Genomic DNA, 72,089 nt, shown 5'->3' with positions numbered 1-72,089 from the left:
GACGATCCATGGCACGAAGCCATCGCAGTGAGGAGGTGATGGCAGAGGCCTCCAACGAAGGCCGTCAGTCGGAGCCTGCCAGCGACGCCTCCGTCCGGGAGCCTTCCAGCGACGCCCTCCAGTCCGGAGCCTGCCAGCGACGCCTCCAGTCCGGAGCCTCCCAGCGACGCCCTTTCAGTCCGGAGCGCTCCAGCGACGCCCATCCTTCCAGCGGGCCGCCTCGAGAGCCTTCCCTCGCTTCGCCGGAGCCCCAAGAGTCCCCTCCTGTCCGGAGCCGCCAGAGTCTCCTCCTGTCCCGGAGCCGCCAGAGTCTCCGCTCCTTCCGGAGCCGCAGAGTCCTCCCTCCTGTCCGGAGCCGCCAGAGTCTCCTCCTGTCCGGAGCCGCAGAGTCTCCCTCCTGTCCGGAGCCGCCAGAGTCCGCCCTCGTGTTCGGGGCCCGCTGCAAGGGTCCCCAGTCCGGGGTCGGCGGCGAGGGTCCCACTCCAGAGGCGCCACATAGTGGGCCAGACTAAGTTGGAGCGGGGTCCCGTCCCGCGCCGAGAGCGCCACCGCGGATAGATGCCCACCCAGACCTCCCCTATATCTTTAGGTTTTTGCGGCCGGAGTCCGCACCTTTGGGGGGGGGGGGTCTGTCACGCCTGACTTTAGTTATATTTGTTTTCTGTTTTGTGTCTGCACCAGACAGGACTGTTTCGTTTCGTTCACTCTCTTTGTTGTTTTTTGTTGTTTCAGTGTTCAGTTTATTTATCTCATATTTATTTATCATCCGATCTCGTTGCTAAGTCAAACGACACCCTGGTTCTGCTCACACTGCCCTACCTGTGCTTTGACTCTTTCTCCCCTCTCTCTCCAGATGAAATCTCGCGTCTTGTGGACGGCCGCCCAACAACCTGCCCGCTTGACCCTATCCCCTCCTCTCTCTCCAGACCATTTCGGAGACCTTCTCCTTACCTCACCTCGCTCATCAACTCATCTTGACGCTGGCTACGTCCTTCCGTCTTCAAGAGAGCGAGAGTTGCACCCTTCTGAAAAACCTACACTCGATCCCTCCGATGTCAACAACTACAGACCAGTATCCTTCTTTTTTTCTCTCCAAAACTCTTGAACGTGCCGTCCTTGGCAGCTCTCCTGCTATCTCTTCTCAGATGACCTTCTTGATCCAAATCAGTCAGGTTTCAAGATAGTCATTCAACTGAGACTGCTTTCTTCTTGTGTCACGGAGGCGCTCCGCACTGCTAAAGCTAACTCTCTCTCCTCTGCTCTCATCCTTCTAGACCTATCGGCTGCCTTTGATACTGTGAACCATCAGATCGCTCTCTCACCCTCTCCGAGCTGGGCATCTCCGGCGCGGCCACGCTTGGATTGCGTCTACCTGCAGGTTCGCTCCTACCGGTGGCGTGGCGAGATCTGTCTCGCACCACGTGCTCTCACCACTGGTTCCCCCAGGGCTCTGTTCTAGGCCTCTCTCCTATTCTCGCTATACACCAAGTCACTTGGCTCTGTCATATCCTCACATGGTCTCTCCTATCATTGCTATGCAGACGACACACACATTAATCTTCTCCTTTCCCCTCTGATAACCAGGTGTGAATCGCATCTCTGCATGTCTGGCAGACATATCAGTGTGGATGACGGATCACCACCTCAAGCTGAACCTCGGCAAGACGGAGCTGCTCTTCCTCGGGGAAGGACTGCCCGTTCCATGATCTCGCCATCACGGTTGACAACTCCATTGTGTCCTCCTCCCAGAGTGCTAGAACCTTGGCGTGATCCTGGCAACACCCTGTCGTTCTCAACTAACATCAAGGCGGTGACCCGTTCCTGTAGGTTCATGCTCTACAATTCGCAGAGTACGACCCTGCCTCACGCAGGAAGCGGCGCGGTCCTAATCCAGGCACTTGTCATTCTCCGTCTGGATTACTGCAACTCGCTGTTGGCTGGCCTCCCTGCCTGTGCCATTAAACCCTACACTCATCCAGAACGCCGCAGCCCGTCTGGTGTTCAACTTTCCAAAGTTCTCTCACGTCACCCCGTCCTCCGCTCTCTCACTGGCTTCCAGTTGAAGCTCGCATCCGTTACAAGACCATGGTGCTTGCCTACGGAGCTGTGAGGGGAACGGCACCTCCCGTACTTCAGGCTCTGATCGGCCCTACACCAAACAAGGGCACTGGCGTTCATCACCTCTGGCCTGCTCGCCCTCCCCTACCTCTGAGGAAGTACAGTTCCGCGTCAGCCAGTCAAAACTGTTCGCTGCTCTGGCACCCAATGGTGGAAACAAACTCCTCACGACGCCAGGTCAGCGGAGTCAATCACCACCTTCGGGAGACACCTGAAACCTCACTCTTTAAGGAATACTAGGATAGGATAAAGTAATCCTTCTAACCCCCCCCTTAAAAGAGTTAGATGCCTATTGTAAAGTGGTTGTTCACTGGATATCATAAGGTGAATGCACCAATTGTAAGTCGCTCTGGATAAGAGCGTCTGCTAAATGACTTAATGTAAAAATGTAAATGTAAATTTTTTAAATTAAAATGAACACTTAACCACGCTGCGTTTTGTCTCCTCCCTTAGACGATCTTGACAGTCAGGCCACAGGAAGCTTGGTACATCTCAATCAATTACACCATTCCCCATAATGACACAATATTGAGCTGATGTAAAAAATATATAAAAATAACATTACTTGGACTTTCTCACAGAAGAGATCTCCGTTGTGCTGTACAATGACTAACATAAACCTTTGCATTGTGTGAATACTACACGACCCAGACACGTAACACATATTATCAATTCCATCTGGAAAAACAAAGGCAGGAGAACCAAGTTAGTGTACTCAGTGGTTGACAATAACACACGCTCAGGTGTTTCTCTTGCACATTTCACTTTGTGGTTTCATATACAAATACTGTCCACTTTACGAGGAATAGTGCAGCTTTTTCACACTGTTCACTCTTTGGTGTTGGGAAAAGGTGAACATTGTAATAATGTGCACAGCTTCATGTGGCAATGGGGTTATATTATATTTTCAGTGGTGGAAAAGTACTAATTGTCATACTTGTGTAAAAGTACAGATATGCTAATAGAAAATTAATCAAGTAAAGTGAAAGTCACCAGTAAAATACTACTTGAGTAAAAGTCTAAAAGTATTTGGTTTTAAAAATACTTAAGTATCAAAAGTAAATGTATTGATAAAATGTACTTAAGTAACAAAAGTAAAAGTAAGTATAATCATTTTTTATTCCTTTTATTAAGCAAACCAGACGTCACCATTTTCTTGTTTTTAAAATTTACGGATAGCCAGGGGCACACTCCAACACATAACTTACAAATGAAGCATTAGTGTTTATTGAGTCTGCCAGATCAGAGGCTGTCACGATCGTGTGGAGGAGACGGACCAAAACGCAGCATGTGGAAATAAGCCATCTTCTTTTATTATAACGACGAAGAGAACATGAAACGAACACTTATCAAACTATACAAACAAACAACAAACGACCGTGAGCTACAAACGCAAGTGCACACACAAACTACTTACGTCAACATAGACAATTCCCACCAACAGCTAAGCCTATGGTTGCCTTAAATATGGCTCCCAATCAGAGCAAAACAATAACCAGCTGTCTCTAATTGAGCCCAATTCAGGCACCATAGACTTCCTCTAGATACCTCCAACTCAACCATAGACAAAGCTAGACTACTATACTTAACATAAACCCAACTACTCTAATAAACCCTTAAACCTTACAACCACCCTAGAACTACAAACAACACATACATTCCCCATGTCACACCCTGACCTACACAAAAATAATTAAGAAACAAAGAATACTAAGGCCAGGGCGTGACATAACCCCCCCCCTTAAGGTGCGAACTCCGGCGCACCAGCACATAGTCTAGGGGGGGTCTGGGTGGGCGTCCGTCCACGGCGCGGCTCCGGCACTGGTCGTGGTCCCCACCCCACCATAGTCACTACCCGCTTTCTTAAACCTGGAATAAGGGGCAGCACCGGACTAGAGGGCAGCACCGGACTAAGGGGCAGCACCGGACTAAGGGGCAGCACCGGACTAAGAGGCAGCACGACAGGCAGCACCGGACTAAGGCAGCACCAGGAATAGGGGCAGCACCAGGAGGGACAGCACCAGGATAAGGGACAGCACCAGGATATAAGGGCAGCACCAGGATAAGGGCAGCACCAGGATAGGGGGCAGCTCCGGACTGAGGGACGGCAGCTCCGGACTGAGGCAGCACCGGACTGAATGGCGGATCCTGGCTGGCTGGCGGATCCTGGCTGGCCGGCTCTGGCGGATCCTGGCTGGACGGCTCTGGCGGATCCTGGCTGGACGGCTCTGGCGGATCCTGGCTGGACGGCTCATGGCTGGCTGACGGATCTGGCTGCTCATGGCTGGCTGACGGATCTGGCTGCCTCATGGCTGGCTGACGGATCTGGCTGCTCATGGCTGGCTGACGGATCTGGCTGCTCATGGCTGGCTGACGGATCTGGCTGCTCATGGCTTGCTGACGGATCTGGCTGCTCATGGCTTGCTGACGGATCTGGCTGCTCATGGCTGGCTGCGGCTCTGGACCGTCATGGCTGGCTGACGGCTCTGGACGCTCATGGCTGGCTGACGGCTCTGGACGCTCATGGCTGGCTGACGGCTTCTGGACGCTCATGGCTGGCTGACGGCTCTGGCGCTCATGGCTGGCTGACGGCTCTGGACGCTCATGGCTGGCTGGCGCTCTGGCAGATCGTCTGGTTGCGGCTCTGGCAGATCCTGTCTGGTTGGCGGCTCTGGCAGATCCTGTCTGGTTGGCGGCTCTGGCAGATCCTGTCTGGTTGGCGGCTCTGGCAGATCCTGTCTGGTTGGCGGCTTCTGGCAGATCCTGTCTGGTTGGCGGCTCTGGCAGATCCTGTCTGGTTGGCGCTCTGGCAGATCCTGTCTGGTTGGCGGCTCTGGCAGATCCTGTCTGGTTGGCGGCTCTGGCAGATCCTGTCTGGTTGGCGCTCTGGCAGATCCTGTCTGGTCTGGAGATCCTGTGCGCTCTGCAGATCCTGTCTGGCGCGTCTGCAATCTGTCTGACGAATGGCTCTAGCGCTCCTGACTGCTTCGGCTCTGACGACTCGGGCAGACGGGCGGCTCTAATGGCTCGGACAGACGGATGGCTCAGACGGCGCTGGGCAGACGGATGGCTCAGACGGCGCTGGGGAGACGGATGGCTCAGATGGCGCTGGGGAGACGGATGGTAGATGGCGCTGGGAGACGGATGGCTCAGATGGCGCTGGGAGACGGATGGCTCAGATGGCGCTGGGGAGACGGATGGCTCAGATGTGGCGCTGGGGAGACGGATGGCTCAGATGGCGCTGGGGAGACGGATGGTCAATGGCGCTGGGGACGGATGGCTCAGATGGCGCTGGGGAGACGGATGGCTCTGGCCGGATGAGGCGCACTTTAGGCCTGGTGCGTGGTGCCGGAACTGGTGGTACCGGGCTGGGGACACGCATCTCAGGGCTAGTGCGGGGAGCAACAGGACGCACAGGACTCTGGTAACACACAGGAAGCTTGGTGCGTGGTACCGGACTGGAGACATGCACCATAGGGCTAGTACGTGGAGGAGGAACAGGGCACACTCGGACTCTCGAGGCGACTATAGGCCTGGTGCGTGGTACCGGTACTGGTGGTACCAGGCTGAGGGCCGCACCTCAGGAAGAGTGCGGGGAGAAGGAACAGTGCGTACAGGGCTCAGGAGACGCACAGGAGGCTTCCCACTTACCTGGTGTATGCTCCCCCATATCAACATCTCTCTCTCTTCGCTCTCCTCCAATAACACCAACAACTCCTCAAATGTCTCATAATCTCCCATCCTTTCACTTTCCTCCAATCTGTCAATAACTCCTCCACATTCTCCGACTCATACCTTCGTTTAGCCAACTGCTCCTGATGGTAAGCACGGGGAACTGGCTCAATTCTCCCACTTGACCCAGCCACACTCCCCGTGTGCCCTCCCCCAATACATTTTTGGGGTAGCCTCTCGGGCTTCCAGCCACTCTGCCTTGATTTACGCTGCTTGGTCCATGTTGGTGGGGAATTCTGTCAGCGAATCGTGTGGAGGGGAGACGGACCAAAACGCAGCATGTGGAAAATAAGCCATCTTCTTTTATTATAACGACGAAGATGAACATGAAACGAAACACTTATACAAACTATACAAAAACAACAAACGACCGTGAAGCTACAAACGCAAGTGCACACACAAACTACTTACGTTCAACATAGACAATTCCCCACCAACAGCTAAAGCCTATGGTTGCCTTAAATATGGCTCCCAATCAGAGACAACAATAACCAGCTGTCTCTAATTGAGACCCAATTCAGGCAACCATAGACTTTCCTAGATACCTACACCTCAACCATAGACACAGCTAGACTACTATACTAAACATAAACCCAACTACTCTAATAAACCCCCTAAACCTTACAACCACCCTAGACACTACAAACAACACATACATTCCCCATGTCACACCCTGACCTAACTAAAATAATTAAGAAAACAAAGAATACTAAGGCCAGGGCGTGACAGAGGCAGAGGATGACCAGGGATGTTCTCTTGATAAGTGTGTGAATTGGACCATTTCCTGTCCTACTAAGCGTTTAAAATGTAACGAGTACTTTTAGGTGTCAGGAAAATGTACGGAGTAAAAAATACATAATGTTCTTTAGGAATGTAGTGAAGTAAAAACAAAAGTAGTCAAAAATAAAAATAGTAAAGTAAAGTATTTTACACCACTGATCATTTTACATTTTAGTCATTTAGCAGACTCTCTTATCCAGAGTGACTTACAGGAGCAATTAGGGTTAAGTGCTTTGCTCAAGGGCACATCGATAGATTTTTCATCTAGTTGGCTCTGGAATTCGAATCAGCAACCTTTCGGTTACTGGTTACCTTTTGGTACTGTATATCAATATTCAATACTCTCTCTCTCCCTCTCCCTCTAGCTCTGTGGAAGTGCATCGATCCAAAGAAATGGAGGGATAACGCAATTCACAGGCCCATATTGAAGCCCCTGCTGAATATTTCTCTCTCCTTTGCTTATGATTTTATGTCTGCAGCTATAGCATTTGTCTCTCTCCCTAGCTCATGAAATCGTTGTCTCTCCATAGCTCTTCAAATCCAACATTGAGTGTTGCAGTTGGGGAGAGCTGGCTTAAAACACTGTCGGCTTAGTTGTATGACAAATTGAGAAGCAGACATTCCTATGAGTATTGCCATAAGCTTTAGTCCTCTCATGAAACACGACACATAGTCTATTTTTAGCTCATTGTGTCTTACCTTGGATGCAGCCATACTAATACCACATCCATAATTGATGCAATGGTGGAATAAAAGACAATGCCATGTCATAAATTACCTAATGTACCTTTGTTTAAAATAAGCATGCACTATTATACAGAGCAGAGGTATTCCCTCCCATACCCAATAATACCATATATGTTGTTACAAATGTGCCCTTACCATTGTTTCCCCAGTCAGCCTTCAACATTTTTTATTTCATGTTTGCTGCATGAATTGTTTGTCTGTGTCTACTGCTCTGTTGCCTTGTGCCTGTGTTGCAGCCTGGAAGAGACTGTTGACATGTGAGATACTGTCACTTCCTGTTTGATGCTCCAGTCTTACACCTCTGCAAGGGATTTTTCTATCATAACACTTTCATCTCTACCGCACCATGAAGATAAGCAACGCCCAGTTTCCTTTCAGACCAGTATATATCAACACTAGGCAATCCTCTGAGGTAGCTCACTGTGGCAGGCACTTTGCTTAGATCYGGAGGGGGGAGGGGACTGGGGTGGACTATGTTGACATGTTGGTGGAATATTTATCCACCTTGAATACAGAGTGAAAAGCCAAGGTGTCCTGTTTCTGCCAACAGAGGATCCAAGATGGTGTCGTGTCTTTGGCATCATTAAATTGAAGACTGTTATTTTATCAAATCAATTCTKTGTAAATATTATTATTACGTGATTAAACTAATCATGTAAATGTAATTAACTAGGAAGTTGGGGCACCAAGGAAAATCTTCAGATTACAAAGTTATAATTTTCCTAATATAACTCTTCAGATATTTTAATATCTGATCAATTCGTCTTTGTCACGATCGTCGTCTGGAGAAGGAGAGGAGGACCAAGGTGCAGCGTGGTAAGTGTTCATTATTTTAATTAAAATATGAAACACTTGACAAAACAACAAAAACGATAAACGAACAGTCCTGTAAGGTGAACCCACAAAACAGAAAACAACCACCTACAAACACAGGTGGGAACAGGCTACCTAAGTATGATTCTCAATCAGAGACAATGATAGACAGCTGCCTCTGATTGAGAACCATACCAGGCCAAACACATAGAAGTACAAAACAAGGACAACATAGAACACCAGACATAGAATTTCCACCCAAACTCACGCCCTGACCAACCAAAATAGAGACATAAAAAGGATCTCTACAGTCAGGGCGTGACAGTCTTCTAATTKATTAATTATTCTTAACCTCACATTAGTCTCATTCCAAATGTCATCAATTGTTGGTTATCTGCACTAACCCAGCCTTTACTATGAATCATCCATACATCAATTGTTTTAATCATTTATTTACTAACTAACTAAATAATCACAGAAATGCATAAACAAACAAACAGTAGATATGGTTACAAGGAAATGATATGGGAGATTCCCTAGTTGGCTAAGCCGATATGCCGGCTTGGTGGACAAAGGGAAGTGGGTGTAGACTGAGAAGGGCGGGAAAGACAAAATGAGTCACTACACAGTTGATAATTATATTAACTGAAATGCTAATCCTTTGCAAATGAACGCTCACTCATTTGGGAATAATTGCAATCAATATATATTTCAGCCCAGTGTGTCGTCGTGATATCTTTTGGAATCGTCAGTCCTTCTGTTGGAAAGTTCATCCGAGTGTCTCTCTGCGTCCCTGAATTCTTTCGTGGTTAGAATGGATACTTCAGAGTACCATTCAGAAATGTTCTTATCGGATAGATGTTTCGGTGGTTGTCGGTCTTCGCATCTCAGGTTGACATAATTTCTAGCTGCAGACTAGTAATTAATATCTAAGATTTGCTCTTATTCTCTAGGGATCGATAGTCTCAGAGTTTAACCATTTCCAGGTGTGTAGCCAATGCTCCACGTGGTATGGTTAGGAATTCAACAACCATTACAACCTTAGCTTATACTGAGGTTTTTGAGGTCTAAACTCAACCTGTGCCCCCTCAGCTGACTGAGGTACGCGGGATCTGAAGAGGATTTCTTCAGGTGTTTTTTTTATTTGTAACAGTAGAAAAGGGCTGTCCCATGAGCCAGATCATGTCTGTGCTCATGGGGGCAGGCCAATGACTTAGTTAAACTTTAAAGGGAATACAATTCTCTCACGTTAACGGTTTAACATAGCATTACATCATTTCACAAATAGTTTCATCTTTACTCATTCATTTTATACAATAATTAGACGCAAACCTCATAATGGAGGCACCTGTATAAACAGAGTTATGGTAGTGTGGCTGTATTGTTTTTCATGAGGTCACAAACGTGAAACAAAACGGACCGGGTCGTAGCTGGATTCTCCAACGACCGTTTACACATTCTCCAAAACATGGATATTGTTCAGTTCTCAAGTTCTGTGATATAGAAGAAGTTCCTTTGTTCTACTGTGAAACTCTCTCTCTCTAAACTGCAGGGCCAGGAGGAGAGTGTCTCCTCCAGGAATTTACGACTTGAGATAACAGAACTTGGGTGTAGGAGAGAGAGCGAGAGGGATGCCACGATCTATACCCAGAAAGGGCCATGTCATGACAATGGTGATCATTGCAGTGGGTGATGTGTCACAGTGGGACACGTGCAGTGGAAGAGACATGTAAATGCCACAGCCCAAATGATGGTGTCTGCCTCCTCAACACAGACCATCCTGCCAGTTTTATCTCTGCTTGATATAAAGCAGAAAGTCCATGCTTCTTTGTTTCAACATACAGTAATGCTTACTAATGAAAGAACATCAGTAAATAAAGAATTTAAGAGTCGGATGTTGCCTTCCTTGAAGATGTTTATGAAGTGTTGCTCTCTGACAAATGTTCCAAGTGGTTTAGAGCTACAGTTCTTCCTCAGCCTGTATGCATGTTTATCTTCTGGAATTGTTTTCAGCTATCCCTTATGCTCTGAGACAGTGTTATTGATGGGAATCCCAGTCCTTAGACCACGAATGCATTTTTATGTAACGATGTGTGCTGAGAGTCAGGAAGCAAGTGCAGGGAGGGAGTGTTTTAATAAATAAATGAAACCAACACGTGACACAAACAACACACAGACATGACCTAGGAACAGAAACAATAACGCCTAGGGAAGGATCCAAAGGGAGTGACATATATAGGGAAGGTAATCAGGGAGATGATGGAGTCCAGGTGAGTCTGATGATGCGCAGGTGRGCGTAACGATGGTGACAGATGTGCGCCATAACGAGCAGCCTGGTGACCTAGAGGCCGGAGAGGGAGCACACGTGACAGTTTAAAGGTCCAATACAGCTGTTTTTATCTCAATATAAAATTATTTCTGGGTAACAATGAATTACCTTACTGTGATTGTTTTAAATTAAAATGGTCAACAAGAAAAATATATAGCTTAGCAAAAAGCAATTTCTCAAGCAAAAATGTTGCTATGGCTGTTTCAGAGTGGGGAGTGGAAAATGGAAAACGATCTGTTATTGGCAGTAACGTTTGGAACTCTCTTTCTTTTTGGTCCATTAATTTACCACCTGGTGATGCCAAAACTCCAACACACCAAAACAGACAGAAATMTCAGGCACTCCATTCAAACAGCTCTTAAATTAAAAGGGCATTATCATAATTTTCTCAATTTCTCAGTATTATTCCAACCTCATAGTGTGGAAATAATTTCTATATAACACTGGAAAATCACTTTGACTGAACTGGGCCTTTCATAAGTCATTTGTGAGTAATAAGTCTTTCTCTCTCTTCCACCCTCTCTCTCTAGCCCTTCTCCTCTAGTTGCCATGTTTCTTAGTCACAGGCACATGACAGTCATCTCTTTATTCTAGGAATAAAAACATCCACATCACAATATTAAATTGTGACGCCAAATGGGAGCTTAAATGCTTTCAGCAATGTTAAACTAGGCCAATGCAAATATACCATCTGGGTAGACTTAGTTTGATAAACTGAGCCACCGCTGATTGCACTCAAGGACTGATGTCTAGAACAATCTTCATGTAACTGAGCTATCATCGGTCTCACAGGGTATTTGCTGTAACGTGTTGATGCGAAAGTGTGTTGACCGGATCCTTTTAGTTGGTGTTTTTCTCAGTCGCCAAAGTTTTTGCTCTACAGTGTGAATATAATTTCTACTCTCTCTGCTTAATTTTTCTCTTAAACACATAGTAGCTTCTATTTATCAAAGGGTGTTTCTCCTGCCACCACACTAAAGAATGCAAACAGCAATTTGTCTCGATTGGCCAACCATGAAATGACCTTAATATTGCTCACTCAGCACACTCAACACCATATAAATGGCTGTCAAATAAAGAACTCAGGGCTGAATTTGTAATTTTCTAAATTCTGTGTTTGTGTTACGTGTGTGTTTCTATGACTTTGGCAGTGTTTTTTTTCTGTAGGGTTTATTACTCTGCTGCTGTGTATTAGATAATCGTGTTTATCCCACTTGTATTGTTTGAGTGTTTACTTGTGTTTGTGTGTAAGTTTTTCTCCAGTCTAGAGGCTGGTTCACCTCATTACTCACTTGTCTGGCAGAATGTTGAGCCAACCACTCTCTTCCTCTGAATTCTCATTATCTATCCCCAGCCAACCACACACTCTTTCAGTCATCATTATCCAATCCCAATCCAGAGCCACGGCGGGGAAATGACCCTCTGACCTACATGGCACTGATGTTATGCATGGAAAAACAAAGGTGATGTGAGAAATCCCTGACCTGTACCATCCCAGTCAATACTCTCTCACACACACACACACACACACACACACACACACACACACACACACACACACACACACACACACACACACACACACACACACCACACACACACACACACACCACACACACACACACACACACACACACACACACCCACACATACACACAATACACCACATACATACATACATACATACATACATACATACATACCAGGGTTTCCGATAGGAAATTTGGCGCTGGACATTTGACCTGCAGCATTTTAATTCACTGGACATTTCAGAAATTTACCGGACCCATATGCATTGGGTGCATGACCTGATTAGGGCGTCCACCGATTGTGCTGAGAATGACAGAAATAACTTTTAGATTATGGCAATTCATCTTAACAGAACATGCAAGTCCTGGATGCAATGACTTGCGTCCTTCTTAACAAATTCTGATGCGCACTTTGAAGATGTTAGAATAACTGTCCACATTTACTTTTCTTCAGCCAACAAGATGAGTAATGAACAGCAAAATCACTAGCTTATGTCAATCTACTATCCCCCAGAGTAGAAAAGTTGACCTATTCTATTGGTCAGCTTGTCAAGAAAGAAATAGCTTATTCCAAACAGGCTCGGGGACAGTTGTGGCATCATAGATGCCAAATTCATACAAACACTACGCTACATTAAAAAAAWTAAAGCAATGAGGCTGATGCAATAGATCAAAACGTTTAGCTCAATATATTGATCAATTACCTCACATTATAATTTCCTCACATTATAATTGCAGCAATGAGCACAAGTCAGTAGGCTACATGTAATTAGCGGGAAAACACTATTGTCAAAAGCGCACCACACATTCAAGCGGTTTCATGTGACAGAGATGAAAATATCTGTTASAAACTTTAAGAGAGGAAACATATAAAGATGCAACAACTAGCATGGGTTGCTAATATGCCTATGATTGTGCCTTTGGCTACTTTACAATGATATTAAGTTGATTTGAAAACAAATAGAACATGAGAGAAATAGGCTCCTGGTTTCAATGGCGTTGCCTATGCAATTGAATTGCAAACGGGAATGGTGCTTCAATGAGAAATAAAAATAGTTTATTTTGTACTTAATTGTGACCGTCAAAACTGTTTTTAACACGKGATTGCATTTAAAATTGTTACACAATGATTGGGCTTATAAAAGCCCGTTTCACTCAAGCAGCAACGAAAGAGCTGTTCAAAGAGCTGATTTTCCGCTCAAAGGCTTTGTATCTGTATGCTGTGGCGTGTGATAAATAAGATACATAACGAATATACACGTGCCAATTTAATTCCAATAAATTATGGGAAATTAACCTACAGACCGATAAGCATGACCGGTCAAATAAATTTAAATCAACTGGTACTTCCATCAATGAATAGGCTAAAAATCATTATTTCGCAATGGAATGTATTTTCTTCTCCCGGACAATTGGCAATTTTATTTATCGGCTTTAAAAAAAAAAAAACGGCCAAAAGACAGCTATTACCGGCTTATGGAAAGCCTTATACTGAATGTCCTTGATGCTTGTTTTGTTGTTTATCTTCCCCTTGTCTTATTACAAGACACCCCCTTAAATGACTTACTTGGCACACAATGACAGTTCCTGTTTATGCATTATAGTAGTGAAGCGATCCCAAAGGGGCGCACATTTTGGTTTTTGCCCTAACACTACACAGCTGATTCAAATGATCAAAGCTCAATGATGACTTGATTATTTGAATCAGCTGTGTAGTGCTAGGGCAAAAAACMAAATGTGCACCCCTTGGAGTCCCGAGGACCGAGTTTGGGAAACCCTTTAGTAATGTCAGTTTTAGACACAGCCTGAGATGGTCATGATACAGGCTGTGATGCATAATCTGGGGTAACATATTTATATATGGTTCATTCTAATAGTGGCACTGATTAGGCTACTGTCACAAAACTAAATTCTTTGCCTTCACAGCAACAAACTATACACGGAATGCTTATTATTTGATTGTCATATATGGCATGATTTACTGTACCTACCCGAAGACTGCATCTTACGTCTTTGTCAAGGCAATTATGATGTTACTGAAGCCGGTGGTACAAAAGTGTAAACATAGGCACTACATTGATCCCAGGAGAAGTAGCATTTCTATACACACTCACATGTGTATTGTTTTCCTGGAATCAGCCTTCCATGAGCACAATCTTAGTGTTTTGCTTTTTACTGTATGAATCAAGATGTATTCAGTAGGATAATTTTCCACCATACAGTTCCCCTCGTTACGAGGGACAATGCCCTCATGTGTAAGAACCGATGCTGGAGTCGAGAAGCAGGTACGGGGAGTCAAACATTTAATGAGGAACAGACAAGGAACAAGACAGAAACAGCATCAGCACACGGGAACAAAAGAACATACAAATGTTAAAGCGGAAGCGGGGAACAGAGCTGAGGGACAGACAGATATAGGGAAGGAAATAACAGGTGATTGAGTCCAGGTGAGTACAAATTATCACTGATGCGCATGACGAGGGAAGCAGGTGTGCGTAATGATGGTGGCAGGAGCGCGTAATGCTAGGGAGCCTGACATTCCCCAGGGGGGAAGAGCGGGAGCAGGCGGGACATGATGTTTGGTCAAGAAAATTGAAATTTATTGTTAAGAACAAAATAATAGCCATCTGAAATTAATCTGCTCACTGTTGCAGATTAATACAATAATGCTCGATGTAGGGAGCCTGGCAGTGCTGTGAAAAAGCCATGGCACACAGTTTCAGATTATATCAAGACAAGGTTATACGATAATGCTCAGGTGGAGGCAGTTTAATAATGCTGTCCAAATTTCCAGGAGCACTGTTATTTTCTAAGCAGACTACCTGATTACATTACTCCTGGACAAAAACCTGTAAAAAACCTCCCTCTTCCCAGTCATGGCCATTATCAACCTCTCACCCTTATCACACATACACAGTTGAAGTCGGAAGTTTACATACACTTAGGTTGGAAAAACTTGTTTTTCCACCGCTCCACACATTTCTAGTTAACAAACAATAGTTTTGGCAAGTCGGTTAGGACATCTACTTTCTGCATGACACAAGTAATTTTTCCAACAATTGTTTACAGACAGATTATTTCACTTATAATTCACTGTATCACAATTCCAGTGGGTCAGAAGTTTACATACACAAAGTCGACTGTGCCTTTAAACAGCTTGGGAAATTCCAGAAAATGATGCCATGGCTTTAGAAGTTCTGATAGGCTAATTTACATCATTTGAGTCAATTAGAGGTGTACCTGTGGATGTATTTCAAGGCCTACCTTCAAATTCAGTGCCTCTTTGCTTAACATCATGGGAAAATCAAAAGAAATCAGCCAAGACCTCAGAAAAAGAATTGTAGACCTCCACAAGTCTGGTTCATCCTTGGGAGCAATTTCCAAATGCCTGAAGGCACCACGTTCATCTGTACAAACAATAGTACGCAAGTATAAACACCATGGGACCATGCAGCCGTCATACTGCTCAGGAAGGAGACACATTCTGTCTCCTAGAGATGAACGTACTTTGGTGCGAAAAGTGCAAATCAATCCCAGAACAACAGCAAAGGACCTTGTGAAGATGCTGGAGGAAACAGGTACAATAGTATCTATATCCACAATAAAACGAGTCCTATATCGACATAACCTGAAAGGCCACTCAGCAAGGAAGAAGCCACTGCTCCAAAACCATCATAAAAAGCCAGACTACGGTTTGCAATTGCATATGGGGACAAAGATTGTACTTTTAGAGAAATGTCCTCTGGTCTGATGAAACAAAAACTGTTTGGCCATAATGACCATCGTTATGTTTGGAGGAAAAAGGGGGGGGCTTGCTAGCCGAAGATCACCATCCCAACCGTGAGGCACGGGGGTGGCAGCATCATGTTGTGGGGGTGCTTTGCTGCAGGAGGGACTGGTGCACTTCACAAAATAGATAGCATSATGAGGGAGGAAAATGATGTGGAGATATTGAAGCAACATCTCAAGACATCAGTCAGGAAGTTAAAGCTTGGTCGCAAATGGGTCTTCCAAATGGACAATGACCCCAAGCATACTTCCAAAGTTGTGGCAAAATAGCTTAAAGTCAAGGTATTGGAGTGGCCATCACAAACCTGACCTCAATCCTATAGAAAATGAGTGGGCAGAACTGAAAAAGCGTGTGCGAGCAAGGAGGCATACAAACCAGACTCAGTTACACCAGATCTGTCAGGAGGAATGGGCCAAAATTCACCCAACTTATTGTGGGAAGCTTGTGGAAGGCTACCCAAAACGTTTGACCCAAGTTAAACAATTTAATGGCCATGCTACCAAATACTAATTGAGTATATGTAAACTTCTGACTCACTGGGAATGTGATGAAAGAAATAAAAGCTGAAATTAATAATTCACTCTACTATTATTCTGACATTTCACATTCTTAAAATAAAGTGGTGATCCAAACTGGCCTAAGGCAGGGAATTTTTACTACGATTAAATGTCAGGAATTGTGAAAAACTGAGTTTAAATATATTTGGCTAAGGTGTATGTAAACTTCCGACTTCAACTGTATTTATGCACAATACTTGCCAAAGAGCATTTATAAAGAGAGATCAAAGAGATGTGGAAGACCACAGTATCTCCAATTTAATGGTMCCATTTTGAGAGAATAATAATCCCTCTACTGCCTCCAATAGACAGGGATTAAGCATACCCTTAAACAGGTGTTCTGGAGAGTCTTTGCTGGGGCCACTTTATATAGCTTTTCCCAGCTCCACTAGAGTCGAAGGGATGAAATTCCTCCGTGTGCAGTTGGATAAAAAAAAAAACAATGGGGAGGGATGGAATGTAGAGCCCCACTGTGGCTAATTGATTTGAATTCTGTTGACCATGTGTCTCCTCTACCTTGTACTGCATTGGGGGTTTAACATGGACCACATTCTATGAGAGTGGATGGCTCTCAGCCTTGTTAAGTGACAGTGGATTGAAATAATTAAAATAGAGCATCTTCAAACTAAAATGTAGCGGTGTTTCTGTGTGGCATAGTCACCTTTTTGCAGTGCTTGACTTGGACTGAAATAGGTACCGGTACTCATTTTGGTACTCGTACTCCGGTACTAAATGTTATACTCCGGTACTCATGAGCAGGAGCTCCATAATAGTTTTATGCTAATTATTCTATAAGAGAAACAGGAGCTCAAGCAGTATAACATTTTAGTGCCGGTACTCAGCTACAGTGAGCTCCTGCTCAAGTCAAGAACAGCCTTTTTGTATGATAAACTGTTCTGCCTCGAGGACTGGCGCTATTCACTATGTCCAATTATGTTCCAAGCATATTCTTATTTTTCTAGATATCAGTATTGGTTGCCAAGGCTTGCTTTCATGTGTGAAACACTCTTGCCCCAGAAATAGCATCCATCCTAGAGACACTCTCTGTACGCTACTATGTAATATTTCCACATATAGTTAGCTCAATGTCACAGAAGGCTGAGGCCCAATGGAACATTACCCTACCCCCAACAGTGCCTTTCTGATCTAGTTCCACCATTTTCCATAACATCCTCTTATTTGGCATGAATCTCAAACCTTAATGCTCCTATCTTAGGATATTGTGGGTAGAATGAAAGTAGCAGTGTAATGTACAAACCAATGATGATGTCAGCTTGTTATTGACTCTCCAAGTCTGAATGACTGAGCAAAGGATAGGGGGTGGAGTGGAATCTATCTATTGCAGTCAGTGACCAGCCAGGCAAAAGTGGGTTTACAAGCGAATGTGGGGGATGGGTGGGATCCTGCAGTCTCCTTTCCGCAGACATAATCTCCCAGTAACTGCACAGCTTTTCAATAGTTTACAATAATCTCTTCCCTGTATTCTGATGAGAACTAAATGAGAATAGCTAGGAGCAGAGGCTGCCATTATGGACAAAGTGGAACATCATGACAAAGATAATTGAGAGTAATGCTGAAATGGATACCACAATACAACCTCTGGTAGAACAGAGGGTAGAATTCACAAAAATGGTGCTGAATGCAAAGGTGCAGATGTATTAAAATGGGGAAAATACTCAATTACACATTATGTAACATGTTCTAAAATAAATGCCTCTCCATTGCTGCCAAAACCACAGTCCTGACTCCTGAGACAGACTGCATGGGGGAGTAAGAGCGAGGGAGGAGTAAGAGCGAGGGAGGAGTTGGACGATCACACACACTTCTCTCTCCCACCACCCCTCAGCACACAGGAAAAAATATTCTGTGTACAATATTTGATTTACATTGTTGTGGTGTCTTTATAAATACCTTATCTGATTTGGGATTGTATTCATAGTCTAAATGAGATGTACATATACACAACGTTTAAATATTGGGATATTTCTAACTCCCTTACACTGATGGTGAGTTGTATGTTAAAACTGTATTTAATAACCTGCAAACAAATAAAACTGGGTTATCTTTAAAAAGACAACCCATTTGTTCATGTATAATGAACATAAATGACTATAGATAAATATGGATCTCACAGGACGGTTTACATGCAAATTGTATAAATGACTACCAACTTGTAATATTTTGGTTTCAAATAAAGGGCAGCTTCTCCCTTCTACACTAACATTTTGTTTATTGTGTCTTCTCTCTGGAGGACAGTTAATTGTCTGAGTTAGATTTCTCATTTGTAAATGTTAATGAGCAGAGGTTTGGATCGATTCAGAACCAGAACGGCCCAGACTCCACCCATATTGACTGGAAGCAAAGTATACCATCTCAAGCAGTACTTGGTTGTGCTCCTGAATAATTTATTCATTTACCTACAGCAGGAGTTTCAATCTTTAATGATTTAGCTTACACTCAAATTATACCATATTGCAGTATCTGCATTACTGAGCCTTTATAAAGAAATATTACAAAAAATAATTATTTGCTAGAACCCGGTAATGCTCACATCCCTATTTCTYATGCAGAAAATGAAATGTACTTGCCCTATAAAGATAATTTCCTTCCGCTATGTACAGACAGATTTAGACACCACGGACATTTCAAATTCAAATTCTGTACCATCACACAGAATTGATAGGCAGAGATAACCTAATTTGAAAAGGAAGCAATGTCTCCCTGGCAGTGGGGGAGGAGGCTTGAGGTTGCAATGTCATCAATGGCTGGCATTGTCAGGGTTTAACGGCAATGGGTATCTCTACTAGCTATGCTGTTCAGATGGCCAATGTCATGCAACGGTGTCCTAGGGGCTACATCTATTGAGCTGGTCACTGAAACCTCATTAGTAGAAAGAGGAAAGTGGAAGTCTTTCTCTCTCTCCCTCTCACTGACACTATACGTTGGTCTCGCTCTCTCTGTCTCTCTCACACACACACACACACACACACACACACACACACACACACACACACACACACACACACACACACACACACACACACACACACACACACCTGTCTCTTATACACATCTAGATGTGTATAAGAGACAGCACACACACACAGTTCAATGCAACACACAGATCACAACAACGGCTGCTACCAGACTCTTAGTATGATTGCTAAATACTGCACAATTTAAACACTTGCCCATCAATCCCCCCTTCCCCAAGCAGGTGTAAGTATTGGACTATAAATTGTGTCTTTGTTTATTATACTTTATGCAACATAACAGTATTTCACACATCACGATATGGCCATGGATTCCTGAAGACTATTGCTATAGTCTTCTCCTGAGATCGCAGCGAGGGGTAAGATACCTGAAAATAACAGCCTTCCTCCTGCCCCTCTTCCCCCCTCCACTGTTCACTTGTCTTTCCCTGGTGTGTTCGGTAATGGCCATTACACTGGCAGCCCTCTGCCCAGAGGAGCTTTAGACTCTACTCTGCCTCTCATCACTCCCCCGCTTTGTTTCCAGAGACTCTCTTATCCTGTCTCTACTCTCTACCCTCAGTTATCCTCTCCTCACTGGCCTATTCACCCAATAATAAAATGTGTCTTTGTAATTCCAACCTACAAAGCAAAAAATACATTTGAATATCCCCCTTACCTAAACCTGTAGGGTTTCATGTGTGACATGAAAGCTTTATTTATTTAATTTTTTTATTTTTATTTCACCTTTATTTAACCAGGTAGGCTAGTTGAGAACAAGTTCTCATTTTCAACTGTGACCTGGCCAAGATGAAGCAAAGCAGTGTGACACAAACAACACAGAGTTACACATGGGATAAACAAACATACAGTCAATAACACAATAGAAAAATCTATATACAGTGTGTGCAAATGTAGTAAGATTAGGGATGTAAGGCAATAAATAAGCCATAGTGGCGAAATAATTACAATTTAGCTTAATTGGGCTAATCATTTAAAGATGTTGATTTTCCTCATGCTTAGTATTAGGCCTACTCTCTTACCTTGCAGTATTATAATACAAAACAAAAGCATTGGTGGCAGGGATATGAAGTATTGTAATATTATTCATTTTTTCAACCAATGAGAATTATGTGAGCCGATTGTGAAACCGGAAGACCTTGTTGTTTGTACAGGTTTAACAGAGTATCCTTTTATTTTTTATAAAGTATCCTTCTTTTTTTTTTTTTTTTTTTACAAGTATCCTTTCACTATCCCGACCTGGGCTCAAACTAGGGATGGGATCTATTCGGTCAGGCTACTGCTGGGGTTGAGTGTAGCCAATGTGGAATCGTTAGCTAGTTAGCTGTGTGTGCACTAGTAGTGGGGATCGTGCAAGTGACATCACCTGCCCTGAAACCTAAAGTTCTGGGCAAATTGAACAGTGTCATGGTGTTGCCTGTCATTTGTTAGAGAAACAATTGATGTTTTTATTGGTCTGCCATTTTTCCTTAACCTGTCATGTTTTAGTTGGTGACAGCATTCGCTGCTTCCGGCTTTACAGTACAAACAACAGTAAACTCTGCAACACCATGTAGTCCTGTAGCAAGTATGGACCCACCAATGTCACAATCTAACAGAAATCCTGTTCTCACAGCATTACTATGACCAATGGTTAGGACTATTGATTGTTATTTATACGTTATTACAACCAGATTAATTAGACAAGGACAGGCTTCATTATTCTCAACATTGGATATTTCATTCCTATTGTGTTTTCTCTGTGGGGCTAGGGCTGGAACATCTTGTTTGTAACAGGTCAAACTCATAAAAAACAAACATTTTAGATAGATGGGAATATGATAGACAGCCATCTAGCTGCCTAGAATAGATGGTTAACGTGATAGCTAGCTAACTAAACAACATACCAGTGTGCTACATCATCCTGTCAGTCACATGCCACCTCATTTTACTGCAGTTTAGGCCTATCCATGCAGGCAATGCCTTCCGCTGGGCTGCTTCTTTGGGAAATCTGTCAACTTTAATTTCCAAAAATAGGTTTGTTCCCAGTCGTAGGAACCATGCCACCAGTGAACAAGACGATCCACATGTTTATTTTGACATGTGAAAACAACTAGACTTAGTAGCTAGCTTAACTAGCTAGCTGTTTAGCCTGACAAAACAGTTGGGTTCTGTTCAGTACAACAGAACGGTGTGCAATGTTGAATTCAACGAAAACGGTACAGTGCTGAATGACCAGTTGAAAAACATTGTGATTATGGTGGCCCAGGTGGGAGATTGCCATATGGTGTGCTGCACAAGTTTTGCGATTTCAAATGTCACACCCATATTGGTCAGGCCACACCTCTCCACACCCACCAAACGGGAGAAAAAGTACCACAGAGCCTGTTGAAGAACAGCGCACACTGTTTTGGTACGTCACGCAACGTACCAAACGTTGAATCAAACTGAACTCACCCCAGAAGTTTGAACATTCCATATGTGCAACATCACCCACTTCAGGCTAGTATTATTATGTGATAAGTTATGATTTAGATATTTGCATCTTTTTTATTTAGATTTCTGCATCTTGAGACTTCTCCAAAATAAAAATGTGTGTACTGCTCTACATGTGTATTTTATACAAATACTATTTCAACAACACTAGCTAAGTTATATAGGTACATGAAACACTATTTTATACTGCGACAGCCGTTTCAATATTTTTGTGTCCTTCATACAGTTTCTACATAACTGCAGAGAATTGCCTAGGCCTGCCTCATTTTTGCCTGGAGAGTCACCTCCTCAGTGTTTCTGTATCTGAAGCCGTTGGCTGGTTCTGAACCGTTTGGCTCTTTCTCCACAAGCAAGCAACCTTACAATGTACCCCAATTGCTTTTCAATCTAATTTTTTAAAGGATTTATCAAATGCTACACTTATGTAATCAAAACACATCGCTCATTTGGGATTTTAACTACCAAGCCGCAATCTCGGAGTAGATTTATAACGCTTTATTGTGACTATATTTTAGAAAATAGCGGTGGAGGAAGAGATTCCATATAAGGAGGACAGCAGAAAAGGCACCCGTTGTGTGATCTGGACAGTTTAAGTAAGTGTTTTCTTGGCTTTTCTCGTGATTATATGTAATATAAAATATACTACGAGACGTATTCATTGTACACTATTGTTTGTTGGTCGTTATCGTCAATTATTTCACTGTCACCAATGTTTATTTTGGTAATTTCAACAAGGTGGGGGATGGGCAGCGTCAGCGTGTGTGCGCGCGAAAGAATGTGTGTGTGTGTGTGTGTGTATGTATGTGTGTGTGCGCGCGTGTGGTGACTAGCAGCTTGTTTCCTGTTCCTACCTACAACTTCACAGGGTTTGTAAGGTTGCTTGTTTACTAGCCAGTCTTTACATGTATGATAATCACTGCCAAGTATTTTAGATAAACCATTAGAACACTTTGACCATCTGAGCGGTTGAAAACGCAGATTTGTGGCCACAAATCTAGGTGTGATTTACATTTACATTTACATTTAAGTCATTTAGCTGATGCTCTTATCCAGAGCGACTTACAAATTGGAAAGTTCATACATATTCATCCTGGTCCCCCCGTGGGGAATGAACCCACAACCCTGGCGTTGCAAGCGCCATGCTCTACCAACTGAGCCACACGGGACAACGTGTGTGTGATGTGCAAGGTTTGTTGTGATACATAGCTAGACACATATAAACATGCTAAAGTTAACAACCATTAACTGTTGCTAACTACATAAAGGGATGTGGAAGGATGTATTTAGCCATATGTTAACTTCTATGTAATAAAGGAACAAAATCAGAGCTTATTGACAATTCAGTAATGTAACCCATGAGTGTGGGGGAGGGGAACCCAGAGTAAGCCAGACTACTCTAGCTCAACTTCCTTACAGTATAGCCTAGTTGAAATCCAGGAAATCATTAGTGAGGTTGTGTAGATTTATCTAGCCAGCTACATAGGCTACACATATGATTTTCCTGCTGTATTGCTTAACCTAAGAATTTGTCTTTAATTGACATTTTGTAGGTTAAGCCTAGCTCCTGTTTAAAAATATATTGACCTGAATAGTGCAGTCTGACCACTGCTGTATTAAATTATGGGAATATTCAATAAGTGAAATGATCTTTGATAATAACAATAGAACAAAGGTTATAACCCAATACTAGCCAAGTTAATTATCTGATTTACACACAATATGTATATATTCATATTTCATATAGACATGAAGTTTATTGTATTTGCTATGGAAACGTTTCGCTTAATCAATGTCTCACCCCCCTCTTATGTAGCTAGTGGTGGAGTAGCACAGTTATGTAACTGGTGCTTGACAGTAGACTGAAGGAACATGTGGGGGATGGGAAGGATGAGTGGATTTCAGTTCTACAGCAGCAGTTCTTTGTTTCATAGCTAGATTGCCAGGACAATGACAGAACAAGACATCAATATTAAATAATATGTTATTAGTTCCCATACCAACCCATATTTAATTTAAATGGCACATATTGTCAGAGATAGTCATTTACAAATTGAAATACAGTCAGAATTATGATCTTCAGGCATGGTCTTATTGTGTGTTCATGTGCTATTGGAAACTTGGGACTACTGATGAAACTCCCTGATACGCCAAGCTCCTGGAATCATCATAACTACGCATTTACAATGTCCAAAACAATTCATGTGAGCTTCCAAGTTGGACAAACTTGTGGGAAACCTGGATAGTTGTGCCCTGCGTTTTACAGTTAGGCTTGACAGTTTTCTAAGTGTCTTCTTGAACATAAGATTACACCAATAGGCTATCTGACAGTTGGTTGGCCTTATTTAGCCAAAATAATGTATTGAGCCATTGAGGGAAATCAAGTGACATCTGAGGGAGTGAGGCTTAGTATAGGCCTAATAGTAATAATGCTGACCTCTCCACACTAATCTGAAGGGGATTCAGCTTGGAAGGAATGATGAAGCCTTGTTGGGGGTTAGGATAAATCAAAAAGGTCTAATGTGTACACACAGAGAGATGTGAAGTTAACTCTTCCCTGGCTAATATAAATCAGTGCCAGGCTCTATGTTATGGACTTTTCCATTGCTCTACAGTTTGTTTTTCCTCTGGGGAGCCCAAGGATACAAACAGCAGCCCCTCTCCTCTCCCTGTTGACACTAGTCACATGGTGTGTATTGTGACCCCAGAGTCAAGTTCAACATTCTGAATGCCCCGGAGCCTAGAGCACCCAACCACTTTTAGAGTAGTGCCTCTAAAGGCATCAGCATGCTTCAGTTCGGCTGGCGGCTTGCCAAAGTCGGCAAGACGAACCGAACGAGTGTGCTCACATACTCTCTAAAAGACATTTGCTTGAAAAATTAGGAAAAAGCGGCAATAGTGTAAAAAGTTTTGAGAAGCCGTAGCCAGTTTACACTTCCTCAAAATAGTCCGAATTTATCTAACATAACTCAAGAAATCTGTTATTAATTTTATATCTAACTAAGATGTTTGGTGCAGTATTTCGCAATGAAAAATGTGCATGAAAATGAGTCGTCTCTCYTTGAATGACAACAGACTTTATTGAAGAATCCCTACTGTTGACCAATCACTGGCGAAGGGGTGTAGACTTCGGCTRCGGACATCAGTTTGCCCGTAGAAAAATGTTTGTGTGTCCGAACAGCCGAAAAAACCCTCARTGAAGTCCAAAATGGACAAAAACTTCATAAAATTRTTGTCATAATATATGCACAAACTCTTACGAACTGTTTTGGCTGAGAAGCATGCGGATGCCTTTTATTCCAAGGCATATCTTTCCTGTGCTGTAAGTAAGACGTTTTGTGACACAGTTTACAACCTACACATGCAGAATACATTTGCTGAAATTAATCTAGGCAAATTATTTACAGGTTTTAATTAAACAATTTTGTGAAAAATATATATTTTTACATCCAGATGTTAAGTATGATTTTTACACTAAGAAACGCCCAAACTTGATTTGTTATGAATTGGCCTGGTGCCATAAGTGGTCTGTAGATATTTGTGAAAGTTAATTTATTCATTGGTTGTATCAGAAAATATTGGACACACAACATATGGACACAACTGATATTTCACTCCGTTTGCCCAAACTGTAGCCTAAACTATTTGTATAACATACATTTGAGATTCATGACTAGGCCTACATTACAGTGCACTACATTTGAAGAGTCACACAAAGCAGGGATTTAGCCAATACGTGAATCACTGAGACAGGTTTGAACAGTGCAAATGGCTAAGCCTATTACTAAGGTGTTGGCTAAGGGAAGAGTAACATTCCAAATACATCTGTCACGTGAATACTCCACTCACATTTCCCTTAATGGGTTCTAAAGATTTTCACTGGAATAGTTAAACACGCTGGGAAGAATGATTGTGTTGGTCAAGCAGAGCGATCAATGGAGGAGGAGGCAGCTTTTTTTGTGTGCACATAAAATGTAGGCCAATGTTCAAAACATTTGTTTGCAGCCAAATAGGATAAAGGCAGATTTACTTTTTTTAAGTAGCAGTAAGCTAAGAGTGACCTGCTTGGGGATAAAGGCTGTGTTTACATTGTCTGGTCTTTTAGATGGTGTACATAACTTCATGAGAAGTCTGATCTAATATGAGAAAACATGTGAAACCGATTTGTGTGTTACTGAGTTTAGGACTGTTATAAATTAGGAGTAGGCCTATATTAACTGGGTTTTCTTTTTCACAATATTAAAATAAGGTTGGCTAATGAAGTGCTAGTGGAATGGAATAAGGAAGTTCCTTATAACCTTTATTTGTTTGATTTCGGCCTAAACCTGAGCACAATGAGTCACTTTCCATGCACGGCTATCTATTAAATCTAACTKAAGTTATCAGGGATTTGGCATGGACCATTCTCTGGTCTTGGATGGCCTAATTAAACTGTTCACTGCAGGTTTCGCTGGGGCTGTGAAAACAGCTCTGTCTCACTCTTGGTCACAAGGTGAATGATGAGCAAAGGTCTAGATTCTAGAATGAGGGAATTAGGCTATAGGCCTAGGTCAATACAATAATTCCCACATATTGTACATTGCCTTCATTGCAGAATGTAGGCTACAATAAAACATTTGAAAATACAGCAAGCTAGCAAACATGTTAAACTGCCATTTAATGACATGCTGGGTCTGTGGGATCTCGTTCTTCCAGCGCTGAGCCAAGTAGCCGGGCTAAGCATTTCCAGGATCTGTACTCCCAGTGTAATCCTAGCCTATCTTTCCCCATCTTAGAAACTCTACTATGGAATGTGATATGTGCTGCAATAACAGTGGGGGAAGGAAAGGATGAGGAGTTCCTTTGCTCTTAGGTCTTTCTCATATAGGCCATTGCTTACAACAGTGGTTGTCAAAGTGGGGGTCGTGGTTTTGGGGCGTCACGAGTGTGAAACTGAATAGGAAAAGTATATAATTTTCATCCATATTTTAATAGTCTACATGTAGCCTGCCGTTTGCATGTTATATACCTTTGCCTATTGAGTGATTATACAGTATATATTTTTTAATCAACAGGAATTCAGCAAAAACGTTTTTGGGGATAATTTAGGAAATCTGTCCCCAAGTACAGCGGCTAAATCTAGTTGCCTACCCCTGCCCTATAGTATTGCACAAAATTGTAAAAAAACAACAACTGTTGACTAATTACCAGTTATCAGCATAGGCGCTCAGTGGTGGGCACATATATCAGATTAGTGACCAGAAAGGACTCGCTTAAGATTCTGTGGTTTTGCCTCACAAAAACAGAGTGGGTGTACGTTTATATTATCCATATAAAATACTTTWAAAAAATCTAATACGGAGGCATATTTGCCAGAACAGTAAAAAGCTAAGTCCCAATTTCATTGATCATGTTCATATGTCAGCTAGGCCTACTTTGGGTGGCTACTGGTTGTACGTCTAAAGATAGCTGCAACATCGCTGCCTTCAATATTATGGGATGAAGATGTAACATTCTGGCGAATTAATTATTGTATTTGTGAGGAAGAAAAGGGCTACCCAGTTGGCAACAAGCATTATACGGGCAGGCAGCCCTTCAAAGTGATAGCGTGCAGTGCAGACAGACCATGCTTTCCCTCCGATCCTGCAACCACCGCTGCATACAGGTAGGCCATATGATTCTGCTTGCTCTGGACTCCAGAGAAGTGACATGATATCCCTAGTTTATGTTGGCTACTAACATGAATGACTTTCAGCTAAAAATGCAGGTGTAAAACGCAGTTTAGTTCTGTACCTTGCGTTTTGAAAATGCATTGCGTTTTTGGCTGTAATGACAGACTACATTTGCACAACGATTGTACGTGCATGTACGTGCGCGGGGGTCGCAAGCTTCGAACCACTGTTTTTTGGGGGTCGCGGGTCAAAAAGTTTGACAACCGCTGACTTACGACGTCTCTTAAATCTTTAATGAAAAGTGATCCCTGGTGTATAGGCTACTGTGTTGACTCTCATCAAATGGGCAAGAGGCTCTCCTTTCTTAGCACCTTTCAATCTGAAACTGTGTTACTTTGGCTAGGCTATTTGCTGATTTGGGTATCAAGGACCATCCTGCTACGGCTTAATAGTTAAAGACAAATCTGACGGCTGTAATTTAGCCAAACAAATGTTTCGCTATGATGTTGTCTGCAGAAGTAGTATGGAGAAGCAGACTTGAAGATTATAATTGATTGTCCCAACCAGCCTTACACTAAAGGTTGCGTATGATGCCAATGCAGTGGTGTAAAGTACTTAAGTAATACTTTACGGTATTTTTACTTAAGTKGTTTTTTGTGGTATCTGTACTTTACTATTTATATTTGTGACAACTTTTACCTCACTACATTCCTAAAGAAAATAATGTACTTTTTACTCCGTACATTTTCCCTGACACCCAAAAGTAGTCGTTACATGTTGAGTGCTTAGCAGGACAGGAAAATGGTCCAATTCACGTACTTATCAAGAGAACACATGGGCTGTGTTTCATATTTAAAGTAGACAGCCCTCGGCCCTAAACCCTCATCCCTATGCCCCTGGGGGAATCCCCGCGGCCATATTTGTCGTKGGTCCAAGTGATTAGCATAGCAAGGGAAGTTTGCAACGTAAGCCCCTCAGCCCTCGTTTTTTAATGGAGTTTGCGAGTGTACAATTATGTTCACTTCGGGGCCTGAAACGCCCCATAATTCAATTTGCGAAGATTGTASATCCGCTAAGAAATGTCCTCCAAAACTTAAAACCTCAATGTCAATATGGAGTCAACATACAAGTGTAAGTAAAAACGAATGTAAATAAGTTAGAAATTGTGCTACTAATGCACAAACACGTCTTATAAAAGTAATTATGTTTTTGTTTGGTTAGCTTTTGGAAATTGTAGAAATAAAACATTTTCCTTCTTCAGAAGTAGCTAGGCAGGCTAACTTTAGTTAGCTAATTAATTTGCTAGCTATCATACAGTAGGCGTATATTAATAATTATATAGTTAATATAAGTAGACATGCAATCCCTCGCCCCGTGCCCTGCAAGTGTATACTCGTCAGACGTCATCAGAAGTGTCCACTTAATTTGAGGGCTGAGGGGACAGGGTGTGTATTTAAAGTGTTTAGAATTCAGCCATGGTCATCCCTACTGCCTCTGATCTGGCAGACTTACTAAACACAAATGTAAATGATGTCTGAGTGTTGGAGTGTACCCCTGGCTATCTGTACATTTTAAAAACAAGAAAATGGTGCCGTCTACTTTGCTTAATATAAGGAATTTGAAATGATTCATACTTTTCCTTTTGGTACTTAAGTATATTTAACCAATTCCATTTACTTTTGATACCTACGTATATTTAGAAACTAAATACTTTTACTCAAGTAGTATTTTACTGGGTGACTTTCACTTTTACTTGAGTAACTTTCTATTAAGGTATCTGTACTTTTACTCAAGTATGAATTGGGTACTTTTTCCACCACTGTGCCAATGATCCATCGCATTTGTTTTCTAACGCGTATTCATTGATTTTAATCAGCATCTCTTTTCTTCTTTGTCCTCAGACTGAAGAGGGATTACTGTCAGATATCTGAATGACACTCGGGCACATGGTAAGCACACTAACCTCCCTCTATAAACTAGCTGATGTCTGAGGTAAATCTCTAATGTTGAGTCTTTGCGTTAACAAACATTTTCATAAATGCCTGCTTGTACTATCAAAGCTGTTGCAGGTTGTTTTAATGTGAGTGAGTAATGAAGGGGGCTATAGGCTATTGGTAATGAACTGCGTGCCTCATAGCAAAAGGCAGACTTGTTGCACCCACACAATGATCACTGTAACTTTAGGTCATTAGTGGGCTAAATGTGCTGCTTGAAAAACCTGCCTCTAAATGCTATAGATTAAAGGGAAACTCCACTCAAACACTATCTTTTGGTATTTTTTCCATTAGTCCACTGTTGATACAGTCCTAAAATGTTTTGCATGCCAGCAGTCAAGTTTTCAAGATATTGAACTTTTAAGAAGCAAAGTGTCACCGGTCACATCATCATGATGATGCAACTAATGAAAAAAATACCCAATACATATTTTTTGTGGATTTTCCCTTTAAAGCAGTGCTGCTTGTAAAATATATAATCTACTAGATTGGAACCACACTATCAGGAGTTTAGTTTAGTAAGTGATAGGCTGCTATCCTAGTATTGGCATTTTGCCATAGCCATCAAGTAGTGATGGGGGGAAAAATCAAAAGTTACATATCGCAATATTATTTTGGGCCAATAATATATCGATATTTGACTCCAAGTATAGAATTGTTATTTTTTTGCTACTGTGGATAGCATTAGTTGGCGCTAGTCTGCTGTACCTGCGCCAAAACTCAGATATTTTTCTTTATCCTATAGTCTGTTCTCCAGACTGATCAAAGTATCGTGATAATATCGTATTGTGAGGTGCCTGGCAATACCCAGCCCTACTATCAAAGTATCTGTAATGCCATGACACAATGTGCAAAAAAACTTTTGTTTAGGCCTTGTTACTGTTGTTTTGCTACCGTTGAAACAAGGTGATTAGTGTAACATCGGTTTGTTAAGGTCTTCAGGGATTTTTCAAGGACTTTTTCAATAAAAAAAAAAAAAAAAATTCTGGATGGGATAAAAACATATAAACTAAAACCAGATATATGGTATGAATAATAGATAATGGACCTATATATATATTTTTTTTAATAATCTTTGAAAACTATCATTCACCAAAATAAAGGGAGGCAGGGAGAATAATAATAATAAAAAAATAATTCTAGCAGTATTAATTCTCATTATGTTTGAGAAAAATGACATTGCATCATTCATGGCAAAATGCATAGAATTAGGTTTAAAACTGCAACATGGAGAAATTTCTAGATTTGCAGCAAATGAGCTTAAAATGTAACAATTTCTCAAAACCGCCAAGATGTGGGGGCTCTAATTTTTTCTCAGAAATTCAGCAGCGCCAACGGGCCAGCCGCGCCCATTTTCAAAGCCCCTGCCACACCCACCACCTAGGCCCCATTTTTATCCAGAAAAAACTCTGGTCTTACAATATCAGAAGTGCTTTCTCGAACATTGTCTTTGAACTACAGAAGGTTTTATTATGTAGCATTCAACAGAAAGCTTTAGGCTACATACCTCTCATGCTTTCACACTACAGGGGAAAAGGATTGTCTACTACTCTTCAGTGGTTTCTAAATGTCAACCTGAAGTCAGATGTACGTTGATATAAGTACAGTCAAGGGGAAGTGTGTGTGAGTTTATACCAAAAATAATGTTTTTTTTTATGACAATGTTGCTGCTAGGCTTATGTGTAGATTACTATCGACCAAGTTAGACGACACAATGACATTTGCTTACTGCTGCCATTGTCTCTTACTTTAGGGGCATCAATGAGAGGTGGATTGAATATGGGCTAAATTACAAAGGGATGGGCTGAATGTTATGTTGGGATGATCTTTTTAAAGCTTTGATTAAAGGGGAACTCATTACCATCTATGTTATTGCGTTGTTAACATTGTTTACTTACAATCTTGGGCCTGGAATGAATGCATCAAGCATGCTGCTTGCTAAACAGGTCTAACGATACTCTACTGTAAATATAGTGAAGATCGGCAAGTGTACGCCAGACAGACCATGGAGCATGTCTCATAACCCTTTCACATACAAAAGAGGCATTTTGTAGTGCTGCAGTATCAGTTTCCTAAAAACTGCTTAGTTTTAACCCTCCTGCTTGTCTTGCAGGTGCTGAGACTGGTGGACTGTACCCTTTCAAAACATATTTGTTGTGAAAACAGACTTACTACTGTGGTAAGTAGGGTCCTACATATTAGTTTCTCTATTGTGTTTTTGGCTAAATGCTGTGTAATTGATTTGCTCTTTTTATTGGATGTCTCTTTAATTCTCAGCTCTGAGAGCATAATGTGACAATCGTTATTGTAGTATAGCCTAGTTACTGGGGGAGGAAAAGCTCTCACGACAGCAGGCAGTGCTGCTCCGCTATGGCTCTGATTTACTGTAGTGAGTGGATAGTAGGCACAGAAGATAGAGAGTGCTGTAAGGTCACCAGGGTAGAGTGGAACCATTTTACTTGCATATGCGCCTAAGTATTCTGCTGTGCGACCTGACATTTTTATTTAGGAGCACCAGTGCATCTATAGTTGACAGAGAGAAAAGAATGAAGTCTGTACAGAATAAAAATATTCCAAAACATGTATCCTGTTTGCAACAAGGCACTGAAGTAATTTTGCAACAACAAAAAATGTGCAAAGCAATTCACTTTTTGTCCTGAATACAAGGTATTGTATTGGATTTGCCTCAAACATAACACATTACTGTGTACCATTCTCCATATTTTCAAGCATAGTCAGGTCTCAACATTAACGCTTGTCCACTTACCCAAGGCAAGTAAAAAAAAAAAAAAAAAAAAAAGGGTGGACAAGCAGATTGTTTATTTTATTTAACCTTTATTTAACTAGAGAAGTCAGTTAAGAACAAATTCTTATTTACAATCACGGCCAACCCTAACCCGAACGACATTGGGCGCCGCCCTATGGGACTCCCAATCATGGCTGGTTATAATAAGGCCTGGAATCGAACCAGGTTCTGTAGTGACGCCTCTAGCACTGAGATGCTGTGCCTTAGACCGCTGTGCCATTCGGGAGCCCATTATAGATTTAAGTTGTCCGAATGGACAAGTAATAAAAATTCTAGCAAAAATCACAATATCAAACAATTAGGCTACTCCGATCATAATTGGATCATAATTGGATTGAAGTGTCATCTGGATGCGATGTTTTGCTCACTGTCCTCCCAATCTCTGCAGAGTCTATCGGAGTGTAATTATTGTAGGCCTGCATTGACAGGCATGAGTGGTCTTTCAATCATGCAGTCGCGAGATGCGTTTTTGCAATCAAAGCGAGTCTAGCCGAGTTTGCACATTTGTTGATAATAATTGCTAATGAGTTATTTGCCCAGTTATAGCAATTTTTTGGTCAGCAATGAAAATCCTGGAAACGTCATGGTGTGTGCATCAGCTACGTGTGGGCTGTTGCCAGAGGAGACAGGGCGAGAGAGACTTGCGCAGCAGGTTAAATAATGATATACAGACTAACAAGATAACCAGCCAATCTACACAATATGTTTTGAATTTGCTATCTTCCTAGTTAACTATTTAGCTATTAGCATGGATTAAAGTCATTGTCATGTCCGATGGCCTAAAATAACTTTCCACAGGCACTCGTGTATAACCAGGGTGCCCAGTTGATGAAACCAATGCTGCATACTCCGGTTGTAAAACCGTTTCTCAAGCGCTCAAAATTGGCTAAGTTCTCCTTTATTCTTTACTGTCCATGTAATTCTGACAAAATAAATAAAATAAAAATTGTATAGCCTAATTGACAAGTAACTCCTATGCAGTCAAGATCTCCCCTGAACACTGAATATATCTTAACATTTACATACATAGTGAACAAAAGTTTAAATGCAATGTGTAAAGTGTTGGTCCCATGTTTGAAGTAAAAGATCACAGAAATGTTCCAGACACACAAAAAAAAGGAATTTCTCTCAACTTCTTGGCACAAATTTGTTTATATCCCTGTTAGTAAGCATATCATCTTTGCCAAGATAATCCATCCACTTGACAGGTGTAGAATATCAAGAAGCTGATTAAACAGCATGATCATTACACAGGTGCACTTTGTGCTGGGAACAATAAAAGGCCACTTTAAAATGTGCACACATACCACATTTTGTCACATAACTTGAGACATATGTGGTATTGTGTTTTGAGGGAGCTTGCTATTGGCATGCTGACTGCATGAATGTCCACCAGAGCTGTTGCCAGAGAATTGTTCATAAGCCGCCTCAAACGTTGTTTTAGAATTTGGCAGTACATCCAACAACCGCAAACTAATTATAATCACACAAGCCCAGGATCTCCACATCCGGCTTCTTCACCTGCAAAATAGTCTGAGGGAGTGCTGAGGTGTATTTCTGTCTTTAATAAACCTTTTTGTGGGGAGAAAACTCATTCTGATTGGTTGGGCCTAGCTCCCCAGTGGGTGGGCCTGGCTTCCAAGAGGGTGTGCCTATGCCCCTCCCAGGCCCAACCATGGCTGTGCCTTTGCCCAGTCATGTGAAATAGATTAGGATAGCTACTGGGTGTGCAGGCTTTTGCTCCAGCCCTGCTTGAACACAAGCGCATTGTAGAAGAAAAAAAATCAGCTGCTCAACAGGACTTTGATAAGCTGACTCTGGTGTGTTTGAGTGGGGTTGGATAAAAAGCCTGCATACCCAGTAGCTCTCCAAATATTTTGTACAGTAGTCTATCAGTGCAGTATTTTACTTTGTAGGGGGTTAAGTGCCTTGCTCAAGGCCACAACGGCAGGAGATATAATACATGGGATCAGAGACCAGCAGCCTTGTGAAGTGGTTCCTGACCATCATACAGCACGATTTTCAGTCACCTTTTTGGCCCATGGAGTTACAGACCTTTTTTTGTTTTTGTTGTTGGGACAAGTGACTGGAGCTTTCGGACAAGTACAAATCTGACCTACTAAAAAAGTGAATGTCAAGCCCTGATAGTGGTGACTGCATCATGTTATGAGTATGCTTGTCATTGTTTAGGACTGGGGAGTTTTTCAGTATAAAAATAAATGGAATGGAGCTAAGCACAGGCAGAATCCTAGAGGAAATGCTGGTTGTCTGCTTTTCACCAGACACTGGGAGATTAATTCACCTTTCAGCAGGACAATAACCTAAAACACAAGGCTAAATCTACACTGGAGTTGCTTACCAAGAAGACAGTGAATGTTCCTGAGTGGCCGACTTACAGTTTTGACTTAAATCTACTGGAAAATCTTATGGCAAGACCTGAAAATGGTTGTCTAGGAATGATCAACAACCAATTTGACAGAGCTTGAATAATTTTTTCAATAATAATGGGCAAATTTTCCACATTCCAGGTGTGGAAAGCTCTTTTTGAAGGCACTATACATTTTTCAACAAGGGTGCACAAAAAAGGTCAGCGTAGCGCCTTGGTGACTCTTGCYTAACTCACTCAGGCAGATCAGGTTTCAGACCTCAGACCTCTCTGCACTGAAGTGGCAGGGATCCTCTGCAGAACACTGTCTTGTGATAAGCCTAATGGCTTGGTAGCATTGAATGAAAAATATTCTCTATTTTGAGAACATTATAGATTGAATAAAAAATCTCACAGGTCTACACTGACTATTTGTATGTTGTGGTAGTGACGACTTCTTTGCCTTTACTAAATGGACCTTGAATGTGCTCCTGACATTGGGATTTATACTAGTATACTGCCCTACCAAGCAAAAAGGCAGTAACTGCTCATAGCATGGAACTGAGAAAAATGGCTTTTATTTACCTTGGTTTCACAGTAACTTTATGCAGTTACTGCTAACATGACCCCCATTTTCTCCTAAACACAATACAATAGAGGCAGGATACATCCACATGATTAAGCATGTATTTAATGTATAAYAAATGTATGACATGAACTCATTTTCGACCAAATGAGCACTTACTGCCTTTTTGCTTGGTAGTGCAGTATATTGTTGGTCTACAATTGTTGACTTTACAATTGGAAGCAAGATGAATCGCTGTAGTTGATGAATAAGCTCTGGATCAAAAGGTGGAGAATTATGTGATTGGGTTTATTATAGTTTGTTAGGCCTGTTGATTCACTCCAACAAAAAGGCTATATCTGCTGTGAACGAAGTGCTACAGGCTCCATTTATCAGTATGCATTTATGAGGAAGTAGCCTGTAGGCTACACATGTATGAACATTTGTATGGATAATAACCGCTGTTTCCTGATGTAACAGGAAGTGTGTATTCATTCAACTTTGCAGAGCGCTAAGATAAAGTGATTAGTGAGGAGAAGATGAAAATAACATTTGCATGGCACATTGGAGTGAATAACGTAATTTCCATGTAAAATGACCCATGAGCAACATGTGAAGTTTATAGGAACATATCAAATATGGCTACAATTGAAAGGTAAGAGTCTCAATATTTTTGGCATATTAAGGCATAGATACATTGTTCAACCAATTTCCATACTAAAATACAAAAATTAAGGAATAAGCAAATGCTTTTATTTCTGGTCACACAGATGGAAAAAGGGTCTTTAAAAAACATCTAATACAAAAAGTCTTAAGGTATTAGAAATACATCAAAATGCAATGTTGAATTAAGGGCACCTGCCATCTAATATCAACATTTATATTTAGTTTAGCAGGAATTTGCCTTCTGCAAGTTTAAGAAATATTGCCTAGTGTCTTGTGATTGATTCTCTTACCACAAACTCACATAGCTTAAAGATATTTTGTAATTTCTCTCCCTCATGAGGAGGGAGGATTAGGAAAGTTCAAAGAAGTAACAAATAAAGGTAGACCTACCAATTAGTTAGTGTTTTTACTGATTACAATTTTGTTTGAATTATTAAGTGATTAAAACTTGGCACTTTGTTTTCAAATCGGTAACAATGAGTTAAAAATCAGTAGAGCACATTAGAGTACAGAATTGTCTTTGGCGGTGTACCATTTATACCATATACTGGGGTATTTTGAAATATGGATGGTTTGGTTTTCAAAACTGTGAAACATTATAATAAAATACACATTTGGGGAGGGGGTCTGAGGATGTGACACTGCTTATAACTAACTATAAGTTAACTATCTAAGATGTGCCAAAATAAATGATCTCCATATCAAGGGTCTAGCTATGCATTTGGTTTGCTCACTTGCCACTTAGCTAGCTAGCTTGCAAGATAAAGCTTCTTGGTTACAGCAGAGGCAATCAATCCCCTCCTGGAACAAGGTCCCTGCTGCCTACATTTGTTTTGTGCAAAAAATAAATAGCATTTGGAAAGAAATAGTGCCCCTTGTGTGCACTGTTGGTAATACCATATGGTACAGTAACTATGTTAGGCCCTGATATGGCTATTATTTTTTATTATTTTATAGTATGAAGAATACAATTGAACATACCTTAATAAAATAGAAAGGATATTTTCTCAAAACGATTACAAAGTGTGCACATGCGGCTATTCTGTGTTGAGCCGTTAACAAAGAAACTGTTCTTCGGTATGCTTAATTTAGAGTTATTTATGCAACTTCAGTAGTGATACAAACATTGGGCTATATGTTTTGATTTTTAATACATTCTAAGGCTGCATGATGGGACTCTATTGATGATTTGAAAAAAGTTGRAAGCTGCACACACCATCAGTCTCTCATTCAAAATTTGACAAGCGCTTGATAATATTCTCACCAGGCCTCGAGTTTACCGGTGGCATCCCCCTTGTGTGGCCGTAATGCCCCCTAAAAAAAMAATGCCTTTTGCGGCCAAAGTAAGTGGCCGGTGTGCCCTTGGGCTGAATATAATAATTATAATCCCCTTCTCCCGGCTGCAGTGCTCCGAAGCACCTCTCACTCACATGGCTCTCTCAGATGTAGCCAATGCCCGTCACGTGATTGAAAATCGACCAGCCTCAGAATTCTCACTTCCTGTTTGGATTTTTTCTCTGGTTTTTGCCTGCCATATGAGTTCTGTTATACTCACATACATCATTCAAACAGTTTTAGAAACTTCAGAGTGTTTTATATCCAATAGTAATAATAATATGCATATATTAGCATCTGGGACAGAGTAGGAGGCAGTTCACTCTGGGAACGCTATTCATCCAAAGTGAAAATGCTGCCCCCTATCCCTAAAAAGTTAATCAGTACAATCAAATAAGTCCCAAATGAAAGGGAAGCAGATTGTTTGACATCTGTAGCCCCATCAAATCATCCAAAGCAAGTTCAATAACTCAATGAATGCACACACTCCTATTGAATATGCATTAACCTGTATTATGAAGAGGCCTAGGCTACTTCTTGATTTACCCAGTTTGTCAATAGAGATTTACCATTCAAATAAATGCTTACCGTTATGTTGCCATGTAGTTAGAGTCAAATTGATTGTATGATTGTATAATTGATTCATTAATGCATACATTAATATATACATAAAACATTTCAAATGTAAAGTCATTGAACTCAAAAGTTGCCCAATGATTGAACAGAGCAGGAGCCATTCTGTGGCTTTGGCTAATATGCCTTCTTTTTTTTGCCATGGTATCTTTTTTGTATTGAGAATCGTGATGGTATCAAGTATCGTGAAATTAACCTGGTATCGGTATTGAAGTAAAAATTCTGATATTGTAACAACACTACAGTACAGTCCAGTAGAGTACAGTATAATGTAATGTACTTTACTTTACTGTCCTGTAGTGAACTATACTGTACTTTTCTTTACTTTACTGACCTGTACTTACTCTGCTGTGCTGTACTGAACTCTACTTTTATTTATTGTAAGGAACTATACTTTACTTTTCTGTACTATGCTGTACTGTACTGAACTCTACTTTGCTGTGCTGTACTCTACTAGACTATGCTCTACTGTGCTGTACTGTGATGTCCAAACTTGTGAAGCATAGACGTCTGTGATTGGTACAGATTTGGTCTGGTCTGGACAAACCAGTGTGTAGAATAATACCCAAACATTCAAAAGAGGACATTACATTTTTCTACCTTTGCGTACCTATTCAGGATACAGCACCGTCGTTACACAGTTGACTGGCGGCTGACAGAACGTGTTTACATGTCGTATTGGGTTCAACATGGGGATTTGTATTTGGCTGTTTAGAAGTTAAAAATTGGGGATCGTATTTTGATCATATTTCCAGAGGTTGCGTTGTGTGAAAACTAGGCTACCTATGGTCTGGTGAGTCCAGCAGTATCAGATGAATGTTGGCATGACCACTGATCCAGGAAAATAGTCTGGTGGAGAGATGGGACCTGTAAGATGGAAAAACAACATAATACTGACCAGTCTGTGACCAAGTCTATACAGGTCCAGAATCCACTTGCATAGGTTTTTAGCTCATTCGGCGAGGTTTAGTGCCTTAACAATGATTATCTTGCAGTTTTAATGGTTGCTGCGGTTGAGGTGAGGCGCGACACTCTCTCCGCTTTCGAATCATTTAACAAATCACCTTCATTTTCTAAAATGTGTCATTTCTTAGGGAGGATGTGTTCTTTTGTGAACACGGGTGCTACCATTTCCTTTCTGTGAAACTACAGCATGTGGACTGCATGCTAAGTTATGTTGTTGATAGAATCAAACCTTATTTAGGCTAGGTTATTGGTGTGGAATGCACATCATTGCTGCGTGAGCTTGCATAGAATGTCTGAGGTAGGCTGCACAATACTGAATGTGTCTGAGAAAACTAGGTCAAACTCCAATGTGCGTTCGCTCCACTCGGCCTTCAAGGAATGCAGACATTTCACACCTCCACATAGGAGGACGTCCCAGGATGACCCTATTTTTGTGACCTTAGAGCAAACCTCTGTGGAGAAGCCTTGTGACGGCATTTTCTTTGATCCCAATGCTATCTGTGTGGCAGAGATTAAAATAGGCCAGCGTCTGAGTCAGTGCTCGCACCACGGTAGTAGGTACTCACTGACAGAGAAATGCCCTTGCCAAGACATGCGATAGCGCTTCCATTTCCCACTCACTTTCAGTTGAGTTGTGTCAACTAGGTTTTACATTGAAGCCATTGCTATTTGCAAGTCCTAGGCTATACCACAGTCTATTATTAGGTCAGCATGGCAACACTTCTGCCTTTGTTTGACTTAGCCTTATTTGTTTGCTGACTTAAGCAACATTATTGTATTTGTCTGTTTAGGCGTGCATTTATACAGACTATATGATAAATCACTGCAGCAGTGATGAGTGTGTGTGTGAAAAATATGGACAAAGGAGCTCCAGCAGTGTTCATGTGTGTGAGTGTGTGTGTTCATGAGTGTGTGTGTGAAAAATATGGACAAAGGAGCTCCAGCAGTGTTCATGTGAAAAATGAGTGCACACTGAGGTTATGAGTATGAGTAGCTACCCAGAGAGTGGGATTGTAGCAGCTCATGTTGCTTTTGCTCGTTTACCCATGTCCAAATTAACCACAAACGCAGCAGACAGGCATGCCACTACCATCTGTCACCTACGAGCACTAGAATGCCCTCCAAATTGATTGGGGATGGGATCTTGAACCTACAGTAATACCACAAGTTGGCATTACCTCAATACTTTTTGATACAAACCTGCTGTAGTGGGCCCTATTTATCTCTTAATATTGCACTTGCAAGGTCATTTTCAATACAGGTTCAAGCTGTGTTCATACATTTCCTTGAAAATATTGTCCAGCCAGGACTTCATTGGTTCAGCTTTTAGATCAGGTTGCAGTTAGTGAAGGTTGTTTATAGCATGTCTGCCACAGGAGGTTGGTGGCACCTTAATTGGGGAGGATGGGCTCGTGGTAATGGCTGGAGCAGAGTGAGTGGAATGGTATCAAATACATCAAGCGCACGGTTTCTATGCATTTGATTCCATTCACTGCGTTCCGGCCACTATTATGAGCCATGCACCCCTCAGCAGCTTCCTGTGATGTCTGTACATTGGAGGAGGTTTAGCTGAGTGACATGTTCATGTGACACAAAATGCAGTGCAGCAAATATTTCGTGTTTTTATTATGTAAAATACATATTTAATAGGTCTAACTAATCGGATTATCACTTTTTTACACCCTGAAAGATAAGTTGCCTGCGACTTTGGTTCTGACTTAGTGAGTCTAGGGGAAAATGGAAATGATGCAGGTCCTACTGTGRGAGCAGATGTGTGCTCTGCCAATATACTTTATAGCCTAGCCATTGACAACACATAGCTAGAGGACTCTTATAATGTATCAATAACAGAGGAAGTTCATTTAAACCCATTTGTACTCCCCCATACTAACATATTCCCCTTATTCACAACATTGTGAGGGATGTGTACTAAACTGTAAAAGTAGGTCAACCAAGGTTAATCTTCTGTGACACTGTCTGCTAGCATGTGGCATGTATGCCTAATAATCACAACTCATTGGTAGCCCTCCTGGAATGATCAGGCAGAAGTTCCTTCAGTCAGAAGTCTGTTAGAATTGTCAGATCGCCATACAGTAATATCTAGGGCAGGGATGGGCAACTTTGATGGGGGTGGGGGCCACAAAAATCCGAACTCATCATGAGGGCCCGCAGTGGCTCACGGGTCTGCAGTGGCTCACGGGTCTGCGTACCCACATCCATACACCCCCCAACCCCACCTTGCGAGCAAAACAGTTTAGCGGCTCTCCTCTTAACAGCGGAGAGGAGTTATAATTTCCTTCAATTCTACACATTTTGCCATTGGGCATAGAGAAAATGTTGCAGTTTTAAGAAAGTTTGTTGCAATTCTACTAGGGCTGGGAATTGCCAGAGACCTCACGAGATCGCACGATGATATTATCACAAGTTGATATTATAGGTGCCGATACGATATGTTTTGCGATTCTCACGACCATTCCATGGTCCAAACATATTGCTTACCATACAGTGTCTCTGCTGCAGAGGGACAAGAGAGAGCCATGAGAAAATTATGTTTTGATCAGTCATGGAAATAAAATAATATATAAATATAATATAAAATAATATAATAAAATAAAATAGAATTGCCTCTCTATTTAAAAAGATGGAGAATAAGCTATGAAGGAAACATACTGGCGTTTTGGTGCAGGTACAGCCATCTAGCGCAAAAATAATATTGCGATATTGTCAAAACGATACGATATAACGTCAAATAATATCCCAAATATGTAACTACCGATCCCCCCCATCGCTAAATTCGACACATTTTGCTGTGGAGTGAAGATTTTGACATTTTATAACAAATTTCACGTAATTCTACTTATTTTTCCATGGGGCAGAGAGAAAAATGTACGGTTTTACAGCAAATTTTCTGCAATTCTACACGTTGCGTGTGGAGAGACATTTTTGCTGTTTTTAATATGATATCTGAGTGAGTGATTCACAAAATCAATAGGGCCCCCCGGTCAATAATTCAACTATGATAACTACAAGTCTAAATAGCTGGCTTGACTAATTTACCAATCTAAAAAATGTTAGCTGACATGGGGTAATTGAGTGACTTAACAGAATTGACATAACAGAAAAATTGCTGATGCACAACCAAATGTTGAAATTGCACCTAGTGTATTCTACTATTCTAACTCTCAACAGTTTGGAAATTGGAACTTGATTCCACGGGCCTACAAATGGGTTGCGCGGGCCTCCAGTTTCCCTGATCTAGGGGATGTTAACCGTATAGTGCCCTTTGGGCTGGATGATATGGCCAGATTATCGTATCACAATATATTTATCAATACGGTATTGATCGTATTTTGTTTTTTTTATAATAAAAGTTATACATTTAGTAGTGCATTACCCTATGGTGGCAACAAATACATTCTGAGGGATTTCAATCGGCTTTCTCCATTTTGATTGTTTTATACTGTTCAATCAAACAGGAATAATTTTCAGCATTTTTCATCAATTTATGCATTTCCTGCACTGATTTGATATCACTTCCACTGCCACATAGGGCTGCATGATATGGACAAAAAATGTAGGTCTTATTTTTAACCGAATACTTGGAATTTAGATAAACACTTGGGTGAACTGTTTGAATCATGAAAATGTAAATGTAATTCAAATTCTGTTGTTAGAATATTATAGTGGGCTCTTTGAATACAGTGTTTGACATGACGACAAATTAAAAAGCCAGGGAGGAGTTATTGTGTCAGAGTAGGAAACAAAGTGATAGCCAGTGTTTCCAAGGGGACTCTGTAATCTTTGGCTACATTAAATATCTTCTCTTCATGTAGCTTAGCTGTATTAGCTAGCTATGTCTGACTCAGTACTTTTATTAGCTAGCTAGCTAGCGATTAGCATTAGCGGCTAACATGATTTATTTTAGCCACAACTTGTTGGAAAAGAAAAACTAAACAAATGGTGTAATTTATAGAATACTTGTGGATTTATATTAAGAAGCAAATTGGAAAGCAGCATTGTCATCAACATCTTGTTGCATCTGCTGTATTGACCTTGCAGACTGAAGAGTGAACGGCAAGTGATCTCGTGGTCGAGCAACAACAACTGCTCTCCTTGAGTGACGAGGGGCAGGACTTGGTGAGAGAGGGATAGCAACGACTCAAGTAGCGGACGTTACACACTGCGGACTGGCGTATTACATTTAACAAACCAAACATTGAAATACCATTATAGAAGGTAAAGTAAAAACCCAAACAGGACTGCGCATCAATACCGGTATAAAGTAAAATACGGTATACCGATCAGCCCTAAATGCTCTTACTGTCTTTGTTGCAAAACTTGTATTGCCTTGAGAGAAAGGAAAGAGGCAGATCTTTTGAGGCACACGTATGCAAGAGCTGGGTGTTGTAAGAGTAGCTAGAATTCATACACGCCCAATAAAGTCTGTATCCCAAATCAATTGAAAAACTTTAAGTTGGGATCACCAGTGCTCCCAATGGAACATTTTAATTTAGAGCCCTGCTGGTGTGAATAGGACTGAATGGCTCACTTCAGAGAGAAGTTCATGGTTAATTAGGGAGGTTCCTGAAAAGCCCTTGCCTTAGTAATGTTGCCAAACAAGTCTTTGACATGACTTATCAGCCATCTCAAGAGGACGAGAGTTAATCTGTTTTCCCAGCCAAGTGCATGTTTGTGTGTGTCTGTGGGTGTCTGCGTCTGTCTTTGTGGCTGTATGTGTACTTTTTAGCTCCTTGTAAAGCATTCTGAGATAAGCCTGTCTGTCTCAGTGGGGGAAACAATATAGGCTAGTGGCCAACCCTCAAAAAGGTCTTTCATTTTTTGAGATACCCCTATCCGAGGTAGAACAAAAAACAAACATGTTTTTTCACATCTCTTATGTCTCCCATTTCTGAAATGGATGGTTGTGTAAAAATATTTTACTGCAAAAGTGGTTACCATAAAACTTTAATTAAACACAGTCTCAAATAGCCGCCTGTCCCTTTTAATAGCAGGGCAACGGCACAAATTTCAGCAAATAAACACCTGTTTCAAATAAACACAGGGTCTAAATGAATTGTTTACGATGTTGCCATTAATTGTTTACAAGGTTTGATTGATTTGTTGCGTTAAATAATTCAGTAATGACTTGAAAATCATCCGATTTTATAGCAGTTTCTAACAGTTGAGAACTGCTAGCTAACTGGCAAGCAAAAAACAGTCAACAACTTAAGGAGTACAGACCCCCAGAAATCGTCTGATCGCCCTCTAGTGGCAAAAGTAAGAGCTGCCGAAAATGCACAGTCAGAGAAGAATAGTTATTCAGTCAAGGAAAAGTAAAACAATTCTGAAATAGAGGGATACTTAGACAAAGAAACATGACACAGTGTGTTAATGATAACACAGTGGAGGAAATGAAATGTATTAAAATGCTGGAAGTGAATGCATGAGTTAAACAAATAACTATGCAAATTAGCAAAAGCTGTGTGCATTAAGGAAATAGACACCTGGCTCAAATAGAAGCCTTTCTCTAATAAGCGCCTGTTGTGATTTAACAAATAAACGCCCAGGCTATTAAAGTTTTACGGTAAATTAATATTGTGACACCCCCCCTAAACTCCAAATGTGCAGAATATGCCTGGCTGGTGGGGGGATGGGCCACATAAGCTCATGTAACCCAATATTGCAAGCTCTGATATTGCAAAAATGTGGAGTACAAGTAGTCAGATGTCTGCACCTACATACACAAACTAACAGCATTGGGATATCTCAATGCAACTTGGAAATATAGACCTGTAAACACAGAGCTACAATAGGTGGGAATATCAACTATGAATATTTATGATACATTTTAATGTTTCTGGTAGCTGATAAATAMACAACTTTCCAAGACAAATTCAGTGCTGTATGGTCCAGCCTGCCCAAAATACATAGTTAAAATGTTTATGTTGTGACTATTGTAATCCAATCTGCCCTTAGGGAAAAGGGTGGGCACAAACACATCTATGGCAGACAAAAGCACCCTGAGGATGGTCAAACTTAAACAACAAAGATGCTGTATGTCATTGTGTATGGTGGCTGGGGATTGACTGTTTGATAATGGCCTTTGTGCACCATGCTTGACCAACTCCACCTCCTCTGCAACCCATTTACTGTCCATCAAAGCCCAGGGATCATCTTCAAATATATATGTGTGTGGCGCAGTGCTACGTCCCTCGTAATGCTTCTTAGTCGTCTATGACCTACACTCGTAAGTAACCTCTAGTTGACCTGAGGTTGCCCTCACCGGTTCTGTCACTCTCCTCATCTCCAGCTGGGCCTGCACCAGACCATAATCACAGCCAACCCCCCCACAGTTAATATCAGCCAAATAATCATCCTAGCTGACTTCCAAAGTAATGTGAAGGAATATATAGGATGTGACCTGCAGGATTTTTGCCACATTCAACATAAACTCTACCCACAGGTCAATTAGGCYTTGGAAAGATCTAAGGGCAGGGGTGTTTATGACAGCCTTTTCACACTCTTCTTCACAACCAGACAACTAGGCCTAACCAATACACTACTGAAGTATCCCCAGCATCATTCAGGTTAAGATAACATTCAAATGAGTCAATGGGTCTTGCTGGCATGCAAGCTGTATCTCCTGAGTGCCTGCACCTTAATAAATACCAAACCCAACTGTTGTAGAATTGGAAATGGATCAACACACAGCTCCAATACCCCGCCAGTCATACAGGATAACCGTTAAGCTGTACAATCTGGTCAGGCTCCATAACTACATCCACCACTGGCTACTTTCTCTCCCCACCCTGTTAGGACACACTCATGTCCTGGTCACCTCAAAGACTTTGAATCAACCTTGCACACTTTGTTTCAGTGGGAAAAATAGGGAAGTGGTTAGAGCTGACAGATTGCTTTCCTGTAACTTGGTTATGCTACTATGTCACTGGCGTACCGGACATTCCCGCAGCCCCCGCAAGTCGGGTGTGCCCACGAGCTCTGGGGGTCCATGCGCCTGTCATCGATGTCAATTTGTATTCATTTTTATAAATCATTTTGACATTAATCCTCCAATAAGCCATTCATAAACCTTTTTATTTTCCATATGTTCTAGGAAGCTAAGTGTTTGTTTCTTGGGCTTCAGAAATGTGACTGAAAAAGAAAAAAGAAACTGATTGAAAGTACGAGGGGATATCAGTGAATAAATGCCATTGTCAAGGCTACGGCAGTGCCAGTGCAATGAGTAGAGTTTACTCAGGTGTTCAAAAGCTCATATCAGACCGAGAGCCTAATGCTTCTTATGTAGTTCTTTGAGTTTTAGTTAAGAAACTATGTCTTGGCAGAAGCGACAGTTACAGGGATGGTAAAAACAGCTTGATTGCCGTAGCAACATCAGGGAAACTGGGCAGAAGGGAGTTGTTTCAAATACATGAGTTCTGCAYCATCTTTAATTGAGCCTCTCATTCTAATTGCCGGCCTTAACACGTTACGGAAAGAGATTAACTGTATAGGAAGCTCTGGGGACAGGTCATCTGGGTACTGGACAGCCAATAAATTGGCAGATATAAACAGATTATCATCTTTAGCAGACAACAGTACTTGACAAAAAAAAAGCTGTTTGCGATTTCTTTCATACTGGTGAACTGGCATTTGAGTTGTGTGATTGCATTATCAACAGTRCCTTATCGCTGGTACGCTACATGACCAAAAGTATGTGGACACCTGCCCGTCGAACATCTCATTCCAAAATCATGGGCATTAATGTGGAGTCTCCCCTTTGCTGCTATAACAGCCTTCCACTAGATTTTGGAACATTGCTGCGGGGACTTGCTTTCATTCAGCCACGGGCATTAGTGAGGTTGGGCACTGATGTTGGGCGATTAGGCCTGGCTCGCAGTTGGTGTTCCAATTCATCCCAAATGTGTAAGATGGGGTTGAGGTCAGGGCTTTGTGCAGGCCAGTCAAGTTCTTCCACACCGATCTCAACAAACCAATTCTGTATGGACCTCGCTTTGTACACAGGGGCATTGTCATGCTGAAATAGGAAAGGGCCTTCCCCAAACTTTTGCCACAAAGTTGGAAGCACAACATCGTCTAGAATGTCATTGTATGCTGCAGCATTAACATTTCCCTTCACTGGAACTAAGGTGCCTAGCCCGAACCATGAAAAACAGCCCCAGACCATTATTCCTCCTCCATAAAACTTTATAGTTGGCACTATGCATTGGGGCAGGTAGTGCTCTCCTGGCATCCGCCAAACCCAGATTCTTCCGTCGGATTGCCTGATGTTGAAGCATGATTCATCACTCCAGAGAATGKGTTTCCACTGCTCCATTGAGTCCAATGGTGGGAACTTTACACCACTCCAGACGACGCTTGGCATTGCGCATGGTGAMCTTAGGCTTGTGTGCGACTGCTCGGCCATGGAAAGCCATTTCAAGAAGCTCCCGATGAACAGTTCTTGTGCTGACGTTGCTTCCAGGGGCAGTTTTTCGGTAATGAGTGTTGCAACCGCTGACAGACAATMTTTATGCGCTTAAGCACTCGGAAGTCCCGTTCTTTGAGCTTGTGTGGCCTACCACTTCGCGGCTGAGCAGTTGTTGCTCCTAGACGTTTCCACTTCACAATAACAGCACTTACAGTTGACCTGGGCAGCTCTAGCAGGGCAGACATTTTATGAACTGACTTGTTGGAAAGGTGGCATCTTATGACGGTGCCACGAAAGTCACAGAGCTCTTCAGTAAGGTCATTCTACAGCCAATGTTTGTCTATGGAAATTGCATTGCTGTGTGCTCGATTTTTTAAAATTATATTTATTCATTTTTAATTTATTTTTTACACCTGTCCGCAACAGGTGTGTCTGAAGTAACTGAATCCACTAATTTGAAGGGTGTCCAAATACTTTTGTATATGTAGTGTAGGTCTTAGGAAAGACTGTCTGGGTTGGCAATACTCAGTATGGAAAATAGTCGGGCCCGCAACCTGGACCAGAGAAACTGCGTTATGCCAGTGTAATGTGTGCTTGTGTCGAAAGGCTTGTTATTATATTTTGCGGAATTGCCCATTGTTGATATGCTGTAAGTGTGTGAATGAGATTTAAACATGAAAAGCGAACACTCATTGTAAAGCTATTTTTCTTCAAGTATTCAAACGCAATAGGCATGGCAGTGCCACTCATCTTTCTAGATATACCTAGAGTCTTATGAAGCACTTTTGAAAACATAATAGCACATTCAATACATAATAAACAATGGCAACTTATATGCAGGCAAAAGTGTTTGAGTGAAATCATGTTGGCCATGTTGGATTCAGATTTAAATGTATTTACACTAAAACATTCTTTAAGGGTATGAGTGTTGTACACAATTCTGAAAAAATGCCAATCTACAAAATGCATATTTACATGTGATCTAAACATCAAATGGAATTATGGCAGCCATATTTGATTTTCAACACCATATTGGATTTGAGGCAAAGTCCATGATGGCTCTGTGGTGACCTCTGACTTAATTCCAAGAGTAGGGGCTAAAGAAACAAAATCCTTCAAGGAACCTGGGACTCAAAAAAATCTAATTCCAATGTCGGAGCTCATTTGTTTTCCATAGAGCAGATTACACTAGCCACAAGGTCAAAAAACATGTGTAACTGTATGTCTTTTTGTCAGGCAGGACAATACAGCACTGAATGAGAGCAAATTTGACTTGGAAAGTTCTCTATTAATCATTTATCTAAAATTAAAGCATACATTCATCATAAAAATTCATAGTTGACATTTCTGCCTATTGTATCTGTGTGTTTACAGGTCTATATTCCCAAGATGCATTACGKTATCCTAAGGCTGTTTGTCTGTGTATGTAGGGCAGACAGCTGACTACTTGTATTCCAAATTGTAGCAATATTAGAGCTTGCAATATTGTGTTACATGAGTTTATGAGGCCCATCCACCCTCCAGCCAGGTATTGTTTCACTTTTGTAGTTTAGGGTGTTTGCCACAATATATATCAATTTAACAACTTTTGCAGTAAAATATTTTTCAACAACTATCCATTTCTTATATGGGAGATATTATGGATGTGAAAAAAAACWTTTTTGTGTTTTGTTCTACCTTGGCTAGAACAAAAGGCCTAGTTGTGTCTACAAAGTGAGTCAGCTCGGCTCCATAGGCAATGTGTATGTTGTGTTCTATTCTAGACCAATGGCTGTAAAGGTGGCATAATCGAACATCATGCAGGAAGAGAGGCTGTGAAACAGTGTTGAGCAATATTCATATCAATGGTTAAAATTATAAAAGACCACGGACACCTACCATATGAAATGCCTATTACAATCACTTTGGGTTGTGTGTGTGAGTTGTAAACAATGTGACTCCTGAGAGCAAAGATGTGAAGTGCTCCATCTCTACAGCGGTGCGCTCTCGCTCTCTCAAAATAGACCAAAACCTCATCACTTAGATATGGCGATGAAAAGGGAATGAACTACGTCTCTGTTCAAGTATAAAAGCAGCTGACAAAATTGCAAACAAACCACATCCTATGACAGTTTTTGTCAATTATTATGTGCATCTGTCCAATAGGCCTACACTTCTCTGAAGAGAATTAATGATGGTCGACAAGGTAGTAAAACTTCAATAATACTATCTTCAGTAGCTGGGACTACTAAGATTGCACCTCCCCTGTAGAGTTCTGTTATGGTTATGCAATGTTTTGACATGGAAATGAGAATGTGCTCCAGTAATCTAACGGCAATATGCCTCTTCAGATCTGATGTATCTTTGGGTGAATGTACAATTCTGCATGTCTGGCTGGCAGAGATTGCTCCTTAATTGGGATTGCTCAGCACATAACATAGCCTAGTTACAGAAAGGGGCCCATATTATAATCACATGGAACCTTAAGGTTTGTGTTTTGTGCTCGATCTAGAAATGCATTTTGGCTAAGCATTGATTCGTTATTTCAGGTGTGTATATAAAATACTTCTGTGAAACACCAGTAGCACCGGTCCTGCAGTAGTTTTTCCAGAGAGAGGGATGTTTGTGCTCCTATTCTATATCTTTCTGTTGAATGAATGAACCCAGTTGAGAGTAGCAGACAGACTGTCCATGCTGTGGTCATGCTTGCTTGGTTGTCACTTCCTTGATTCTACAAGGTCCCTGACTAGACCTCTTCTGCTCCGATTCAGACTTGGCTGAGATAAACACCACTGCTGCAGTGTCGTCGGCAAAATAGGACTCATTGTCAGCCGGCTACTTTTTCCACTTCATTAATTCAACCTAGGCTTCTTTTCATTTAAAAGTATAAATTCGCTAGTCAGAAAAGTTAATATAGCCTTCTCRTGCTAGAATGAACTACATGCATCTTCTATTGATAGGACAGGCGCCTGTCAGTCACAAAGCGAGTGATGACGGGGACACACTGCTAGTTTGTCAGTCTGGTGTCTGTTTATTTTTGTGCTCTCTGGTTGGCTGCAATAAAATGTATTTTCACTGAGGAGGGAGAGCATGATGGGTCATCGTTTCCTGTGAGTTAATTTACACGTCCCATGTAATGTAAGTGGTAACGATGAGTTTATATCCACTTAATTATTGTTTTGTGGCACATTAATGTATTTTCTTTTGTGTGTTTCATAGGCCTACTATAGCCAGCCACGGATTCAGGGCGCATTGGTTATTTATTGTGCTTTGATTGACGACCAAACAGCAAGTGTTGGCTAATATATAAAAGGCATCGAACTGACTGAATAAAGTAAATATCCTATATTCCTTTGCTATTCATAAATCATACAACGTAGTTATGRCCATGGTATCGCATTGGGCCAAGTAAACCGACGATCTTGTTTTCATAGGATTCGAAGCCCATGTCGAGACTTGCCAGTAACCGCTAGTGACTCGTCAGAGTAGCCTAGTGATAGGTTGTTCGTGAACAAACTGTTCTTTAAAAAAATAACTTTTAGGTGAACGGAATCGAATCGGTGAGAGAGCTGTTCATTTGGCTCCCTAATTTGCATACTGGTAGGCAACTACTGCTTTTTGCCAATTATCTGCAGATAAATTATGAAAACATTCAATAAAGATGTTGAATTTTTTACTGCAGGAATAATAGGTAGTGGAGCGAGAGACACATTCTGTTAAAAAATATGATAAAAGAAAAAGGATTGAAGGTTATTAAACCTAAGGTCGTGTTACTTATATGGGATTATTAAATATTGATTATAGGCCTACTAATTTAATTAAATTGTTGACAATGGAGTAGTGAACTGCTGCTTTCTTTATAGCAAATACCATGATTAACACCCGCTTCATTCTTCAATCATACCTGTGGGTATGGCTGTGCGGTATACCGTATTTTACTATATACCGGTGTTTAGTCCCAGAGTCCTTAGCTTAGTGATGAGCTTCCTGGGCACTATGGTGTTGAACGCTGAGCTGTAGTCGATGAACAGCATTCTCACATAGGTGTTCCTTTTGTCCAGGTGAGAAAGGCAGTGTGGAGTGCAATTGAGATTGCGTCATCTGTGGATCTGTTGGGGCGGTATGCGAATTGGAGTGGGTCTAGGGTGTCCGGGAGGATGCTGTTGATGTGAGCCATGACCAGCCTTTCAAAGCACTTCATTGCTACTGACGTGAGTGCCATGGGGCGGTAATCATTTAGGAAGGTTACCTTCGCTTCCTTGGGCACAGGAGCTATGGTGGTCTGCTTGAAACATGTAGGTATTACAGACTCGGTCAGGGAGATGTTGAAAATGTCAGTGAAGACACTTGACAGTTGGTCCGCGCATGCTTTGAGTACACGTCCTGGTAATCCGTCTGGCACAGCGGCTTTGTGAATCTTGACCTGTTTAAAGGTTTTGTTCATTTCGGCTACCGAGAGTGTTATCACACAGTCATCCAGAACAGCTGGTGCTCTCGTGCATGCTTCAGTGTTACTTGCCTCTAAAGCGAGCAGAAAAGGCATTTAGCTCGTCTGGTAGGCTCGCGTCATTGGGCAGCTCGCATCGAATCTTAATCCTGTTTTGGCGCTTTGCTTGTTTAATGGTTTGTCTGAGGGCATAGCGGGATTTCTTTTAACTTCTTTGGTATAGGGGGAAGCATTTTCACGTTTGGATGAAAAGCGTGCCCAGAGTAAACTGCCTGCTACCCAGGCCCAGTTGCTAATATATACATATTATTAGTAGATTTGGATAGAAAACACTCTGAAGTTTCTAAAACTGTTTGAATCATGTCTGACTATAACAGAACTTATTTGGCAGGCGAAACCCCGAGGACAAACCATTCAGATATTTTCTTTTTGAGGTCACTCTATTTTCAATGGTTTTTCATTCGGAATCCAGATTTCTAAGGGATCTTCTTGCAGTTCCTATCGCTTCCACTGGATGTCAACAGTCTTTAGAAATTGGTTGAGGTTTTTCCTTTGAGAAATGAAGAAGTAGCCATGTTCAGAATGAGGCTCGAGTGAAGTGTACTGTTTGTTAGAGGCGCGTGACCTGAAAGCATGCTACACATTGTTTTCCTCCGGTATTGAACACAAATCATCCCGTCTTCAATTTTATCGATTATTTACGTTAAAAAATACCTAAAGTTGTATTACAAAAGTCGTTTCAAATATTTGGACAAAGCTTACAGGTAACTTTTGTAGTCATGTTGAGCAAGTTTGGAACCAGTGTTTTTCTGGATCAAACGCGCCAAATAAATGGACATTTTGGATATATATCGACGAAATTAATCGAACAAAAGGACCATTTGTGATGTTTATGGGACATATTGGAGTGCAAACAGAAGAAGCTCGTCAAAGGTAAGGCATGAATTATATCGTTATTTCTGCGTTTTGTGACGCGCCTGGAGGGTTGAAATATTATGGTCTGTGATTGTTTGCTTGGGTGCTATCCTCAGATAATAGCATTGTTTGCTTTCGCCGTAAAGCATTTTTGAAATCTGACACGTTGGCTGGATTCACAACAAGTGTAGCTTTAATTTGGTATATTGAATGTGTGATTTCATGAAAGTTAKATTTTTATAGTAATATATTTGAATTTGGTGCTCTGCATTTTCACTGGATGTTGGCCAGTTGGGACCGTCCCACATATCCCAGAGAGGTTAAGCGTCCGGGTTAGAGTCTCGCTCCTTGAAAGCGGCAGCTCTAGCCTTTAGCTCGATGCGGATGTTGCCTGTAATCCATGGCTTCCGGTTGGGATATGTACATACAGTCACTGTAGGGATGACGTCATCGATACATTTATTGATGAAGCCGATGACTGAAGTGGTGTATTCCCCAATGCCATTGGATAAATCACGGAACATATTCCAGTCTGTGCAAAACAGTCCTGTCGCGTAGCATCTGCGTCAGGTGATCTAGGATTTTTCCCCCCTGGTTGCACATGTGACATACTGGTAAAAATTTTGTAAAATTGATTTAAGTTTGGCTGCATTAAAGTCCCCGGCCACTAGGAGCACCACTTCTGGGTGAGCATTTTCTTCTTTGCTTATGGCCTTATAGAGTTGGTTGAGAGCGGTCTTAGTGCCAGCTTTGCTTTGTGGTGGTAAATAGACGGTTACGAATAATACAGATGAGAACTCTCTTTGTAGATAGTGTGGTCAACAGCTTATCATAAGGTTCTCCACCCCAGGCGAGCAATACCTCGAGACTTCTTTAATATTAGACATTGCGCACTAGCTGTTATTGACAAAAAGACACACACTTCCACCCCTCGTCTTACCAGAGGTAGCGTCTCTGTTCTGCAGGTGCATGGAAAATCCCGGCAGCTCTATATTGTCCATTTCTTCGTTCAGCCATGTCTCGGTGAAACATAAGATGTTACAGTTTTTAATGTCCCGTTGGTAGGATAATCTTAATAGTAGGTCATCAATGTTATTTTCTAACGATTGTCTGTTAGGAAGGAGAATGGAAGGCATTGGAAGTTTACTCGCTCGCCTCCGGCTTCTCAGAAGGATCCCCGATCTGCATCCCCCTTTCCGGCGTCTTTTCTTCACGCAAAAGGCGTGGATCTGGGCCTGTTCCAGTGAAAGCAGGATATCCTTCTCGTCGGACTCGTTAAAGGAAAAAGTTTTTCCCAGTCCGCGGTCAGRAATCGCTTTTCTGATGTCCAGAAGTTATTTTCGGTCGTAAGAGACGGTATCAGCAACATTATGTACACAATAAGTAAAAAAATAAGTTACACAAAATGCTAAAAAGAATTACAAAATTGCACAATTGGTTGGGAGAATGTAAAACGTCAGCCATCTTCTGTGTGCAGAACCTATATAATAGATGGTGTCAAAGGAAAGCCCATTAAATTGTTAGACTCCAGTCATCCAAGTTATAGACTGTTTCCTCTGCTACCGCACGGCAAGCGGTACCGGGACCAAAAGTCTCCTCAACAGCTTCTACCCCCAAGCCATTAGAATGCTGAACAATTCATAAAAATCGCCACCGGACTTTTTACATTGACCCCCCCACCCCCCATCTTGTACACTGCTGCTACTCGCTGTTTGTTTGTTACCTATGCATAGTCACTTCGCCCCCACCTACATGTACAGATTACCTTAACTAGCCTGTACTCCTGCACACTGACTCGGTACCGGTGCCCCCTGTATATAGCCTCGTTATTGTTATTTTTATTGTGTTACTTTTTATTTTGACTTTTTATTTTAGCCTACTTGGTAAATATTTTCTTATTCTTGAACTGCACTGTTGGTTAAGGGCTTGTAAGTAAGCATTTCACGGTAAAGTCTACACTTGTATTCGGCGCATGTGACAAATAAAGTTTGATGTGATTTTTGCACGGACTAGTTTGGGTTTTTACTTTACCTTCTATAACGGTATTTGAATGTTTGGGTTGCTAAATGTGATACTGCGTGTGTAACGTCCATTTTTATAGTTCATTCCGCTACTTGATTCATCCCTCGCCACTCTCCATGCCGCTTAACACACAGACCTAGTCCCACCCATTGTCACTCATGGAGTGTATTTGTTGTTGCTTGACCACAAGACACTTTCGTTCAGTCTGCATGGTCAATGGAGCACATGCAACAATGTTGATGACAACAATGTTGTTTCCACTTTGATCTTAATATAAATCCACAAGCGTTCTATAATTGTGCTTGTGTTTGTGTTTCTTACATCTGCAAACAGCTAGTTTGTATTTTCTTAACAAGTTAAGCTAAATCGTGTTAGCCACTAATGTTAATCGCGAGTTAGCTGGCTAGCTAACTAGCTAATAAATGTACTGATTCAGAGCAAACGTAGCTAGCTAATACAGCCTGATACCAGTACTAGTGGAGGCTTAAATCAGCATGTTGTTTGTGCAACAGTATCTTCTAAATCAAAGAGGAATAGACGAAGCATGAATATGTTGGCTATATGAATAAAGATTTAATGTAGCCAAAGCTTATAGGGTCCCCGAGGAAACACTGAACATCACTTTTGTTCCTACCCTGTCACAATAACTCGTTCATGGCATTTTCATTCGTTGTTATGTCAAACACTGTATTCAAAGTGCCCACTATTATTTATATTCTAACTATAGAATTATAATAAACATTCTATTTTCATGATTCCACAAGTTCACCAAAGTGTTTTGATCTAAATCGCAATTGCAACATTTGGTTAAAATAAGGCCTAGTATTTTTGCCCATATTGTGGCAGTGTGGAAATGATCTCAAATGAGTGCAGGAAAAGCAGAAATTGATGGAAATGCAGGAAATTATTTTAGGTTAAAGTTGAATTTAACAGTATAAAACAATCCGAATGGCAAAAGACCCATTGAAATAATTTAGAATATGTGTTGCCACCCTAGGGTCACGCACTACTCATAAAGCAAATGTAGAACTTTTCTTAATAAAAAACATAAAATACCGTCATTCTGTCAAAAATMTGAAAAATACCATTGTGATATTTTGGCCATATCGCCCAGCCCTACCTGTAGGACCATCTATGGGCACCAGACTTTGTGCACCCCCACTTTTATACAATCTGGCGGGGGTCTGAGGGTTCACCTCCTGAACATTTTTGCATTTTTAAAACCATTTTCCTGCAGTTCTATATTGTTTCTCAACAGGGAATCCATGTTTACTTGACAGAACACAACCTTTTTTCTAAGGTTTTTGTCACAAACTAAATTGAAAGACTAGTTTAAGAAAAACTAGTCTAGTTTCTTGACTAGTTTACTACCGTAAAACTTCAATTAATAGCCTGGGTGTTTATTTGCTTAAATCACTGAACACAACAGGCCCGTATTACAGACTGGCTTATATTTGAGCCAGGCGTGTCTTTCCTTAATGCACACAGCTTTTGCTCATTTTCATAGTTAATTGTTTAATTCCAGCATTCACTTCCAGCATTTTAATAATTTTCTTAATTTCCTACYCTGTGTTATCATTTAAACACTGTCACATTTCTTATGTCTTTGTATGCCTAAAAAAAAAAATTATAATAATTTTCCTTGACGGTATAATTATTCTCCTCTTTGACTGTGCACTTTCGCCAATAGAGGGCGATTTGGCTGATTTCTAGTGGTATTAGAATGTACCAGTAGCCACCAAAATAGAGCTCGTTCTGCAATTTATTTTCTCGGGGGCATGCCCTCCCGGTGCCCCCCAGCCCAGAACTCCCTGGCTGGCAATTATTTCTATCTGGCTGGCTACTCCATGCACTTACGGAAAACACTGCTGCTGTAATTGATGGAGCACAGCACAGCCCAGAGCAACAGCTCAGCTCCGCTCTGGAAAGAGAATCCCCTTCCTATTCCCAATTACACACATTCAGTCTGTAGTAGAACGGCTGAGATTCTGTTTAACGCAACAGCACCACTGCAGTGGGATGGCGAGAATGGGCACTGCACCTTGTTATTAGCCATACTGGAGAGACACACTAGCAGTGCTGCTGCTCCTGTCCACAGTTAGCCCCCAGCAGCAGGTTTCTGTGCACACCCTGACCCCTGACTGAGAACCGTGCCTGCTGCCCTGCCCTGCCCTGGTGCGAACTTGTGTGTGCAGCAGGGTGGAATGGTTTTTGCACACAGACAAAATGTGTTAGTGCATCTCCTGGGAGGAAGTCTCCACTCTAGCCCTGGCTTCAGTTTTTACTTAGCAGCACTTTGTTGTGTGATTTGTCTAATGTAAAAAATGTTCTGTGCTGGGTTCTGATAAAASAACTATCTTACCTCCTCCCTTTCCTTGCAGGCCTATGTCCTGTTTGCTGACCTCATGGTGTAACCAGGTGTAAAGATGAGCATAAGCAGTGATGAGGTCAACTTTCTTGTGTACAGATACCTACAGGAGTCAGGTAGGCTCCAACGCTCAAACCACATGTCCATTCACATTCTGTAAACACTGGTAACAGACAGCTGTTGAAACAATGTTCTGTATATTCTCCTACTCATGTAATGTTCTAGTGCTATTAAAGGGTGCCTAGAAAATGTGCACTACAATAACAACCACAGAGCTATTTGAAATGTGCTATTTCCAGAGTCACCAAAGGGAGGGATCTGCTCAGTATAATGTGCTGCCTACTGACATGCTGCTCATGCTCGCCCCCGACAGGATTTTCCCACTCAGCCTTCACGTTTGGCATAGAGAGCCACATCAGCCAGTCCAACATCAATGGAGCCCTGGTGCCCCCTGCTGCCCTCATCTCCATCATACAGAAGGGCCTGCAGTACGTGGAGGCCGAAGTCAGCATTAATGAGGTGATCTCATCTCCTCCTCATTCACACAACTCATTATCACAGCATCTCATCTCAGCCGACTATCAGGGAATCTGTGGACTTTATTACCGCAAGCCTAGTATAGTGTGATCAAATGCAGAAATCAGCAATGGTTTGATCACAAATCAGAAAGAATATGTATGCGGTGCTAGGTTTCTGCTCTTCAGTTATTATGCAGTTATTAACCAATGTAGCTTTATAATGCATTGCATTATTATATTATATAATAGATGGTTCTCTAGTGATTATTTTTGAGAGTGTATTTATTATTCTTTAATTTGAGTTATAACTGATGATTTTAGCCTACCATTGCTTATAGCTACAGTAGTTATTTAGCAGTTTGCATTTGAGTATAACCAGCTTGTCTGGTGTCCCCAGGACGGCACGCTGTTCGACGGACGGCCGATCGAGTCCCTGTCGCTCATCGACGCGGTAATGCCGGATGTGGTGCAGACACGGCAGCAGGCCTACCGAGACAAGCTGGCCCAGCAGCAGGCGGCCCAAGCCCCCCCGGCCACCACCACCAACTTGACGGCCAATGCCAAGAACGGAGAGAACACGGCCAACGGCGAGGAGAACGGAGCTCACACCTTAGCTAGTGAGTCTGAGTCCTCGGCCCTGGCTTTAGTGTTTATTAACTATAACACAAAGAGAAAGGAGGGAAACAAATATTTGTAACATTGTTGAGTCAATGCCAATGCTGGATGTTTTGTTATTCAGATCTTGCACATGCTGATGAGGTGCTCTCTGTGTGCCATACAGACAACCATGTCGACATGATGGAGGTGGATGGGGATGTGGAGATTCCCCAGAACAAAGCCATGGTGCTCCGAGGTCACGAGTCAGAGGTGTTCATCTGCGCCTGGAACCCTGTCTCCGACCTGCTTGCCTCCGGGTCAGTGTCTGTCTCTCACTCTCTCAATTTCAATTTAAGGGGCTTTATTGGCATGGGAAACAGATGTTACATTGCCAAAGCACATATATATATATATTAAATATATATATTGTTGTAATGATGTGCAAATAGTTAAAATTAAATCAACATAAATATAGGTTGTATTTACAATGGTGTTTGTTATTCACTGGTTGCCCTTTTCTTGTGSCAACGGGGCACAAATATTGCTGCTGTGATTGCGCACTGGTATTTCACCCAATAGATATGGGAGTTTATCAAAACTGGATTTGTTTTAGAATTCTTTGTGGGTCTGTGTAATTTGAGGGAAATATGTGTCTCTATTGTCATACATTTGGCAGGAGGTTAGGAGGTGCAGCTCAGTTTACACCTCATTTTGTGGTCAGTGTGCACATTAGCCTGTCTTTTCTTGAAAGCCAGGTCTGCTTTTGGCAGCCTTTCTCAATAGCAAGGCTATGCTCACTGAGTCTGTACATAGTCAAATATTTCCTTAATTTTTTGGTCAGTCACATTGGTCTGGTATTCCGCCACTGTGTACTCTGTTTAGGGCCAAATAGCATTCTAGTTTGCTCTGTTTAAATTTTTATTTTATTTCCAATGTGTCAAGTAATTGTCATTTTGTTTTCTCATTATTTAGTTCGTTCTAATTGTGTTGCTGTCCTGGGGGTCTGTTTGTGTTTGTGAACAGAGCCCCAGGACCAGCTAGCTTAGGGGACTCTTCTCCAGGTTCATCTCTCTGTAGGTGATGGCTTTGTTATGGAAGGTTTGGGAACCGCTTCCTTTTAGGTGGTTGTAGAATTTAACGGCTATTTTCTGGATTTTGATAATTAGCGGGTATCGGCCTAATTCTGCTCTGCATGCATTATTTGGTGTTTGTCCCATTTTGTGAATTCTTGATTGGTGAGCAGACCCCAGACCTCACAACCATAAAGAGCAATAGGCGCTCTCGCTCTCGCTCGCTCGGGCTTTCTGTGCTGCTGTATTGCATTGTACTGTGCTGACTGTCCCTCCACGGTGCAGGTCTGGGGACTCGACGGCACGGATCTGGAACCTGAGTGAGAACAGCACCAGCAGCTCCACACAGCTTGTACTGAGGCACTGCATACGCGAGGGAGGTCAGGACGTCCCCAGCAACAAAGACGTCACATCATTAGACTGGAACGTGAGTCAAGGGTCCACACTCACTCATAACTTAACACAACCCCTCAAATTCCATAACTTTATTTCCACTTCTCCTTTTCTGAATGTTAGGAGTCACTTGAAACTGCTTTAATGTTTCAAAGCTTTGACCTTGCTACTGTTTTGCTCTGTATGTTATTTATCCTTGCAAGGGAAAGTTTCAATGAGCAGGATTATGTTCCTATGCTGATGTGCTGAACAATATGTATTTGCTTTAAAACCTTTTTATTTATACAATTTATCTCTTTCCACCTGACAGAGTGAGGGTACGTTACTAGCAACCGGCTCATATGATGGATTTGCCAGGATATGGACAAAGGATGGTGAGTTGCCACTTTTTACTGCTTTTTCAACTCACCATATTGTCAGTTTCCGAAACACTCGCCTCTCTAATATAAATGATTTGAACCCTAGGTAACCTTGCAAGTACCCTGGGTCAACACAAAGGTCCCATTTTTGCATTAAAATGGAACAAGAAAGGAAACTTTATTCTTAGTGCCGGAGTAGATAAGGTAAGAACCCAAACAGGCTTTTATTTTTGTTATGAGCTCAAGACTTGAAATACTATCATGACTCATTAACCTCTTCTGGTAGTCAGGACTAAAATAACCTTGTTATTCTTAGACGTGTTCTAATTTAATGTTTTTCTTTGTGTGTATGTGTGTGTGTGTTTCTCCCTGTAGACTACAATCATATGGGATGCTCACACAGGAGAAGCAAAGCAGCAGTTCCCGTTCCATTCAGGTGCACTGAATTATCCATTGGCTTCTTTCCTCTTAATTAACCCTTATTAGACATGTATCAGTACATACTTACGTGACTATAAACAGTAAGGGTATTTTTGTGCCGAATCATTCCTAGTTTCTGTCAAGCACAGACAAAAGACGTAGAGTTCTATGTTGTTTATTCATTGCGTTTTCTTCCGCTCTTCCTCTTGTTGTGACTCAACAGCACCTGCTCTGGATGTGGACTGGCAGAGCAACAACACGTTTGCCTCCTGCAGTACAGACATGTGCATCCACGTGTGTAAGCTTGGCCAAGACAGGCCTATCAAGACATTCCAAGGACACACAGTGAGTCAGCCCCCATCACCCCACAGTGTAGCACTGCTCCTGCAGACATTATGGAAGTGCCATGTTCTATGTGTCAGAGACTTTGCCCTTTCTCTGTCTGCGCRGATAACTCTGTTCCCCTCCGTTCCAGAATGAAGTGAATGCAATCAAATGGGATCCAACCGGTAACCTGCTAGCCTCTTGCTCAGATGACATGACGCTGAAGGTAAGATAGGAATGAAAACCAGCTGTCTAGCTACATCTTGTATTGTCAGAGTTTTTGATTACTGTCCCTGTTAAATAAATTATATAAATAAATACACGTGCACTGTGTAATGTTGTGCTCTGGATTATGTACCAGAAATTCAAATAATTTATGTGTTGTTTATATCACTCTATCATTTTTCTTAGTTTCAATTGTGATGAATACCACTCGACAAATTGTCGACCTGAAAAATAAACCAAGTATAAAACCAACCAAACATTCTTATCTTTCTGAACATTCAGCTTTTTTGCATGATCATCACATGTAAAACATTATTTTGTCATTTTACCATGCTAGATCTGGAGTATGAAACAGGACACGTGCGTTCATGATCTGCAAGCTCACAGCAAAGAGATCTACACTATCAAATGGAGCCCCACCGGTCCTGGAACCAACAACCCCAATGCCAATCTGATGCTTGCCAGGTACTGAAACAGAAGCACTGCTGCGCCCTCTGTGTCGGCATTCATTTTTTGGGATGTGCGAGCAGCATTACTGACATAACAGCGGTGTGGCCCTGTTCGAGGGTAATGGACTGATGACCACACTGTTTCTGGGCCAGTCACAGTCTTTGTGCCCTGAACAGAAACTCTGAATTGCAAGAGTTTGTGTCTTGCTGTATTGGGGCTTTGTTTGAAGTGAGCTATGACTATGAGCCAAGTATTTGCTTCTGGGGAGGCAGATAGATGACAGTTTTTCCTGTGTTCCTTGCAGCGCGTCCTTTGATTCGACGGTGCGGCTGTGGGATGTGGACCGAGGCATCTGCATCCACACGTTAACCAAACACCAGGAGCCTGTCTACAGTGTGGCCTTCAGCCCAGACGGCAGGCATCTGGCCAGCGGCTCCTTCGACAAGTGTGTTCACATCTGGAACACGCAGGTACAGTCTGACACCATCAATCCCCTGGCTATCCGTCCCCTGACACTGTCCCGCTGTCCAGCTTGCATGTAGCGGGGAACTGTTAGTGATATTACCTATTAGCTATTTTGTTACTTAGGTCGGTGGTAGTGCTTATTTTGGAGACTTTAATTAGGCTTTCGAATGGATTTAAATCTAAGCAAGCTATGGCTGATTTTTAATGGAATATCTACATAGGCGTACAGAGGCCCATTATCAGCAACCATCACTCCTGTGTTCCAATGGCACGTTGTGTTAGCTAATCGAAGTTTATAATTTAAAAGGCTAATTGATCATTAGAAAACACTTTTGCAATTATGTTAGCACAGCTGAAAACTGTAGTGATTGTTGTGMTTGTTGATCTAACGTCTTCTCTTCCCTTTCCACAGACTGGCGCTTTAGTCCATAGTTACAGGGGGACAGGGGGGATCTTTGAAGTTTGCTGGAATGCAGCAGGTGACAAAGTGGGAGCAAGTGCATCAGATGGATCTGTGCGTACTAATGTTTTGAGCATTTTCATATACTTTGTTTTTTAAAATGTTTTCTATTGTGTTGTCGCCAAAATAAAAATGTAGCACTCTGAGATGTATATCTCAAATAATAATATACTAAAACTACAATTTCTTGTTTTTCAGGTTTGTGTATTAGATCTGCGGAAATAACACTGCTTGTTGGAAGCCATGGACCGACAATGAATGTGTACATAGCCAAAATGACTGTCCCTGCCCCATGCACTGCTAGTCCCGCTTAAACCATGGCTGGCCACTACAGACCAGAAACAAGCACCCCGACACAGCAGATTCAGGAGCAAGGACACGCTCTGTGCAGCAAGTCGTTAGAACCAGAGACATTAAAGGGACACAGACAAAAAAATGTAAATTAAGAAAAGAAAAAAGCAGATCTGTATATGTACCAACATTTGGAAGCTATTTTGCTTTTTGATCTTTAAACCATGCTCATCAAGACAAAAAAATATGTTTTAACTTTATTGGTAGTTCAGTCTCTGTGTGCTGACATATCGGCTTTCCAATCCTGCGGCCGGCAGTTAGGTTTTTAACAAAATCATTTATATTATTTCAATGTTTAAGTTTATATTTTTTGGGGTCACAAGTGGAGGAGTCATCTTTTTATACACACTCACAAAACTGTTATTTGAAAAAAATCATATTTGGTAGTGTACGCTTTGTGGTTCAAAACAATATCGGGACTTGAAGAAAAATGTCATTTTTTCAATTGTAGTTTTTACTGTTGACATCTAAATGCAGTAGTTTTTTTATTTATTTTTTCTAAAGAATACATTGTTTCTCCTGACCATAATATGAGTACAAATTAACATGGGCGCACATGAAAGAAGAGGCATTATACATCTAGATGCTTTAAAACCATGTTTATGGTTGGTTTGTGCACCATCGATTTCGCTAGAGAAACATTCCATGATTCCCTCCTGGACAAAGCTGTACTGCTGTAGCTATCATGTGGAAACACATCAGGTATTGGATCGGTTAAAGAAGAGAAGCAGACAAATCAGTACCTAATGACTCTCCCCCCCCCCCTCTAGTGTGAAGGATTGGAACTGTGATGTACACTGGACCTTTCACAACAGTGTTACCACTGGGGAAACACGGAGGCCCCTTTTACAACATATAGCAAAAAGGGAAGACTTGCTTTAAGTTTTGTATTCTTCTAATGACTACTTAGCTGATAATGTGTTTCTCTCACTGATTATTTTCAAGTACATTTCATATTGCTGATTTATCATATTTGTGTCACAACAAAACTTCCATTAGGGTTTTACTCAAAATGGTTTACATTTTTATAAGACAAAGTTTTTTTTTATTCCTCTAGATTATTTCCCAAACTAGATATTGACAGTGGTTATTTGGATCACAAATAAGCAATGCTGTTTTCAGTGGAAAAATTTAATCTTAAAGCAAGTCTGGGTGTTGGGCCAAGAATCAGAAATCACGTGGAGTAACATACACATATACATTATTTTTGTGCTGCATTTTTTTTTAAAGTAGTTAAAAAGTGAACTGAATTTGAAGCAGTCATGCAACACTGTGTGGTATAATTGTACATTCGTGTAAATGTATCTTTTCAAATCATTGTGAGCAGAGAAGTCCCCTACTGGTCAGTAAGCAATCGACAGTTACAGTGGCTTGCGAAAGTATTCACACCCCTTGGCATTTTTCCTATTTTGTTGCCTCACAACCTGGAATTAAAATATATTTTTTGGGGGGGTTTGGATAATTTGATTTACACAACATGCCTACCACTTTGAAGATGCAAAATATTTTTTCTTGTAAAACAAACAAGAAGACAAAAAAACTAAACTTGAGCGTTCATAACTATTAACCCCCCCCCCCCAAAGTCAATACTTTGTAGTGCCACCTTTTGCAGCAATTACAGCTGCAAGTATTTTGGGGTATGTCTCTATAAGCTTGGCACATCTAGCCATGGGGATTTTTGCCTATTCTTCAAGGCAAAACCGCTCCAGCTCCTTCAAGTTGGATGGGTTCCGCTGGTGTACAGCAATCTTTAAGTCATACCACATATTCTCAATTGGATTGAGGTCTGGGCTTTGACTAGGCCATTCCAAGACATTTAAATGTTTCCCCTTAAACCACTCGAGTGTTGCTTTAGCAGTATGCTTAGGGTCATTGTCCTGCTGGAAGGTGAACCTCTGTCCCAGTCTCAAATCTTTTGAAGACTGAAACAGGTTTCCCTCAAGAATTTCCCTGTATTTGGCACCCACCATCATTCCTTCAATTCTGACCAGTTTCCCAGTCTCTGCCGATGGTAAAACACAGCATGATCCCATGCTTCACTGTGGGGATGATGTTCCCGGGGTGATGAGAGGTGTTGGGTTTGTGCCAGACATAGCGTTTTCCTTGATGGGCAAAAAGCTCAATTTTAGTCTCATCTGACTAGAGTACCTTCTTCCATATGTTTGGGGAGTCTCGCACATGCCTTTTGGCGAACACTTAATTTTTTTTCTTTAAGCAATGGCCACTCTTCTGTAAAGCCTAGCTCTGTGGAGTGTACGGCTTAAAGTGGTCCTATGGACAGATACTTCAATCGCCGCTGTGGAGCTTTGCAGCTCCTTCAGGGTTTTCTTTGGTCTCTTTGTTGCCTCTGATTAATGCCCTCCTTGCCTGGTCTGTGAGTTTTGGTGGGCGGCCCTCTCTTGGAAGGTTTGTTGTGGTGCCATATTCTTTCCAGTTTTTAATATTGGATTTAATGGTGCTCTGTGGGATGTTCAAAGTTTGTGATATTTTTTTATAACCCAACCCTGATCTGTACTTCTCCACAACTTTGTCCCTGACCTGTTTGAAGAGTTCCTTGGTCTTCATAGTGCCGCTTGCTTAGTGGTGTTGCAGACTCTTTGGCCTTTCAGAACATGTGTATATATACTGAGATTGTGACAGATCATGTGACACTTAGATTGCACACAGGTGGACTTTATTTCACTAATTCTGAAGGTAATTGGTTGCACCAGATCTTATTTATGGGCTTCATAGCAAAGAGGGTGAATGCATATGCACGCACCACTTTTCAGTTTTTTTTTWATATATATATCTTTTTTCATTTCACTTCACCAATTTGGACTATTTGTGTATGTCCATTACATGAAATCCAAATAAATATCTATTTAAATGACAGGTTGTATTGCAACAAATAAGAAAAATGCCAAGGGGGATGAATACTTTTGCAAGGCACTGTAAGTCATTTTGGATTGAATTTTTAACAATTTCATTTGAAGTGGGACAAATCTGAATATTCACCAATTTCTAGATATCCGGTTAAATGTAGTGTTTTTAAAACAAAGCAAGCCATTCTAATTTTAACGATTGCAGAGTGAGGTTTTGCTTTGATGGAACTGTGAGGATCCAGAAGCAACTGCGATGGCCAGGATTCCTTGTCACCCTTGTTTAAGCCTTATATCTTATCGGTTTATTTTTTAAGGATATTGCTAGACATAGGGCCGGATGCATGGGCCCATATGAAGCCTACTCCTGGTCTCATAAAGCACTTTCAATGGAAACATTGAGGATGTTTTAGTCTTCGAGTAGGTTTAATCAGGGTCTGCAATTGTCCCATAAATTAGCATTTTATACAAAGTGTAGACCTTTTAAATCTGTATAAACCGTCTACTCTAAGTAGATTGCACCATCTGGACACTATTTATTATACAGTCCATGACAGTGGAAAGGTATTTGAGGTTTTCTTTTATGATAAATCTGCTGTCTTAGTGTCTGCTTTGCCCTTCATTTTCACTACCTGAATTCTAATCATATTTTTATGATGTGTATGTCCCCTGGACATTTTGTACTCTTTTAAAACTTTTGTAATTCATATTTCTTTGTAGCCTAAAGGAGTAAAATGTTTGATTATTGGGGATACTCAAGTACTGTGTGTTCCAGTTTAATGATTTTTTTGGTTCCACATTGCATCATGAGTGCCCACACCCCACCCTTGGTTTCTCAAGTTAAGTTTTGTTTTTGCAGATTCTCCTTGCATTGCATTGATCTGTTGTAATTTTAACCAGATCTGAAAAAAGTCCAGAATAAAATATATTTTGATATTAATATATATAATTTTTTATTGCATTTTCCCGTGGTTGTTTATTCTAAATGTTCTTTATAAACCCAAAGTCAAATGTGTAAGCTAGTGAGATGCATAAATATGAAATCATTCTTAGTAGGGAAAGAAGGCGTAGGCAACTTGTCCATAGTGAGATCCCAGACATGCTGTGGCATCATACCAGTTATTTTCAGTTTTGGTGATGCACCAGTCTGCACATTTGATGTATAGACTAAAATAATTCTATCTGCTCTGGTTATGCTGTTAAACAATGCATATATTGAGCTGTAAATATATAGTTGTAAAGACTCCCTAACAGCAGGACTACTGTTAATTCAATAAAGCCCTTTTGAAAACAATTAAATGAAAACCAAACAGTACATGAAATGGTTGGCCGTAGGAAATAACCCTGATGCAAATTTTATTTGTCACATGCTTTGTAAACGACAGGTGTAGACCAACAGTGAAATTATTACTTACGGGCCCTTCCCAACAATGCAGAGAGAAAGGAACTAGAGAAATAATGGAAAAGTAATAACACTTTATAATCAAAGTAGTAATAAATACAAAATGACTAATCGTAACTTTGTTATATATACTGAACAAAAATAAAAATGCAACATGTAAAGGGTTGGTCCCATGTTTCATGAGCTGAAATAAAAGACCCCCCAAAAAGAAGATATATATGCTTATTTCTTCAATTTTTGTTTACATCCCTGTCAGTGAGCATTTCTCCTTTGCCAAGATAATCCATCCAGCTGACAGGTGTGGCATATCAAGAAGCTGATTAAACAGCATGATCATTACACTGGTGAACCTTGTGCTGGGGACAATGAAAAGCCACTAAAATGTGCAGTTTTATCACACAACARAATGGAACAGTTGTTTCAAGTTTTGTGGGAACGTGCAATTGGCATTCTGACTGCAGGAATGTCCATTAGAGCTGTTGCCAGAGAATTGAATGTTAATTTCTGTAACATAAGCCCTCTGCAACGTTGTTTTAGAGAATTTGGCAGTATGTCCAACCGGCCTCACAACCGCAGACCACATGTAAACGTGCCAGCCCAGGACCTCCACATCCGGCTTCTTCACCTGTGGGATCATCTGAGACCAGCCACCTGGAGAGCTGATGAAACTGAGGAGTATTTCTGTCTGTAATAAAGCCTTTTTGGGGGGGTAAAACTCATTTTGATTGGCTGGGCCTGGCTCCCAAGTGGGTGGGCCTATGCCCTCCCAGGCCCACCCATGTCTGCGCCGCTGCCCAGTCATGTGAAATCCATAGATTAGGGACTAATGAATTTATATCAATTGACTGATTTCCTTATGTGAACTGTAACTCAGTAAAATCTTGCATTTATATTTTTGTTCAGTATACACAGGGTACCAGTACAGAGGCAATGTGCAGGGTTCAGGGGTAATTGAGGTAGATGTGTACATATAACAAGGATTAAAGTGACTAGGCAAAAGGATAGATAAACAGTAGTAGCAGCGTATGTGATGAGTCAAAAAAAGTTAATCAATGCATACAGACCGGCTAGCTGTTTGGTTAAATCTTTAACTAACTAGTTAGCAGTCTTATGGCTTGGGGGTAGAAGCTGTTCAGGTTCCTGTTGGTTCCAGACTTGCATCGGTGCCAATTGCCATGCAATAGCAGAGAGAACAGTCTATGACTTGGGTGGATGGAGTCTTTGACAATTTGTAGGACCTTCCTCTGACACCGCCTGGTATAGAGGTCCTGGATGGCAGGGAGCTTGGCCACAGTGATGTACTGGGTTGTACGCACTAACCTCTGTAGCGCCTTGCAGTCAGATACCATACCAAGCGGTGATGCAACCAGTCAAGGTGTTCTCAATGGAGCAATTAGGGTTAAGTGTCTTGCTCAAGGCCACATTGACAGATTTTTCACCTAGTCTGCTCGGGGATTCAAAGCAGCAACCTTTCAGTTTCTGGCCTAACGCTCTTCACCACTAAGCTACCTGCCACCCGCTCAAATATTTTTTTTGCCCCCTGAGCGGGAATGACTGTATTGGTGTGTGTGGACAATGATAGATCCTTAGTGATATGGACACCGAGGAACTTGAAGCTCTCGACCCGCTCCACTACAGCCCCATAAATGTGAATCATTGTTCCTCTGCTCGTTCCTCCGTTTCCTATAATCCACAATCAACTCCTTTGTCTTGTTGACATTTAGGGAGAGGTTGTTGTCTTGGCACCACACTGCGGATGAATCCCAGAACATATTCCATTCTGTGCTAGCGAAACAGTCCTGTAGGTTAGTATCCGCTTCATCGGACCACTTCCGTTTTGGGCGCATCACTGGTACTTCCTGTTTGAGTTTTTGCTTGTAAGCAGGAATCAGGAGGATTATGGTCAGATTTGCCAAATGGAGGGTGAGGGAGAGTTTTGTATGTGTTTCTGTGTGGAGTAAAGGTGATCTAGAGTTCTTTCGCCTTTAGTAGTTACGGGGCGGCAGGTGGCCTAGTGGTTAGTGTTGGACTTGTAACCGAAAGATTGCAAGTTCAAATCCCCGAGCTGATAAAGTAAAATCTCTCGTTCTGCACCTGAACAAGGCAGTTAACTGTTTCTAGGCTGTCATTGAAAGTAAAATTTGTTCTTAACTGACTTGTCTAGTTAAATAAAGGTAAAAATAAATTAGTTGCACTGGTGACATTCAGGTATAAATTAGGTAAGAAGGATTTCAGTTTCCCTGCATTAAAATCACTGATCACTAGGAGTGCTGCCTCTGGATGAGCATTTTCTTGTTTGTTATGGCCCTATACTGCTTGTTGAGAGCGCTCTTAATGCCAGCAAAATATAGATGTAAACTCTTGGTAAATAGTATGGTCTACAGCTTATCATGAGGTATTATCATGAGGTTGGGAGGAGTGTTGTAAATTGTTCTCAGCTATCTCCACGATACTCTGGATGACTTCGAAGGCCACAGCAAACAGGAAGTAAATAGGCAGGATCCAGTGGAGTTGGAAGACCCGCTGGCCCATGGGCAGGGGCACAGTGAGGTGTCTGGGAGGAGAGGAAGAGATGAGAACCTGTAGGAACTAGTTATCTGTATCACTGATAAAACAGTAGGCTACTGAAAACCCTCTGATCCGGAGGCTCGCAGCATTACAAAGATGAACAACAACCCAACTTCAGTGTTCAAGGAGAAAGACACCACTTTGTCCAACATCACCACAAATCCCTAGGTAAAGGGTACACATAAATATAGCTTTCTGTATTATCATTGTTTCTACTTACCATAATATTTAGTTTGTATACTTAGGGCTCTATTCAATCTGTATCGCTGAAGCGTTATGGATTGTGCGATAGAAATGTAAAGGTCATTTCCGATTGAGCCGACATTTGCAGTGTTTATCCTGAAAGCAGTCTCCTTTAATGCGGGAACATTGCCTTTAAATTTCAATCCCACTGTAACGCTGAACGTCCGCGATACGGATTGAATAGAGCCCTTGATTAACATAGCTCATGCGAATAGTTTGAAATTGCAATCAAGCTCAAATTCATAGCCAATATACAGTTAGAAATTAAGTGATAGGACCGGGTGACTCATTTTATTTTTGCTGTAGCTGGATGAGTAATGAGGCACTTACCCTTGGATCACAGGACGAGACAATACAAATGATTCCAAATGCAAGCAGAGACATGAGCCCATTGGCAAAGCTGTCAAAGAGGAAAGACAAAATGGATTGTTTGGTTAATACCATGAAATCAACTTAATTAGTCAATGTAAGCATCCTGAATGCATCAGAACCTTTTCTATTACAGGGGCAGAGAAATATTCTATTTTTATGGTTGTGGTAATGGTCAGAGAGTGAGAAAGCAAATGGCCTGTGAAATCATCTTGTGATGGGAGGAATTCAAAACCAGATGGAGAAGTTGTCCTTTATACCCTTCTTGAACTGCATCTGTGGAAGCTCTGTGGCAATGTCCTCTCCCAGACATTCGACATCCATTCCAACTTGGTGTGCCAGTGTGAGTTCACAAGGCTATCAACTGAAACAAAACAACAAACACAGTCAATATACAGTATCTACAATGCACCAAATCTACAGTTTACGAAAGCCCTGTTTTTTTGTAAATGTAAATACATTGGTACTGGTATTTTTCCTGATTCATATCATTCTGGTATTTTGATAACTCTTAACTGTAGAAAGGAGAGATAATGATGCCACATCAATGAAAGGCAAAATTGTGCTACTGTGAAAAATGATTTATTGCATATATATATATATATATATATATATAAAAATGTTAGGCTGAAGCATTTCAATGAGTTTCTCAGCCTGAGGCAACTTAACATTTAGGAAAATTATATTTTTATCTCTTCTATCTACTCCCCCTCTGAAGATTAAATTGTCAGGTTATTTTCAGGCCTCCAAACATCAAAACAGATACATATATATTAACATGAATATGCATAAATATAGTTTTATAACCAGGACGCATGACCCTCTTTAAACAGATAAAACCGACTAACAGAGTTTGGTCGCATTAGTACATCTTATGAGGTTAGCCATTGACTTAGGCCAGAGGTTTGCATGTAGATTATCAACGTCTCTAACCCATACTTTCAAAAATACATTCCCCCCTCTTCCGAGAATGTTGCCATGCATAGAGAACAGGAGTGATTGAGAGGGAACATACTGTACTTGTGTGCTTCATAGCAGGTCCCGTCACCAGAAAGGACACTGTTATACTGGCAGCAATCATTAGGATCAGCTTTGCAACCCACAAGAAGTGATGGTGCATCAAACTGATTATCTGTAGAGTGACAACATGACATGTGGTTAGTGTTCTGTAACCTATAGGCATCTATCTACAGTAAATCACCCATTCTAAAAGACAGATTTACCGGATGATGGATATTGACACAAAGAGAATAAAAAGGAAATTAAACTATGATCTGTCATTATTACACAATGTATCAACATCATAGGAGTTTGTCGTCTGGAATGGAGTCTAGTTCAGACTTTGAATGATGTACTTGGAAGACTAGAAACATAACACATTTCCATTTTTAGACCTGACAAGTGATGTACACATTTGTTGTTCAGCAAGCACTATTCAATGATCCACAAAATGTTGTTAACACCAAGAGGGTACTGGAGTATAATTCTACCTCCTGAAATCCAATCCTTGCAAATCCATTTGTTTTCCATATTGCATAAATTAAGCTACACATTATGCACAGTTAATAGGGGGAGATGGATGAGGCGAGGATTCTGTTTACTCAACCTTGTTTATTAAACTTTATATATTACCAGTATAATTTGTTCTCATGCATATAGTCTTGTGACGTGGAAGATACTTGAAAGAAACAACATGCAATTTGAACCAAACGCCACTAGATGACACTAAAGATCTTCATGAAGAAATCTATTATACTGTACATACTGTATGAGTAGATATGTAAATGACATCTGAAAATAATAAATTGTATGTTCACTATTGCCAAAATCACAGGTTGATTCCACAGACAATACTCCCCTAATCCAAAACCCTGAAAAGTGGAGCTATGATAAGAACCTTACAGTGCAGGCCTCAACCTCTACCTGTCCTATACTCTGATCTGGCTTGATGGTCTCCACATCTCCCAGCTCTTACTGCTATCTTTAACATGGCAATAGGTACATGGACTGGACT

At 41.4% G+C, this 72,089-nt stretch overlaps 1 protein-coding gene across 3 annotated transcripts; it reads left to right on the top strand.

The window, feature by feature from the left end:
• Positions 1 to 22,188: 22,188 nt before the first annotated feature.
• Positions 22,189 to 66,433, top strand: LOC111972237 (F-box-like/WD repeat-containing protein TBL1XR1). Of its 3 annotated transcripts, none has more exons than XM_023999176.2 (17): positions 22,189 to 22,456; positions 29,413 to 29,460; positions 31,619 to 31,684; positions 57,014 to 57,116; positions 57,374 to 57,519; positions 57,916 to 58,135; positions 58,300 to 58,432; positions 59,471 to 59,612; positions 59,889 to 59,952; positions 60,044 to 60,141; positions 60,313 to 60,373; positions 60,581 to 60,702; positions 60,833 to 60,907; positions 61,244 to 61,371; positions 61,661 to 61,826; positions 62,234 to 62,335; positions 62,480 to 66,433. In XM_023999176.2, the coding sequence occupies exons 4-17, from the start codon at positions 57,059 to 57,061 to the stop codon at positions 62,504 to 62,506; spliced, it is 1,542 nt and encodes a 513-aa protein (XP_023854944.1). In that variant the 5' UTR covers positions 22,189 to 22,456; positions 29,413 to 29,460; positions 31,619 to 31,684; positions 57,014 to 57,058; the 3' UTR covers positions 62,507 to 66,433. The 3 variants fall into 3 exon arrangements, with proteins under 3 accessions (XP_023854944.1, XP_023854942.1, XP_023854943.1); XM_023999174.2 differs by having other exon boundaries at positions 58,258 to 58,432; XM_023999175.2 differs by lacking the exon at positions 31,619 to 31,684 and having other exon boundaries at positions 58,258 to 58,432.
• Positions 66,434 to 72,089: the final 5,656 nt, after the last annotated feature.

The sequence above is a fragment of the Salvelinus sp. IW2-2015 genome, linkage group LG13 (assembly GCF_002910315.2).
Source record: "Salvelinus sp. IW2-2015 linkage group LG13, ASM291031v2, whole genome shotgun sequence".
NCBI classification, from domain to species: domain Eukaryota; kingdom Metazoa; phylum Chordata; class Actinopteri; order Salmoniformes; family Salmonidae; genus Salvelinus; species Salvelinus sp. IW2-2015.
Note: the sequence above shows the minus strand (reverse complement) of the source record. Positions and strands in the feature narration are given on the sequence as shown.

Excerpts from the sequence above, each read along its gene's own strand:
- LOC111972237 (XM_023999175.2), top strand. The coding sequence starts at position 57,059 with ATGAGCATAAGCAGTGATGAGGTCAACTTTCTTGTGTACAGATACCTA. Across the intron at positions 57,520-57,915 it reads CCGAAGTCAGCATTAATGAG|GACGGCACGCTGTTCGACGG; the intron begins GTGATCTCATCT and ends TGGTGTCCCCAG. Across the intron at positions 60,142-60,312 it reads TTAGTGCCGGAGTAGATAAG|ACTACAATCATATGGGATGC; the intron begins GTAAGAACCCAA and ends TTCTCCCTGTAG.